The following is a 71,877-nucleotide window of genomic DNA, read 5'->3' on the forward strand; positions in this document are numbered from 1 at the left end:
GGACTTGCCCTCCACTATAGTATGTGACAACAGTGGTGTAGCTAATGATCATGTAGCCTGGTGCCAAGCTCAAAACGATGCCCCAGAAGTGATGTCATAACCAGAAGTTATGAAGTAATGGCCTGTGGGCCATTAGCAGCCCTTGGGGACCCCCAATCTGGCCCACAGGGAGCCCCCAGTCTCCAATGAGCCTCTGGCACATCAGAGCCTACGCTGGCCCGTGACTGGTGGTTGTGACCACCAGACGCAAACTGCAAACTAAGTTAAAGCAAGGCCTTTTATTGTCTCCATGTGTTTTCTGCTTTTCCCTGGGCATTATTTTAACCCCCCCCCCCCCGATTGCCTCTGAATAACTTATGTCTCCATGTGTTTCTGGCTTAGTCTGTATGTTCTCACTGTGCAGGAGGTGTGTAGCAAACAGTTCATAGTTCTCATATAGTTCTATCTGCCTGTATTATAGTTCTCATGTGTATTATAAATAAGATCAGTAAAATTCATTCATTCATGTAAGTTTAATATGTATCAATTCATGTAAATTTATGTAAATTTATTCAAATTTGAACTGTAAATCAATTCTTTTTTTCCTGACCACAGTGTCAGAGACATGATGTGGCCCTCCTGCCAAAATGTTTGCCCAGCCCTGCTTTATCATAAAGGGTTCATCTCAAAGAATTTTGCCATTTGCTTTCTCTCTTAGAAAATACTAGCAGAATATAATTTACACACTGTTCTGTATGACTTGAGAGGACCAGGTGTGGGGTATTGCCTATCCCACACTAAAATACATGTAGTCTAAGGTCATCTTTTGAAGCCCTTCCCCAAGTATCCTTACTTTCTGGGATAAGGTAGATGATGAATGAAGAAAGGGCATTCAGAAAATCCTTGTCACTCTTCTCCGAATCCGCTACATCTTTTTTAAAGCGAGGTGCCCAGAATTGGACACAGTACTCCAGGTGAGGTCTGAGTAGTGCAGAGTAAAGTGAAACCATTACTTCTCATGACTTGGAAGCTTCAATTCTACAAATGCAGTCTAACATTGCATTCATCTTCATTGCAGCTGGATCACAGTGCTGACTCATGTCCATCTTGTGATCCACTGCAACTCCAAGATCCTTCTCAAATGTTGTGCTGCCAACATTTGTATCTCCCATTCTTTAATTGCATCTTTGGTTATTTTTGCCTAAGTGCAGAACCTTGCATTTGTCCCTGTTGAATTTCATCTTATTCATTTCAGCCCAGTATTCCATTCTGTTGAGGTCTTCCTGAATGCTTCTGCTGCTGGTTTTCTACTTCTCCCAGCTTGTTGTCATCTGCAAATTTGATGAGACCTCCTTGTATCCCTTCATCCAAGTCATTGATGAAGATGTTAAAGGGAACTGGGTCCAAGACAGAGCCTGGGGCACTCCACTCAAAACCATCCTCCAGGCTTTTTCTCTGGAGAGGCACACTTGGTACCAAAATTTGTGTCTTTTCAGCATCAAATGGATACCCTTTTATTTATTATTAACAGTATATTTACTGTTATTTATATAGGTCATCTCATCTTTCATCTGTTTTTAGTGGAACTCCCCATTACTTCCCTTTTTAATCTTTCCTGTTTTTAGTTCTTTAGTTTTATATTGTTATTCTAGTGTCTTTATTTTTCTTTGGTTTTAACTTTTTTTAACCCCAGGAACTCAACCAAGTTGAAGGATGAGCTATTGAATAAATAAAACAAACAAATGAATAAATAAATAAGGAATTCTACAACGAAGAGAATAGCTAATTATCATTATGTTTCTCATTCCAGTATTGAACAAATAAAACCCCCAATATTCCACAGATCTGTTTGTTGTCAACCTTCTCTAATTCAGATATAATTAGATCACTTAATCATCTCAGCTACTTTCCATTTTTTTCCAAAAAATAATCAACAGTAGGAGGTTTGTTATTTTTCCTATTAGCAACTAAACCAATCCATGCTGCATATAATAATTTTACAAAAAAAAACAACACACAAAAACACCCTGGATTGCAATCTTATGTTTTGTGTTTCAGATTGTTTATTTTCTAAATACTGACATCTATCTAGATGCTTTCTACAGTTTGCCCAATCACAAGTAAATGTGTGGAAAGACTCCCTTTTTAAAATTTTGTTAGGATTATTTGGTACATATTTAGCTACTTAGGGCACAATCCTAACCCCTTATGTCAGTGCTTTCAAGCACTGACATAAAGGTAATGCAGCTCTGAGGTAAGAGAACAAACATTCCCTTACTTTGAGGAGGTCTCCGTGTGTGACATCCAACTGCAGGATGCAGCACATGTCCCATTGGCACCGCTATGCCAGTGCTGGAAAGCATTGACATAAGGGGTTAGAATTGTGCCCTTAAACTGATAAATTAGCTTGCTTTCTACTGTAACTGAACCCTTATACTAGAGAACCACAGCCCTTCTTGTTAATTTAGGATGAAAATTCAGGCCTTTAACCAACTCTATTGTTTTTGTTGAACCCTTGACTTCTTGGTCCAGTCTGTTGGCCACTAAGCTCTTTTGCCTGCCTACTTCCTTTTTTCCCTATCTGTCTTTAAGTTCAATATGAGACTATTGAAACCAAACTGTCTACTTTCTTCTGAGAAGCTGCACTGATTGCTAACATTCTGTTGCTGATATTTTCAACGTGAGCTATCAGAATGTTTGTCAGCATTCCATGATATCCTAACAGCTCAATCAATATCATTGGGTAGGAAAGTTGGAAGGTCAAAGACAGGCAGGTAAACAAGCAGGCCACAGCCAAATTTCTAACTTGTTCAATCGAATATCTTGGCAGAGGCACTATTTTGTGGAGAGCTGAATCTTTGACTATGTATTGGATATGGCGAGCAAAATTCCATTTACTGAAACATTTGTGGGTGGGGCCAAAGGAGGAACTTGTTTGTACTTTCAGATTTTGAGCATAAAGTACCAGCACCTGACATTCATTAGCGGAAAGAGGCAAATTCTTTATTCAAACACATGAAAGTTTAGACTGTCCTTTGTGGTTTTTTGCAGGCTTCCTGCAGCCAGAAGTTATTGGGAGAAAGCTGAAAACTAGCTACAAGCCAAAGTATATAGACTGCCATGAGCCAACATCCAGATTCGGTTAGGCCACTGTATGTGAAAACTGCCTTCTTTATAGTGCAATAGTGTTGCACGTCTGGTGGGGAATATTGTGTCCTATAAGACAGTATAGTTATGTGAACCGCTTTCCAAGACGCTTTTTGTTGAAAAGTGATATAGAAATAATCTCAATGAACATAATAATATTAAAAAGCAGACTCAGTTGTCTTTTCTAGCCCAAAGGATATAGTGCCAAAGGCTTTTCAGAACTATTAAAATTGCAAATGGCTGGTTTAACTGATGAATAAAATCTCAAGATGCTACATAGGTGGAGGAGAACAGGAAGGAACTACATGAGCAAACGGAATGCCCAGTCTAGCCAATCACAAGGCGAAGTGTCCATTCACATCATCTGTAAACGGAACCACTATGCTCATGATGGAGATGCCTGCAGTGCCTCCTTATAAAGGAGAGTAGAAAGATCATGGGAATCAGACATATAAGCATAGGAACATGCATGCACAAGCTCCTCTTTATGGAGCTTGTGCTGTTCACTGTTCACTATCAGTGACATGTGCCCATTGAGCCAGTTTCCAACCAGCGGGTTGTCCTCAGTTTGTGACAAGCAGTCTCAGAATCTGAATTAGATGCATTGAATTAGGGCAACCATCTTCATTACTTGCCATTCAGTGCTGCCTCTACATGGACATTCAGATATTCAGATCAGATATTTCATTAGTTGGCACAAGCTCAGAGGAAGAAATGTGCCCAACCATTGGCAAGGACGACCTCCTGCAGTGGCATGCTTTGTGAAGAAGCCAGCCCTTAAGGAGAGGAGGGGAAAGGAGCTGACAGAGGATCATGTCAGTACTTTGATGCCAATGGGAGACCAGTTATATAATGCTGCAAGGACAATCCCACAGGAATGTCTTTCAGTTTCCTGGAAGAAGATGTGCCAAAGGTTTTCACTGAGGGCAGGGAACTAGGTTTGAAAGTGATGTATACAAGAAAGGGAGCGAAAGCCCTTGGATGAAGAAACCATTTCTCTCAGGGAGCCAGCTGCTCTGCACTACCAGTCAGGCCATGTTCCCCCAGTCCAATTACTAAAGGCTATTTACACTACAAAGGAGGAATATTTGCTATGGAAGTGTGAAAGAAAAGAGCCACAGTGTGTGAGCAGAAATACTGATCTAGGCCTCTCCCACTGGTGTTCCCTGTCTTCAGTTTTGTTCCCCCCCTTTCCCTTCATAATTATGCACCCCATTGAAACAGAAATTTAGTGAAGTGCTGGACTGTGTGAAAATGGCCAAAAGGCCAACAATCAGAGATTAGGGTATCCCAACAACTGTTCCTTCTAAAAAGAGTTCAGCAGATGGTTCACTTTTGGCTGTAGTGCGTTCTGGGTGCACAAACTGGTTGGCTGGAGAACAACATGTGCCCTGCCCATATACATCACAGCTGCAATCATGGCTATGGTTTCTTGCAGACTTGATAAAGCCGTGGGTGACATGCAATCAGTAGGACTTAAAGATCTCAATTTGACAGTACAATCTTATCCCAGTGTTGTGCTGTCGCAGCGACTACTGTAAAGCATGTTGTGATAGCCTAGCACTTAGGAGCACCAGCCAGAAAACCTGAACCATTCTGCTGCTGCCAGATATGGAGGGAAAGCACACTGGAATAGGTAAGAGCTGCTCCAAGCTGTGTAGGGGTGGGGGAAGGTGGGGGGCATAATGGGATGGGGAGGTGGAGATGGGGCAAAGTGGGTCCAGGAGGGAGAGGGATCAGCAGCACTGGTGCACACTAAATCCCATCCCCCTTCCTGAGCCTGAAAACCCAACACGGGGCAGCTCAGACTTGGACTGGCTATTTAATAGGCAGTGATCTGAGTTGCCCCATTGAGTAGGCCATGGGAGAGACAGTAGCTCCATTGAGCAGGCCATTGAGAGACGTGGGTCAAGAGGACAAATGTCCCCTTTAAACAGGGTAAGGGGACAAAAAAATCCTGCTTGATTTGCCCATAGGATGCAGCGGCCACACTGGCCCGAGATTGTCACTCTCCTTAGCTCCCACCGCAGCCTTTGACCCTAAAACTTACAAGGTCGCCAGGAAGGCTTTAACAGTCCAGCAGGCAAATCCTGAATTAGCATCAAGTGGACAAGGGTGGCCCTGAATAAAGGAAGATTAACACAGCAAAACACACATATTCAGACCAGTTCTGGCATATGAACTCCCTTCATTTTAAAAACACCAGAATCCCATTTATTGCCCGTTGAGCCTGGCTGCCCTTTCCTTCCTGCTGCTTTGAAACAAGAACCTCCCAAACACACTGATTTACTGGGGGGGGGGGGGATATCACGCTTATAGAGAGTGAAAGCTCTGTGTGTGTGTGTTTAATGTGATTTGCTTAATAACGCTGGTTGGGAGCTCTCCTGCCCCAGCAAAAGGAAACATTATTACACATGAGGCTTTCAGCAGGCAGTCAGGAGGACATGTGTGTGGATTAAATGCTGAGGAGTTTGGCTGCCAGAGAAAGACGTTATTGTTGTGACTTTCTCCTCCTTCCCTCCTTCCTTCCCACCCACCCTCTCGGAGAGAATCTCAAAGGAACGGAACCAGAGAAAACACACGCAGCTTGGAGGAGGCTCACTTGTTTCAGAACCGGACTGGAGTGAGGAGGAGGAGGAAGAGGAAGAGGGGGAGGAAGAGTCCTGGAAGTTAAAAACACACAGGCAGGAGGAAGGGCAGGTGGCAACAGGTAAGCCCTGGGCAGTTGTCCTACTTGGGAATGAGCTCACCTAACAAAAGCAAGGGGCAGCCTCTCCTTAACCAACAGTCAGTTGGGACCTCTCACTAACTTCTGTCATATGTAATAATATAAATACTGTATATTATTATTATATGTCAGTTAGAGAGTATTTCATGTCTGGTTCCTCAAAGGAAGTTTTTTATTTTTATTTCAGTCAGACATGGGGTTCAGTCCAGGCAAAAAAAAAAAAAATGCATGTGACAATGGGCAAACTGCTGAAGCTGTCACCCTGGCAACACAACTCAGGGAACCCCCTTTTCTCCCATGCGTCTCACACACCCACATACATCTCTTACGCATATAGCCCACACAGGCAAAAGCACGATGGGACTGTCAGAAGCCTCGCAGCTTGTAATGCGGAAGACTTCAGAACTTTGGAGGGGGACAGATAAGATTCCAAGGGACATGAGTTGGATGTGTTTATTCTACTCCGCGGCATCTGTTCATGCTGTATGTAAAGAATTAGGTTGCTGGTTCACATTAAACTTCTAAAAGGTTGTGGGTAGGAAAGAATTGCAGAGCCTCTGAATGGTCAGTACCAAATCTTCTGATGTTTATTTCTCTTTGTGAGAAGGGATACAAATTCTTCTCATTTCTGAGGGGGGGGGGGGAGATTATAGGACTACAGTGAAGGAGTAAACTGGTATCTGTTGTTACAACCAGCTACATTTCAGCAAGGAAAAACAAGCATTTATATCCTCAAAATTCCAGCTGCACTATCTGAATTCTTTCCTATACCTAGAAAGGAGAACATTTCCTAGCGTGATGAGATTTAAGAGATTAGCAGTGTGTCTACTCAGAGGCATGTCCCATTGTTAGAGGTATTTGTTTCTGGTGAGTATGACAAGTATACAGCCTATGTCTTACTGAACAGAATGGGCTTACTTCTGAGTAAGGTAAATAACACTGTTTTCAAACATCTCTACCCTATGTTCAGTGGAGCTTACTCCAAGATACACATGTATAGGATTGCAACCTAACAGCCTGTGCATGCTTTCAGATGTAAGTCCAATAGTATTCAATGGGGCTTTCATCCAGGAAAATACATAGGATTGCATCAGCACACCCCAGTCATAACACAGTTACTTGGAAACAGATCTCATTGATGTCAATGGATATTACCTCCAAGGAATTGTAGACAGGAACACAGAATTGAACTTTCCTGCTGTGCACCAGCTCCTCAATGTCAGAGTGAGTGAAGTCTTGCATCCACAATACAGTTCAGATTGAGATATATATACTGAGACTCAGAATATTCTTAGGGAGCATATCCAAAACATATGTATCTGAGATGGTTATTACTCCTTTTTCTGGCTAAAGTGATCTACCCAAAAGAGCCTGTTGTGTCTTATATCATATAATCCCTAGAATTCATGGCACAGATTCTTACTATATGTTCATGTATAGAGATGGGGTAAGTGGGAGGAGAGAGAGAGAGAAAGAGAAAGGTAATTCTGCTTGAATCCACAGAGACTTTGTAGCATGTATACTTACAGTATGTATTAGACCCCTTCCTTGAATAAGTGGGGCTGATGCATGCTCTCCTTGAGTCTAGGAGTTCAGTGTCAGCCCGGTGTTTTACAGTGTCCCCTTGCCCACTGTAATGGAAGAAAACCCCACTGAAGTTGGCTTACATGAAACAGTGTTTTCAATGCTCCATCTCAGCAGCACCTCATTCTTGGGTGTGATTAAAATATCATATGCCTGCCAGGATGACATTCTTGTAGCTTGTGTTATAGTTACCCTCCCCACTGGAATGCGATCCAACTCGTGATTTTGTCGGCGATTAGATATATACACAAGCCTTTCCCTCTGCAATAAAAAAATGGGGGAATAGATGGAGGCAGATATTCAAGAATGAAATGAGTCATCACGAGAATAAAAAATTGCACAGTACTCATTCCTGGGGAAAAAGGGTAAGATCAAGGAGCAGGGCTGAATTATAGAGAGCACAAACACATCTGAAATGCAAGAGTTGGACTGTCAGTGTTTTGGAAAGCCTAATCTGTTCTTTGTGAAAGCAATGGGAACAGTAACAAGACCATTGTGTCCTGGACAACTGTATCTCAATCAAATGTGTCCTGGCATTGGACATTTTTGTGTTTTTTTTTTTTTTGCATCCTGGACTTTTGTGTGCCAACATATGTACATTGATTTTAGGTGTACTTTTTATTTTTAAAACACAAAGGTAGGGTTAGGGCTGGGATAAGAGGCTTAGCATATACAACATGGGGTTTATTATCCAGTTATAGTTTGTTTGTTGCCCAGTTATAGTGGGATGCCAATGACCAGGGTACACACAAAAACCAGCCATAAATGCCCAGGGACGCCAATGACAGGGATGCATTTGACTGGGACACAATTGTCCTGGTTGCAAAAACCTTTGTGCCAAAGGGAATCCTTGGAATGGGAACCAAGTCAGTTTTGAGGGAGGAGAGCCAGGGACAGCTGATGTGCAGAAGTGAGTAGCAGAATGAATGCATACTTAGAGGTGGCAAAGCTATCAAGAGGAGTGAGTGCAACTTACTGGTGTGAACCAACGTTCCATATGGTATGTCAGACCATTGGTCCATCTAGGTCAGAACTGTTGATAATGACCCAGCAGCGGCTTGCAAAAGTTTCAGACAAAACCAGAGATTTTAACCCTTTTCATCTCGTGGCTCACAGATAAGGTGCTAAAATTTTCAGGGCACAACATTGGTTTATTGACAATTGACAAGGCACACCATGCTGCTGAAAGGGGGCTCACATCCCCCAATGGCCCTACTAAGAAATTGCCCTGCCCCAAATTCCCACGGCACACCTGCAAATCATTCATGGCACACCCATGTGCTGTGGCACACTGATTGCAAACTCTGGACAAGACTGTTTCCTAACCCTACTGGAGAAGCCAAGAATTAAAACAGCAACTTTCTGCGTGAAAAGTGGGTGATCTTCCTCTGAGCTCCATCACTTTGGGGACCCATTGCAGCCACCAATTCAATAGGTGACTTTTGTCAGGCAGCTATGCTGTCCACCTGAACTGGTGCAGTATGGTGATAACTGTGCTGACCTACCTTCCAAGGATATTGTAAGGTTTACTTTGAATGTTAAATGAGCCAAATAAGTCATCGTCGTCTTCTTCTTCTTCTTCTTCTTCTTCTTGGTGATGATGATGATGTTGATTCTTGAGACCTCTACCAGTGTCTCTCAGGGCAGATCAAGCAACATGTATTTAAGGGATTGGTAACCTTTTCCAGCATTGCCAGTGGCTGAAGTACCACAGGTGCAAGCTGCTTCTACCTTCATATGGTCAAAAGGCTCATGGGAACCAATACAGGACAGGTGAAGTCTGTATAGCTGGGTTCTGACCTTGGGCTGTGTCATGTATGACCCACGAAGAGTCACTCCTCTCACCCGTGCTGGCCACTGTTTGAGGGTCCATGCCAATTAGAAGATGCATTGGCTAGGCTGTGCCCTGAGTTCCTTGATTCCAGTCAGCTGCCACAGATTCCCCTTCCCATTTGCTGAGAAGTCCTTGTTGGAAGATTCAGGAGTCACTAAGAGTGGCAGCGCCTTGAATTTTCATTGGTTCCCATTTTACACTGTGCAGCTGACTAGGGAGAAAAAACAAAGGGAGAGACATCTTTTACTATATTTGTATGCCCTGGTTGGGAATTGTATATGCACCCAGAAAAAAAAAAGTGTCTGGCTTGCATTTTATGTGAGGCTTTTGAAATGGAGGCTGAAGCAGATGGAGATACACAATGATCCCTAAGGGATGGGAAAGAGCACAGGATTTGTGTGTGTTGTAATATCACAGGCATTAGCCAGCCAGTCGATTCCAGATGCTTTCTGTTCAGGACACACCCCATCTGTATGCATGAGCAGAAAACCTTCCCTGAAGAAAAAGACTGCAGCAGTCAAGGCCTCTTCCTTTTCTCACTCCACAAATAATTTGGATTTGTTAACATTATGATGGCTGAAGCCCAGTGCAAACACTCTCCTGCATGATTTTCCAATCCAGAGTCTGCAAGGTCTCCAGCATTACTTAAGTCATAGTGAATGCAGAGACATTCACTCCAACTACATTGCAGCTCCCAAGAGATGACGAGCACAGCAGGATAGTCCCCTTATTCCGACAGAGAGGACCTTGAAACTGCCTACCAAAATGCCCAGCATTCCTCAAATGTCAGATTATGCAATTGGGTGCGCAGATATTGCGCAAACACTTAGCTTGTGCTTCATTGCAGGTTTGGTTTGGGCTTGCTTGTTCTTCCAGCATTTGGAACTTTTAGTCAAAGACTGGGAAAGAAGGACTATGATTCATAGAAACACTGGACTGCAAAAGATATATGGAAGCTGAGTCAAGATCTGATTGCTGTGGCAAGAATCCAGAATCTGCGCTGAGTGAACAGCCCTGGTCCTTGACTGCTAGAGAAGCTCCAGCCAGGCTGCAGTCTGGTTGCCAAACTACAACCAGGGCCAAACTACAAGTCAGAGTAACAGACAAATGTCACTAAATCCAGGATCACGTAGCACCTGCAGTTGGGATTTAAAGTACAAAAAGGAGGCAGATACAGAACTCTTTGCTAGTCTGTTTCTCTCCACCCCCATCTGCCGCAGCTCTTCCACAGCCACTTTCTTCCTGCAGGGCTCACATCCAGTGTTGGAACCCAGCTGGACTCAAAAGAGCTTGGAACGAGTGTTTGGCGTCCCTCGCCCCATTTACATAACAGCCCCACTCCTGACATAGGTTCACTGCCGTAGCAGCACACTGAAACACAGAAAGTTGCTTTACACTGAGTTAGGCCCTTGGTCTGTCTAGTTCAGTATTGTCCACTGACTGGCAGCAGTTCTCAAAGATAAGGACAGGAATTTCTCTCTGACCTGCCTGGAGAGATGGAACCTGGGACTGTCTGCATGCAAAATAGATGCTCCACTTCAGTGTTTTAACTGCGATCCTTCATGATTAATCACATTAGTCCAGCCCTTCCTTTCATGAGCTCAGGGTAGCATCTTGGGGATTATCCCATTTTACCCTCAGAATTTCCCTCTTAGGTAGGTTCACCTGGGAGAGACAGAATGACTGGTTCAAGGTTACTCATGGCCCAATCATGTCTGCAAAGATACACTAGTGGACTATGAGGTCCACTAACATATCTCATGGACCGCTGGCATGGCACCAGCTCTGCCACTTATGGAGGGTCTCTCCAGATCCCAGACTGTGGGTCCAGAGACCCCATATAGTGGGTCTCTAATCCTAACCTCCCTCATAGAGTGGTTGAGAGGATGAAAGGGAGAGCCATGTAAGTTACTCTGTGCTCCTTGGAGAGAGGGTATGATATAAACATAATTAAAAACAAAAAATTGCCTTAGGGCTGGATCCAGCTGGCCATCTCTGTTTTAGGCATGACTAATTTTCTCTGGATTTCAATCAAATGAGTAACATTTAGTGTATATATAAGGCTTGTTTATTTGCAGACTGCTCACTCCTGAGTTTGCCATTCATCCTTTATAATTTGTGATTTCACAATCTGTTATTTTAGCATTGGGCTAGCAAAGAATAAGTATTATGTTGTTGAAAGCCCAACTACATAAATATAGAAATAAACGACACAGTCACAGATTGCATCATCAAAAATTATAAAGCTTGGAAATAATTGAAAACAGATTGGCAGATCTTTTATGAAGGTTGCCTCTCTGGGAAGCCCCAAGTGAAATATGTGTGCCTGATTTGCTCACCTCTTTTGCGAGGTTTGCGAGCCGAAGTTCCAGACCTAAATTCATTCCCACCCCTCTTCCTTATAAGTAGCATATTTTTTCATCTCTTTGACTTTTGGGCTGAGGAAAAGAGGGAGGGGAGATCAAACGAGACGGTGGTAGCTGTCCTGGGGAAAAACACACCAGTGGCTTGCAGAAAAGACAATTTAGATGAAAGAGTAGATTGCAATGTTCATTCTTCCCACAACTCATGCACTGAACACTTTTTACAATATCCCAGCTGAATCTAATACTTGGTCATTTGGTGCTGGAGTTACTGTTCATCCAGGACCTTCCCCAAGATGCTATAACTTTGATTAGAACCAGCAGGAACCAGAGAGTTCTAGGCTTAAAGTACTTCAGATGACAGCCAAGGCAGAGAAAAAGAAAAGCACAGAATCTCCTCTATGGAAGGAGTCTGTTACTTAGATGCCCAGGAATGTGTTGAGTAGGCTCAGCCAAAATATGTCAAAGGGAGCCAAGCTTTTTGCTAATCCAATATGCCAACAGGCCTGTGATATAAGACCTTTCCCTCTGCCCTGGTATCTTCCTCAGTCTGGAACAGGGGATCTCACAGTAGTTGTGTGCAAGGGGTGAGGATCAAAATTTTACTGAGATCCAGTATCAAATCAGAAAGTGCCAGGCCATCATCTGACAGTAAATGAAGTTCTTAGTAAAGCATTTGCAGTCTCTGGAGAAAGTATATTCAGGTCAGCAGATCCCAGTGGCATCACTAGGGTTCATGTCACCCGATGCGGGATGCCAGTGCGTCACCGCCCATACAGTGGGCGGGGCAATACCCCAGGGGGTGGGCGTGGTGATGTACCATCGCTCCGCCCCCACTGGTTTTTTGGCTGTACCTTTTGATAGAACAAAGATAGAACACATTCTGCATGAAATTACACATTGACTGATATATAACATGATGGTATTATTCATCCAAATTATGATTTTAGTGATTTTGATCACTAGTGGTGTCACACACACACACACCCTGGGTATCAACTTACTAACACCTTATTGCAGCAATCTTCAAACTTTTAGCACTGGGACCCACTTTTTAGAATGACAATCTGTCCAAGACTCACCAGAAGTGATGTCATGGTGGAAGTGACATCATCAGGCAAATTAAAATAAATAAGTATAAATAATTAAAGTAAAACAAAGAATGAAATAAGCAGAGGCCAGCCCTGTTCCACCAGGTGAATTTCCTCTGTAGCCTGCCTGCAATAACACCCCCCTCCAAAACCAGTAAGGTTTTCAGCCCTACCCAGTGCCCAGTTCAATTTAAGAACTTCTGTTTAAACCAGATCACTGTCAGAATCCACCTGGCTTTGCAAGTCTAAAAAATGTTCACCTTATCAACTGCAGCCTCTGTTTTGATCCTTTTTAGTGTGAGTGTGGGGGGGGGGAGACTGCATTCTGGAGCACTTGTTTACCTCCAGGTGCATCAGATCAGGACCATTCTGGTAGCCTTGCATTCTCTTTCACCTGATCTTCCACACCAGACAAAGCACATTTGCTTACTCGTGAGTAAACACGACTGTAGCCTTAGTTTTGCTTTCCATAGGGCTCAATACATTCATCTGCTTGGAGGGAGGGACTACCTTCTCAGGTGTTTTGGGGGGCTGCGTTCTTTGGATCAGGACCATTCTGGTGTTGTTGGATTCCTCTCAGCCTGCTCTTTCCAACGGTCTAAGGCACGTTCACCTACTTGTGAGTAAACATGCAATATGGCTCACTTTCACTTTCCATAGGGATCCATGCATTTTTTGTTCTCCAGTTTTTTGGCCATAACTTTTGATGAAAAGGAGATATTTCACTCTGGTTTTTTGCATTCCATTCCACTCAAAATTCCACATCCAACGATATATAACATGATGGTATTACTCCTAACCACCATGATTTTAGCGTTTCACCCCCCAGTGCGTGTCACCCCCCCGTGTGTGTCACCCGGTGCGGTCCACGCCCCCTGCACCACAGACCAAATGCTAGCCTGACAGCCACATCGCTGTTTGTTAGTGGGCAAGAGTTGTCTGATGGGAGCCAACGGACTGTGTCCATGATGTCATTGGCTGCTGGACTCCTGGCTATGTGTGTAATTGTTGATGAGATGAAGGGTACACAGGTTAGTACAGTCTGTGGGGATGGGAAGCATCTTACATGGCATAGCCACAAAATGCTCCATATGTGAAAACAGCACACAATGTTTTGACTCTGAAGCGTCTCATTTTTGGATGTTCCAAGTCATCTAAGAACTGAAAGCTACATACCCCAATGACAAGAAAGAGACTTGGGGCACCCTAATTATGAATATATTGCACATAATCTGTTCATCTTTGGGGTGCCACAAACCTGTTTGCTGGTTTCACTGCAACAGATTAACATGGCTGTTCTCTGCGACCTGCAGCTTTATGGCCTGTTTGTGACCCTCCTGGGCTGGCGCAAGGGACAGTTATGATTGTGCTCCTGAATGCCCAAATGACTGATGTTGCCACTAAACTGGCAGATAGCAGTCTGAGGACCAGGGTAGTCAGATGCAGGGGAGGACTAGACTCCTGAACCTTTAACAGTTGTGTAGTAATGACACATGCAGCTTTTCTCATCCTTTTCTCTCTTCAATGCAAGATTTTGGGTTGGTCCAGACAATTCCATGCACAAGCCCTTCCCAACAATTAAAAACATGGGTGTGGATGTCCCACCTGCTTCACCTGTAGTATTCTGCTATGGATACTCACATAGGGGCCCAAACATCCAAACTGCCCCAAATCACAATGTTTAAATGCTATCTAAAGTGTTACTTCAGCCACATAATTAGGGGCAGTTTGGATGTTCTGCCCCCAACATGAATAGATGGAGCAGAACACTATGCCAGATAAAGGGATGGGACACACACAACTTTGTTGGGGGGGGGGGGGAGATGATGGACACTGTCATCAGAACCAGCTCAGAGAAACATTTTTATCTGACCACCCTACTCCAGACTATAACTCTGTGTGGGTAATGACAAAGCATAAAGAGTTACACACCCGAGAGAGGAAATTGTACCCACTTCCGCCCTCTTGCTGCACCATGCATTGCAAGTCCCATCCGCGTACCAGTCTATGCACCTATATCCCAAGATATATGGTTCAGGTTCTCCAAATGCCATTTGCCTTGCATTGACTCCAGATCTAGCAACTTTGCCAATAGCAACAGTGTTCTGAAAATTATAGTGCTGCTAACCAACATTATTAGGGGATACTGGAAAATAATATTGGAAAAAGATCAGTTTTTGTATCTTCTTGTAAACATGCACATAATTTACATAAACATGATTTTTATCCCTCCTTTCTGATGCCTGAGGCAACTTGCAGGAGAAAACAAAACAGTACGATGGCAATAACACCCTATTAACATTAAACCTATAATGAATCATGCTAAAGTGACAATAAGACCACTTTTGATCCCAGCAGAACCATAAGCAACCTTCAAAGGAAACTCACAACTGGCCAGGCAGTTAAGCTAGGACATTTGCAAAAGAGCATGTTTGCTTGTGCTGGAGAGAACTTACCTCCAGTAATCTGCTCATTGTGCAGCTGTTGGGCTGGAACACTGAGATGGAGCAAATGACAATGAGCAACAAAACCCCAACGGCTTCTTCATTACAAAGTGCCCTTGGGGAAAGGGGGTGGTTTACAGGAAGGAAGAGAAAGTGATTAACCCTTCCCCAATAATCCCCAGCTGCTTTTACCTCCGTCCATGTTGCAAACCTGTTTTTAATCTCACAAACATGGGTCTGCAACTCTGTGGGGTAAAAGCAAATGGGGAAGAAGGGAAATTTCAGGGAGAAATAATTGGCAGAAGAAGGGTTCTCTCTCTCTCTCTCTCTCTCTCTCTCCTGAAGGGACTTTGAAACGGAAAGGGAATTGTCAGGGCTTCATTGCATATGGCTGTGTTCCATCTATAGCTTGCTGATGTCCTACACACATGCACACACCCATGTGTGCTAGGAAGTCTTTAATGTAGCTGAACACTTTCCAACCCCCTCTGGTGTTTCACACCAGATTTTTCCAAACCATTATCCCTTGCCAGCAGTGACAGCTGCAAGGAATACCCTTGGGGCCCAATCCAACTTGCCAGTGCTGATGCAGGTGTGCCAACAGGGTGTGCACTGCATCCGGTGGTAGTGGTGATGGGAGTCACGGAGGCCTGACCTCAGGGCTGCATTGCAACTGCATCAGCACTGGAAAGTTGGCTAGGATTTGGTCCTTGGTGGTGTAATATGTGAGGAGCTTCCAGGCCTGCAGTGCCAGGTTTCTCTCTAAGTCACTTTGACCCATGAGACTGCAGCAAGGAAGAACACACAGAGGCAGACCATCTGCTTTTTGAAAAAGCCAGTGGAATTAAGATCATAAAAATGAGAGCTTTGATGCAGTTGAATAGCTTTCAATTTCTTGCTTGTATTTCTGTATTTAAAAACAAACAAACAATAGAGGCAACAGAGAAGTTAACCCTCTTTGGTTGCTCTGTAGTTCCCTTGAAAGCCACCTCAGCAAAATGACTTTTTGTTGTTGGTGTCATAATTTCTCTTCAAAGATAAACAGAAACTGGAGGGGGAGTTTTCATCAGACTGACACAGGGCTGCGATGGTCTGATAAGGCCCACTGTGCTGGGCTGGTAAAGAAGAAAGGCACACAGCCCATGTGCTTGACCTTCCCACTATCTTAGGATTCCTTCTGGGGTGGCTCTGACAGACACGGCACCCTGACACAGCAAATTAGCAAAATTTATCATTTGATGGCACGCATTGCCCAGTGAATCCAGTGGGCCACATACAGCACTGCAGGTAAGTGGCAAAGGTAGTTCTGATCAGGGATTTAGATTTGGCAGAGGATGCCTTAGAATACTGGCTATGGGGTGACAGAAAAGTCTGCCTTTCTTTTCTGCTTGGAGGGTCATGGTGGCAGACAGGGTACTGAACTAAAAGGGACTTTGACCTGTCCCAGGGGGCTTTGCTGATGTTCTTAAGGCAAAAGAATGTTCTATAGTGGTTAGCAGATGGTTTTTTTGTTGTTGTTTTTTTTGGAGTTACTTGTTATGATGGTATCTGGGCTCAGAGGTCTGTCAATGTCAGAGTGAGGAAAGTCATTGGGGAAGGTGACTCGTCGCACTCATACCAGCTTAGGGGAGAGGGCTGATGTAAGCTTGGCTTGTGTGTGTGTGTGTGTGTGTGTGTGTGTGTGTGTGTGAGAGAGAGAGAGAGAGAGAGAGAGAGAGAGAGAGAGAGAGAGAGAGATGAAAACAGCTTTGAACTATGTCAGAGAGAGGTCCAGTTTGGATGATACTTCTTCACTTGGTCCAGCCTCACATAATAGAAGGCATGCATGCTCACAGTGAATGCTTATCCTGGATCCTGCCTTTTTGTTGGGGGTGAATTTGAACCAGTTTCCTTCAACGTGTGCCAGATGTGCTAATAAATCTTAAAATAGGTTGAGAGAGAGAGAGAGAGAGAGAGAGAGAGCGTGTTCAGAAGAACCACCACCATCACATGATCATGGAAAGTGTCCTGAACTCTCCCAGTTGGGAGGGGAACATGGGGGTCAGTCCAGGTGAAGCACCTGGTAGGAGCACATGCTGCTTGCCTCTACAGATGCTGTACCTGTATATTTGTAAATAAAGCAAATAATCTTCAAACATGGGGTTTCCAGCTCTGATTGAAGCTATTCCTGGGTATTTTTTCCCCAACCTAATATAACGATGCAAGTTCATGAAGGGTCTGTTAAAATCTCCAGGATTGCTTTCAGTAGTCACCTGAAGACCAGTGCTGGTTCCCGGAGACTCCAGATCAGTCCTGGAGGGGCTATCATATTTTAAGCCTACGTAAGTTCCCAGTGTTTTCCTCCAAACAAAGCCAACATCTGAGTACTGTTACCCCCTGGAACTTCTCAGTGCTCAGGAACATGAAAAATAGGTTGAAATTCCAGATACCTGGCATAATTAAACCTAACTTCAAAGTTTGCTGAGAAATCTCTGAAGCAACAGATTGCTGGTTATTATACAACACTAGCTCTGAGAACTGAAGCAGAAGACCATCAGCCCTGAAAGCATTTCTGTCGCCTGCCCAATAAAACTGTGTCATTCCTGCCAGGTCTCAGCAATCCCTGATTCTTGAAGGCAGCCAGAAATTTATGTATTGTATTCATGTTGGATTTGGGGCTTACTGAGTGATGTGAAGGAACTCAGTGCATTTTTATTGGTACTTGTATGTCTGTACATTAATCTGTTGCTACCAGAGTCATGGTAGCAACAGATTTTGTAGTTGGTCTGTGGAACTCCTTGCCACAGGATGTGGTGATGGCATCTGGCTTAGATGCCTTTAAAAGGGGATTGGACAAATTTCTGGAGAAAAAATACATCATGGGTTACAAGCCATGATGTGTATGTGCAACTTCCTGATTTTAGAAATGGGTTATGTCAGAATGCCAGATGTTCGGAAGGGCACCAGGATGCAGGTCGCTTGTTGTCTTGTGTGCTCTTGGTGGGCCACTGTGAGATACAGGAAGCTGGATTAGATGGGCCTATGGCCTGATCCAGCAGGGCTATTCTTATGTTCTTATGGTACGTAGTTTGACTTTGTAGGTCCAGTAAGGCAAACTGCAGATTAGATCTTGATAGTGAATATTTAGGAACTGATCTGTACTTCAAAATAATACAAAAAAGCATTATACAAAATGCTGCAAAACAAATCTTAAATTCTGTGATGGCATTTATTCTCACATCTGCCTATTTAAATACATGCATACAGTCAACTGAGATTGTTTCTGAAGCATATGGAAGGAAACCACATTGGTTTCACAACCAGGAGCCATCCCATAAACAAGAATGCCAGCACTGCTTCAAAAACCAGAAGTGAATCTAGTCAAAGCCTGAATTGCCTGCTTTTTCTGAAATAACTCTAGCCCTCACTATTGACCTGCCTGTAATGAAATTTGTCCCACCAGATTCTGCAATACCTGGATACCAGACATTTCCTGATGACAGATTTTTGCTCATTCTATCTCTGCCCCCCCCCCACACACACATTTTCTTTGCCCTGCAATCGAGTAGAATCACCCATATTCTGCTGCCAGGAAGTCCTACATTCTTGTCCTGAAGTCATATCATTCAAGAGAATTTCTATGCAAATACCAAGAACATCTGCATAACCTTAGATAGGTGGTTCTCAAACATTTGTTGACTGGTAACTCCCTTGACCTACTGGGTCACTGGCCACAGCTCCCCATTAGGGCTACAGTCCTATCTATTGTATAGGGTGGTGGGTTTTTCCGGGATTCCTCAGCCCCCTGGCTGATTTCCATGGCTTTCCACTCACAGTTTGGGAACCACTGCCCTAGCCCAAGGTATACAGCATGACGCTACAAACTGTCTCCGAACTGTTTTTCACAGAAAGACAATGTGACCTGCCAGTGGCTTGAAAGGGGGTCTCTGACAGAGTATGGCTTTGAACCCATTTCTCCTCTACCCAAAAGAAAAAAAATGATTCTGCTTTTGCTAGTGGCTGCAGCTGTTGAGTGTCTGACAGCGCCCTTTGGACTCTTTGCCACTGATTCATTGTCTTGTGAGTCAGCTTCCATATTAAGCATAGATCTCCAAGGCAATATTTCCACTGAACGCTTTCCAAAGCAAGAATAAACCATCCTGGCAGGGCTTTGAATGACTCCAGAGCCCCCTGCTACCATTTGAGTCTCCTAAGTTTTAATTAGGCCCCGCTTGTGCATTTTTGACGACTGGTCTAAAAAGTGCCTTGCAGTTTCCAGTGCAGACACTTGGTGGCAGTGCTGTTAAAATGTGTGTTTGTGCAGAAGTGAAATGCTGAGATTGAACACCAGCAGGGTTTTTCCAGGCTTAGAAGGAGGGAGTCAAGAAACCAGCTCAACCCCAACTAGGCAATATACTAGGCAATATACTTTCCTTCTCCTTTCCATACAGTTCCATCTGTTGCTACATAGGTCGCGTTGGAGTATTCTTCAGAATTGCCGCTGTCTTGCTAGGGCTGGAATAAGTTGATGGCTGCAAAATCACTTGGACTCCAGAGAGACCCAGCTGTTCCCTCTATATAGTTCTAAGGATGACATCCACAGTGTCTGTTAGGAGTGAACTACCCTGCGCTTCAGGATTTTAAGTGTCCAATGCTCTCCTCCCTTCCTCATGTGTCCCATTCTTTTGAAAATCTGACCATATCTGGAATTGTGTTTTGATATGCTTAAAAATCTATCATTTATTGTGTTGCCTAAATGAATACTTACTGAATTCTTTAGAAAACACAGTGACTGGAGTGGAGGAAGCAAGGTGAGGGGATGATTCTATCATTTGAGCAATGAAGGATATCCAGCAAAATTCAAATTCTTTGCTTTCTCTAGGAATGTTCTTGATTTTATATGGAACCACATTTAGCAAATCCACGAGGGTTGCCAGAAAATGTAGTTGTAGGATTTGGAAAAGGAGGGGAATAAAATTTATGCTACCACAAAATTAAATACCACTCTCAAATATTTATTAGAATCAACAAGAATGAGTAAATGAAGATAACAGAAGTGATTTTATACCATCACCTTTTTTTCTATAGCTCAGGCTTCCCATATAAGCAGTTGTTTTGCTCATATTTTGAAGGAGAAAGAAGCCCTGATATTAAACACAAGTTTCAGATGTGACAGAATGGAAGATTCAAGTGCTTCCCACCAAATGGTGCAAATCAGTGTTGGGAACTCGAGTCAGGTGACTCGGATTCGAGTCACGAAAATGTTGCTTTGGGGTGACTGTGAGTCGTGAGTCGCATGTGTGGAAGACTCTGAAAAAGAGTCAGGGCTTGCCTGACTCGGCGCACATCCCCACACGTGCTGACTTGAGTCTGCCTGTGTCTGGGGGTGCTTGCTTACTGTTTCCATGGTGTGGAAAACCTCACGGGGCCAGCATTCTGACAGCAAGCAGCAGAGAGTTTCAGCCGGGAGGGATGAATCAGGTGGGAAGGGGAAAGGCGGGAGTGAGCTCTTTTTCTCCATCTCTGATAGGAAGAAGGGAGCAGATGATCATTGAACATAGGATGGGCATTCAGATATTTTTATTGGCTGAGAGAGAGCAGGAAGAGGAGCCCAAGGGGTTTCTTGTGTTACAATTCACTGCAAAGGAGGCGGGAGAAAACTCTTTTGTCTGGTTCTGCTTTCCAATCTTATAGCTTCTCTTTACTCTGTTGTTACTTGGAGGAAGAAGCCCCACTGAATGACCGGCTACAGTGGGACTACTTCTGAGTGGAGCTGCAAGGATTGGGTCATCCTGGTAAGCCTCCCAGCTGCTGCTCGTGACCCTCCACCTCCCTCTCGCCACTTCTGACCTGGCTCTCACTCAGTCCCTCCCACCCCTCCTACCCTGTTTACAGATGGACAGAGACAGCAGGGGAGTTTTCAAAGAGACTCTGACAAACACACTGAGCCTGGGAGCAGCCCCAATTTTTTCCATGGTGGACATTTGAAGGGGGGAAGACTCTACTTGAGTCCATTAGAGTCACTAAAGGTTGACTTGGAGACTCGGAAAGTGCCCCTGTTATGACTCTTTTTTGAGTCGAGACACGGGAGCAGTGACTCAGCAACTCGAGTCAAGCCCTGCTGAGTCTTCCCAACTCTGGTGCAAATATTACAGGTGTGGTCATTTTGCCCACATAGGCGTACAGGTCTGTGATCTTCACTTCCCTTTCTTACGCAACAGACCATGGGAGTAGCTATCTTTTCATCGCCGGACTTCCAAATGAGTCTTTCTGTGAGAAGAAGGCAGCAATTTTCTTCACTTCTCTCAGCTACCACTACAGGTTCTTTGTAGCTTTCAAGGACACCTTTTTCATTACTATTTGCTCACATTTTCTTCACAGCTGTGACCTTGAGAGGCTCACTTATTTTTTCTAAAAGAAGCTTTGCTCTCTTGAGAATAAATGCCTCGCCAGATGCTTTCTAAAAGCAGAGTTTTATTCCAAATGTGACATTTGTGCTAGCCCTGATATAGCGGCAGCTTTGTAATATCCCAGTCCTAAGTAAGGGAATGAAGAGCAGCCTTGCTACAGGAGTAGCCACTCATTCAATCCCCCCCATACAACTGAATCAGGTCTGAAGGGTTGCGGGACTCAGAATGGAAAGAAAGACCTTTTGAGAGGTGGTGTAGCACAGAGGCTAAGAGAGTGAGCCAGGAGGCAGAATGTCCCCAGGAGATGTGTACCGGTGTGCTGTGGTGCCCTGGGCAGGAACAGACTGATATCATGTGACGTGATGATGCCACATGATGTCACTTCGACAGGAACGAGCGCCTGCACTTGCAGCCATGGTTGGGGCGAAATTGACCTACTAGCTGCTGAGAGGGCACATGTACACTGACGAGGCTATTGGAATGTACACACTGGTACCCACCTCCAATTGGTGCCCGTGGCTCTTGCTCTGTCTTGCCCTAGGACAGATACACCCCATTCCCCAGTTTGAATACAGGTGTGCGCCACTTTATGACCTTCCGGCTTATGTCAGGATCGCATAACTGGCACCACGTGTGGTCATGTGGTCATCTGGGGCATACACCCCAACTCTCCAAAAGCGAGGGGAGCATGCACTCAGACATGCTCAGACAACTCTCTGGAGGGAAGGGAAGCAGAGCATCCCCTTCCCTGTAGAGGGACCGGATGTGTTAAGCGCCGCTTGCCAATGGGAATCACGGTCTCGATCGCTGTTAAGCGGCGCACGACTGTACTCATGAATTCTCCAGGTTGCCTTAGGCAGCCCTCTCCATTGCAATATGGGGACAGCAATAGCACTGACTCAGAATTCTTGTAAGTACTAATATATGACATATACTTGGCATACTCAGAGCCATATAAATGTTTATTATTATTTATTATTAAGAATATTTATATACTGCTTTTCCACAAAAAGAAAAGTTCAGGCAAAGGGTCCAATCTTAACCAACCTTCCAGTGCTGGTGCAGCCACACTGCAGCCCCAAAGTAAGGGAACAAATGTTACCTCACCTTGAAGAGGCCTCCATGATTGCCTTCCCATCCTAGGATGCAGCACATGCTCCATTGGCACACTGCATCAGTTGGATAGGATTAGGCGCAAAATCAAATAATCAAACGGCTCCATGTCTCAGAAGGGCCCACAGTCTAAAAAGATGCTGAAGAAACACCAGCAAACAGCCACTAGAAAAGATACTGTGCTGGGGTGATGAAGGCCAGTTAATCGTTATTGTGTTGAAAAGGAAGTGAAAAGTTCATGAAATGGACTGACTGGTTCCTGAAGACTTTTGTTTTGTTGACAAAAAAGAAAAAAAACTGCCAAGGGCTGCATGCATATTGTAATAATATAATCAACAATGTGAGAATTCAACTAAATCCCCCCTCCCTTGCTTATGCAGCAGCACCACTGAAGTGCGTACTGTCTCCTGTGGGGGAGGCAGTCCCAAAGGTCTTCTTTGGGCAAAGGAATATTTGTTGCCTTGCTTTGGGGCAAGCTATCATTGCCCTGCAAATAAGCTGGCTCAAGTTTGAGTGGACCAGGGATGGCAGATCAAGGTTAGGATATCGGCAGTGGCAATACCTCTGATGCAGCCCCTTCCCTGCCTTGATCCCTGCCCCAATCTCTGCCCAGTTTCTTCTCTTCCCTGCCCCATCCCCCCCACCATCTACCTCCCTTTCCCCAACACTGTCTGACTGGTGCTAGGGGTCATTGCAAGGCTGCTGGTGCATTGCTTACAGCTTGCGCTTACGGCTACCACCTGACTATGCAAAACATATGACTTTTTGCAACAGCTATAAAGGACTTTGCGCAGCTGAAATGCTAGTTTTGGCCCCCTATTGGGGTCAAAATCATGCAAAAAGGAGAGGAAAATATACATGCTGAGCATGGAGGAGCAAATTGCTTATTAAAGGGCACAATTCTACCCAAACTTCCAGCACTGGCACAGCTATGCCAGTGGGGCATGCGCTGCATCCTGCAGTTGGGGGGCAGTCACGGAGGCCTCCTCAAGGCAAGGCAATGTTTGTTCCCTTACCCCAGAGTTGCATTGCCCTTACCTCGGTGCTGGAAAGTGGGTTAGGATTGTGCCCAAAATCAGACAGTGGTCATCTCAGAAGAAGTATCAGTCTTCTTTTACCTCTACAGACAAGAGCCAAGTGTTGTGTTGTGGCTAGAATGCTGAGCTTGGACTGGGAGACTTGGCTTCAAATACCCACTCAGTTCAAAATCTCTTTGGGTAACCTTGGCCCAGTCACTATCAGCCAATCCTACCAGACAGGGTTAGTTAGGGATTAGAACAGGGTTAGGTAGAGAGGGGATAGCCACTGCACACCCTGAGCATCCTGCCAGAAGGGTGAATTAAAGGTAACCCATGTTATGGAGCACTCATCTCAGATCTCGGGGGGTGGGGGCTGATCAGTATGTCCTGACTGGAAGTATTCACTAAACATTGTGGATCACTGAAGGAACATATTTAAACCCTTAATGCCCGCTGAGGGAAACATCAGCAGCTCATTACTGTCCATCATCAAGAAATAGAGCTTTGTATCCTGAGATGGCATTCCAGAAATGGATGGACTGTGCAAGGGGAAACGGTGGTTGTTGCTGATGCCTCCCCCCCCCCCCCACAGTCCCAAATTGGCTCCTGTGCATTTGGAGATCCTATGGAGCAAAATGGTATGTGGCAGGAGGGGAGGCTGCGGCAGTTAAAGAGGTTGGCAAAATTGCCTCTCCGTGCAGACATCTTTGAGGAATGGATTTAACTCATCCTGTACGACAGATGGTGATATAACAACTATTATGCTGTCTTTCATGGGGAACCATAAATGATACAAGGTTGGTAAAGGGACATTTGTGTCAACTGTCTGGACTCTCCCTCAATCCATATTCTTATGCAGGGATATATCCAAGAGGATATCTCAGTTCTCATATGTGCCACCCATAAAGTTGAGGAATATCTCCTCGGTTCAAGGGCAGTCTTTAAATAATAAAAAAGAACTACTGATATCACACTTCTTCAAGCATCCGGATGTGTTATTGCAAGAGGTTGGGGGGGGAAAGGAACGAACCTCCCAACAGCTGCTGCCTGGGGGGATGAAATATGGCAATTTTGGACAGTGGAGAAGTTAGCAGAGTAAAAAAAATTGAGAATTTAGATTAAAAAAAGAATATAGCTTGACACATGGTAATGGAACAAATGTTTCCTTACCTTGAAGACACCTCCAGCCTGCCTAATTTCAGCACTGTATACAGCACAGGCCCTGAGACCCTGCTGTGCAAGCACTGAATAGGATTGGACTGATATAGGTTGTCAGAGAAGGGTTTTTTGTTTTTTTTGAGCTATACTTATATTAGGAGTTTAAATGGGCACAAGAGATTTTTTTAGTGATTGTTTCAACTGAAATATTTTTTATGTGAATCTCATTTGTATATTGTAAAAAAAGGTGGAAAAGGCAGCTGTAAGGATGTTACAAAGCAACAAATACATGCCCAATAGCACTTACGTTCACTAGACTAGGAGGAATTCCTGGAACAGACGGGTGCTTTTTCTTTTCTTGAGCATACTCTTGCATTGATGGCTGGAAACCAGCTGCGCTGCCTGCACAACTAGCACAGATCCAACAATTATTCTGGACAGATGCATAGGCAGGCCTGGGAGGTAAGGTTGGCAGCTTTCAATCTGTCAGTCACATCTGTCTCTTGGAAATATACAGCTGTGCTGTGTGATACAGTCCTGGCTTGTTCCAGCCTGTTTCTCCTTGGTCCTATCTCAAAGCAGGCAGGATGGGAAGATGAAAATGGGCCTGGGGGAAAGGATGGGAGGCTGTGGTTTTATCCTTTCACAGAGCTGCAGTCCCTGCATTATCACTAGGGAGCCCTGGTAGTGGTGGGCTTCAGAGTGAACTGAAGTGTCCTGTGCCTTTAGGATTCTGAAGGAAAAGAGCATTTCTGATTACCTAAGTAAGACCCAAGGAGAAGCAGAGAGCAAAACTAAAATAAATTTGAAAAAAGCAATAAATTCTTGTGTGAGAAGTAAGAGTGAGCTTTTTGCTTTTTTAAAATTTAAAATTGTATTACCATATTAATATTTTGTTTCAGAGTATTTAGGTGACAAGAGTGCAGGCAGGTTCTTCGGTTTAATTTTTATGTTTGTATAGCACCTTGCTTTTTAGGCACTCAAGACAATACTGGCATTGCACTGAACAAGCAGAGAATATTCACTAACAAATTATCATCATTTGGTGGTAAATATTCTCTTCTTATTCTGTATTGTGTGAATATTCTCTGAATACCTCCTATGAGGCATCTGCATTTCACCTATGAATATTTTGTGGATTCAGTTATCCCTGGATCAGGTCTGCAGGGACCCCCTATGCACCCCCTGCACATGACCCCTTCAGCGCCGAGGGGAGTTCCATTCCCCTTATCTCCAGAGGGTCCTCTGACCCCAGAAGAGGCCACGGACTTCTGTCCTGGTCTCTGCTGGGCTCAGACCGAGCCTTGCAGACAAAGGAACACAACTTCCAGTTTCTTAAGTGACTTTTTAATGCCTTTTAAGGCCTTGGGAGCCCTGGGAAGCCCTCCAGGGCAGTCAGCATCTTTTAAGTATCTGATTTGCAATAGAACTTCATACATCAGAGCTGACCCATCTATGAGGCCAGCGGAAGTGGTTGCCTCAGGCAGATAACTGGCACATCCACCCACTTGCTTCCTCTGATCCTCCTTCTCCCACTCCCTGGATTGGAAATGGAAGTGGGAGAAAAAATGGAAGTGTGGTGGAGAAGAGAGCAGTGGGCTAGAGTACCAAAGGAACAGAGGTTGGCGCATTACTGGGTAAGGTGGGCAGCATTTGACATGCTAACTCAAGTGCCAGGAGTTCTTAAACCAACTTGTTTGCAAATGTCATTCTCATTTCATTCATTCAAACAAAGCAGATGAATTTCAGATTTTGATGTTGAGTCCAAATTTCAAGTGCCATATTTTGCATTTTGAAATTTTTCAGATTTTGAAATATTGCAAAATTTCATTTCAAGAAACTTTTTGCTGAACCATCCAGCTGCCAACATTCTAGAGGAAGACTCTGTATTCTGTCCCATCTGAAAATGTATCAGCTGGATCCCAGCTTTTCTTGCTGAGATCAAGAAAAGATCCTCAAACACTAGGGATTTCATTAGAGGGTAGGGCATCCCTGATGGGCCTCATAGAATCTGGGAGATGTGTTATGTATATGGCAGCTTTGAAGCTAGTATTTGAATTCAAATTGTGGCATGCTGGATCTACAATTTTTTAGGTCTGCATGGGAAAAACCACATCTTATGGAACCCAGGTTGCAGTCCTATCCACACCTTCCTGAGAGTAAGTTCCATTGAATACTATGGGATTTACTGTTGAGTAGATGTGCATAGGATTGTGCTCTCAGTAATTCTGTGACAGAGGGAAAAGTACTGTTGTTTCTCAAAAAAACTATTATGAGTTTGCATAGATAATTGTGAGGGATTCAGGTGTTTCCCTGATCTAGTACTAAACTTTATATAAAATTAAGCACTGTAGAGGTACTCTGGTAAAAAAAAAATAGTCATAGAGAGAAGCATATTTTTCATACTTTTTTTTTTTTTTTTTTTTGTCTTCCAACAGATTAAGGTTGTTGCCATGAAGGTTATTGCCAGCCTGATTGTCCCACTCATTCTTGTGCTGATTTATGGGGTGAATGGGCAGAGGCGCAGGCCTCCAAAGAAGCGTGTCACTCCCCCACCCTCTGAACCAGTTGAGCCTACGGAGTTGCCTCCACCCCTGCCACCAGGGCCCCCTTCGGTTTTCCCAGACTGCCCCAGAGAATGCTTCTGCCCTCCAGATTTCCCTTCAGCCCTTTATTGTGACAGTCGCAACCTGAGAAAAGTGCCCATCATCCCATCCAGGGTCCACTATGTCTATCTACAGAACAACTTCATTGATGAACTTCCTGAGGAATCCTTCAAGAATGCCACAGAGCTGAGGTGGATCAACCTGGACAACAACCGCATCAAGAAGGTGGACAAGCGAGTGTTGGAGAAGTTGGATCATCTTGTCTTCCTGTACATGGAGCGGAATCATCTGAAGGAAGTCCCCAGCAATCTCCCTCCCAGCCTGGAGCAGCTTCGATTGAGCTGGAACCGGATCTCCAAGATCCCTTCTGGTACATTCAACAAGCTGGAGCATCTCCTACTCCTGGACCTCCATCACAATGAGCTGAATGATGGAGTCTTCAATAAGAACACTTTCAAGGGGCTCAAGAATCTCATGCAGCTCAATTTGGCTCACAACAGGCTACAGAAGATGCCACCAGGGGTTCCTAATGCCCTTCACCAGCTCTTCCTAGATCAGAACAGAATTGATGACATCCCCAACAATTACTTCCAAGATTTTCGCGATCTGGCATTCCTCAGGCTTAATTTCAATAAGCTCTCTGACAAAGGACTGCCCAAAAATTCTTTCAACCTCACTAACTTATTGGTCTTGCACCTGTCACACAACAACCTCACCAGCATCCCTTTCATCAGTGCCAAGCTGGAGCACCTCTACTTGAATGACAATTCAATTGAAAGTGAGTCAGCGCCAATCACCATTTTTCGTTAGCCTACAGAAGAGTATCCTTTGTTGAGAGAGGGGCCAAACAACCTAAGCATGACTATATTACTCAGGGACCAGCACCCATAGTCAAAACCTAAAGAACTCACATTGTTGTCATTGATACATCAAATGGTCAGAAATGTTAAGCATCCTGTTTTCTTGCTTTGCTTTTGAATCAAGCTCATTCTCTGCCTCTTGACATTCTAGTTCTAGGGATTCTTTCCAACTCTACATTGAAAAGTAATTCCAAAAGCACAATCCTATCTTGCGCTGGAACAGACAGACCAGGAGCCCTGAGCTGTATCCAGTGCATGATGGGGCACCAAAGTGGCTCTTCCCCTTTCCCCTGGTTAAGCCACTGCAGCCCGTATGGGTTTCCTCAAACTTATGCCGCCTCCAGAGGTGCTCTGGAGCTGCTCTGTGCTGCTCAGGAATTGGGGTTGGGATCCAGCATAACTGCCAGGTCCCAGCCCCGCCTCCCGCTCCCTGCCTGCCCATTCCCAGGACCACCCTCCACCTGCCCTCCCCTCACCCTGGAACACCTCTCTCCTGCCTCTTCCCCATCCACCCCAGAGCCTTGTGTCAGCCGAGCTCAGCCAACACAAGGCTCCTTCCCCAAGTCAGCGTGCGGAGGCTGAATTTAGTCTCCGCGGGCCAGTGCACATCCATGCACCTGCCCAGTCGACTCACAAGAAGGCGCAAACGTGCTTTACGGCACGTTTGCAACCCTCTTGGGCCAGTGCAAGGACTTGTGCCGGCCCATCCCTGGGTCTGAATTGTGCCCCAAGTTGTTTATGCTTCCTTTTATTGCACATTGCGTGGTATGCATATAGGAGGGGGAAACGGATTACCTAAACCTGTTGGTTCAAATAAGATTTGGGAATAGAGTATGGTTCGAGGGAAGGATATTGTACAGTTTTCAGCAAACCCCTAGTCATCTGACAGCATAGATGGCATCCCACAGAATGCACAAGAACAGTCATGGGAGTAACAAAGCCTCTCCCCCTGCTACCCCCAGATGTTTGTATTGCTGGAGCTCCCACCACCTGCGGCCTTGATTGAAAACATCTGCAGGGGAGCAGGAATGCAGAATTCCTTCCAGAAATTTCTAGCAAGCCAAGGAAACAATAACCCTTGATACTTACAACCAGCCTAAGCATGTTGTATTTTGCACTGTAATTTAAAGTTCTGCCACTCTGGAAGGGCAGCAGTTTAGGCCAATAGAAGCCTACTTATATATGATGAGCCCCCAAGAAAAAAACTGTACTTTGAAGTAACTTTATCCATATCTGGCAGCTCAAGGCAAAATCATACTTTTTAAACCAGGATAGCTCAGTGGTGGAACACTGATCATGCCAGACGCAGATTTCAGAGTTCAGACTATTTGATCCTTGCTTAAGAATTATGAGGTTTCATTTGGATTTGTGCCTCTAGTCTAAGGTTATCCTAAGATCACTGCAAGCAAAAGACTAGAGACCTCTTTCTCTAGAGAGAGAAATGTGAAGCTGAGACTTACTGGCAGCTTTTTTGCCCGACTGTCCACTGTCTTTTTTGTCTCCTGTTTCAGCAGCAGGGATGCATCTGCCCTGGGGCAAGACAGTGCAAGTGCCCTGGGAGCCAATTGGAAGGAGTGCCAGCACATGCTCTCTAATAGCTTCCCCAGTCGGGAAGTGATTTGAACACATGCACCCTCTCAGCAGCCAGTCAGGCCTGTTCACCCCAGCAACCATGGTGAATGTGCACACACTTCAGTAGCTTCCCAAGTTGGGAAGCAACTGGGGTGCCTTCCACCTGGGCACTCACAATGGTGGCTGTGGTGATTTCACGCCAGCTGTCACTCTTGAGTGTCAATGATCTCCAACCATTGCCTGACTCAGGAAGCAGCTGGAGAACCCAGAAAGTGACGTCATGTGATGTCATGATGTTGCGTGACTCTATGACATTGCATGATGTCATAGAGTCACGCATGATGTCATGATGCATGCATGATGTCATGATGCATGCATGATGTCATGATGTTGCTGTCCCAGACACCATAGGCCCTGGGTATGCCTCCGTTCAGTAGTCAACTTAGCTATCACACAACTTGCTTCCAGTGCTGATGCAGCCGTGCCAATGGGGCATGCATTGCATCTGTGGGGCTACTCATGGTGATGTGGGAGGACAGAATGTAATCAGACAGCCTCCTAGCTCTGCTCCCACTTTTAGTGATAGAATCATACAGTTGGGACTTTCAAGGCCATCTAGTCCAGCAGCGCCCTACAGGTAGACCACAGCTGCGATACAAGGACATCTGCAAGAGGGATCTGAAGGCCTTAGGGATGGACCTCAACAAGTGGGAAACCCTGGCCTCTGAGCGGCCCGCTTGGAGGCAGGCTGTGCAGCATGGCCTTTCCCAGTTTGAAGAGACACTTTGCCAACAGTCTGAGGCTAAGAGGCAAAGAAGGAAGGCCCATAGCCAGGGAGACAGACCAGGGACAGACTGCACTTGCTCCCGGTGTGGAAGGGATTGTCACTCCCGGATTGGCCTTTTCAGCCACACTAGACGCTGTGCCAGAACCACCTTTCAGAGCGCGATACCATAGTCTTTCGAGACTGAAGGTTGCCAATACTATAGTCCAGCAGCATTTTGAAGGAATCCTCTTGAGAGAAAATCCTCTCTCATCTCCAAATGATATGAGAAACAATTTTTACAGGTGACCAGGTCTCTGCCATCTCTTGCCTCATACATGGCAAACTATGTGTTATGGTAGCATTATATATTTTGTGTGCAGGAGTCTGCAAAGTAAGGAGATAATTCCAACATTATCAAATCCAAAGTATCCTACGATATCATTGCATTTCAGTGACAGTAGTCCTGAGCATCACAAGGTATAAAGGTCTTCCTTTCAGCTTCAGAATAGTGCAAAGCTACTCAATTCAATCAATTTCCAGCTTTTCTTATTAGTAGTTAGAACTAAGAATAGGGAGGAAAATTTAGTGATTTACGCTTTCCTTGTGCCTACTTGTTATTCTGAGACCAGTTCTGCCAGATCAGTTCTGCCAGATTATTTGATCTTGTAAGTCTACCTGGTCTGTGGAGAGCTCCAAAAAGAGGGACGAAACCTTCCATGGGTAGATCCAGCTAATAAGGAATTGACTGCCCAGGAGTAGCATGTATGGCTTTGTAAAATTCAACACAAAGGGAGACATGAATCTAGTTAGACCCACAGGAAGAGGTGACACTGTGCAAGAGGGTGGAGAATGTGGGACATATGGGATAAATCAGGCTGGTCCATTGTCAAATGGCATTTGGCAAGAAGACCCATTTAATGGGGTACTGAGCTCAGAAATAGTCCAGATCGAAGAAAAATGCATGGGACTGTTGTTGCACGGGCAAGTAATTCATTCTTAAGGGAGAGAGTACCTATAGCTTATGGATGCTCCATTCTCCCTAGGCATGACAACAGACCATTCTCGTTCCTGTACCTGATGACATGGCATAAAATATACACAGTTTGCACTGAGGTTCAGGTGCACATAGAGCTGTGATTTACAATTATACTCATTATGCAAATTTTTCAGGAGAAACAGTGTACATCTATGAGGAGGCAAGACTTTCTGTAAGAACACTTATCCTATTGTTCATGTTGTTATGGCAAGACTTGTGATAGAGCTGCCCAGTTCCTGGTCTTCTGAGACCTCCCAGCTGTGGATCTCTCATCTTTGCCCAGAATCAATACCACGTGCAGTAAAAAGTACAGATTGGCTCCAAGTTTACTGCAGTAGCAGCCCAATCCTAACACACACACACATCCCCAGCCAATGCAGACGTACCACCAGAGTGCATATTGCATCCTGCAGGGAGTCAGTCCCAGAGGTTTCCTCTGAGTAAGGAAACACTTGTTCCCTTGCCCAGGGATAAGCCTCCATCACCCAAATGGGTCTGTTCAAACCTGCTCCAGCTATGTAGCTGGCGCAAGTTTGAAAACACCTGGGAAGGTTGATTGAGTCCAGGGCAGGGGATAGAATATCAGCAGCACCACTGCTGCCGGTACTGCTACTTTCTCAGCATTGACCCCCCCCTTCCCACTCTAGTCTCTTGTGCATTCCTCCCCCTCTCCACCCCATTCTGCCCATCCCCCACCCACCTCCCTCTCACATTTGGTGCTGATGTACCAGTGCTGGGGCTTTTGCTGGAGCATGGCTGCAGCTGTTAGCTGCAGAGTGCTAGTTCTGGCAGCACTCATAGACTTGGGACTACAATGCTATCCACACTTACCTGGGACTAAGCCCCACTGATTGTAATGAGGCATACTTTTGAGTAGACATGCATATGATTGGGCTCCAAAAACACAATGACCAGCAAGTCCTTCCATCAAGGTGGAAAATTTTCAGGTTTAGCGCCATTCATAATGAACAACTCTTTTATAGATGTATGACTTGAAAGTATACATCTAGTTATTGTAACAATTATCAGTAATCAAAACTTAATGAAATCACATACCGATATGCTAACAATTCTCATATAATCATATTTCTAATTCACTCTCAACAGGTATTTAATTACATTTTAATATCACACCTAGTTTAACATGAAGACGTAACTTACAATTCACATTCTGTAAGTCTAGTGCAGAGTTGACATGGATACTACAGAGCAAAAGATTGGAGAATGCAGCTAAGAAGTACAAATGCTCTCACCATTGTAACCTTAACAACTGGTTATAGTAATCACTTTTCTACTCAGGCTCAGAATGTGAGACTTGATCCTTTTTAACATTTTACTACTACATATATTTAAACCCTGTGGTGCAGGTGCACAGCAGCCCAGGCATGCCAGCCTCCTTAAGAGAATGTCTACATCGTTTATGGAGATGAATTACTAGTTGACAATGTACTGCAAAATTGAAAAAGAGATGGAAGCAGGAAAGGCCCTTATACAGGGCAAGGAGAAGTCTGTCTGCTATTTCACGCTGATGGAGAGGGGCACAAGGCCAAAACGGACCACTGTAATAACATAACTCCCCTTTTGACTCACTCTTCCAATTGACAATGGGAAGAATGAGGGATTTCCCCAAGGTAGAAGGAGAAAGTTAGAATCAGTGAGCTCTGGCCAACCAACTTAACCAGTTACCATGCTTTCTTTTCTCCCTTTAGAAATCAATGGGACCCAGATATGCCCCACTTCGCTGATCTCTTTCCACGAACCATCCACAGACCTTGAAAATGTTCCTCGTCTTCGTTACCTGCGCCTCGATGGCAATCAGCTGAAGCCACCCATCCCTTTGGACCTGATGATGTGTTTCCGACTCTTGCAGTCTGTCATATTCTAAGCCTTGCAGCAATCGCCAATCCCCGGGGACTTTGGCTTTGCGCTGTGTGACTTGATTCCAGTCTATGTTAGACATGGGGAATATATCATCTCTACCCTGACCTTCCCTTCCAACTCCTTCTCTTTGCGGCTGCATTCTGCTTCCTCCCCCTTTGGCTGCAGGAAGCTCTGTTCTCAGTGCATCTCCTCTTATGCAGCATTTTATAGAGGCTTTGTCCCCTCTGAGAATTGCACAGCTTGTTAGATGCATGTACCAAAAGTTATCATAAAATTGGTCTCTTCTGTCCTTTAATTTTTATCAAAAATAGAGAAGGGAGTATACCCAGAAGATCTAGTCACATGTAGCAGTAGTACTACTGTTTTGCTGTCAAGCATCAAATACAATTATTCACCTGGCAACAGCACATCAAGTTTATAAAAGAGAATTATACTTGTGCAAATTTTGCAGAAGAAACAATGACAGATTAGATTAGATTTGTCATAACGCTGAGAGAAAAAAATGTCCATACTTTTCATTTAAATGTATGCATTGCAGGTGCTTTCAGTGACATGTCTCATAATTTTGGTGAGCTAAAAGACATATGTAAATATGTTCACAACCAATTGGTGCCACAGTAAGGTGGTACTAACATCCTTGCAATATCCTTAACAGTGTCTTTACAGACATCACAAAGGAAGCAATTCCCCATTTCTTAAAATATGCTGCCTTGAAGTAGCATACCACAGCCACCAGTCAAGGGTGGCTTTTTCTCTGGGTGAGAAAAAGAAGAGGGGGATAGAGAGGAGGAGGAAATGTTGAAAGGAGGAGAATGCTGTGTGGAGAGTGGGAGAAGCAGAGGCTGGCACATCATTGGATAAGAGGGTAGTTTCTGGCACACCACCATTGTAAGGCATCAGGAGCCTTGGGCCAGTGACCAGTCACACATGCATCCATAGAATGCCCATACGGCTTATGGGTGATTTGCAAACCCCTCCATTGTGAGATAGCCCAGCGGTACCACAGGGACATACTTAACGCAGCACAATCAATCTGTGTGATCATTCATAATCTCTCATTTCTTCCTGTGTTGCTTTGATGTGGTTTGTACAGCAAACATGTAAAGAACAACATAAGAAGGATGAAAGAGAAGGAGGAGGGAAGCACTGAGGTATCAGACTGAGGGCGCAATCCTAACCAACTTTCCAGCACTGGCATAGCTGTGCCAGTGGGGCATGCGCTGCATCCTGCAGTTGGGGGACAGTCACGGAGTCCTCCTCAAGGTAAGGCAATGTTCATTCCCTTACCTCAGAGTTGCATTGCCCTTATGTCAGCGCTGGAAAGTTAGTTAGGATTTCAGCCAAAGGCATGCAATCCTAACCACACTTTCCTGAGAGTAAGCCCCACTGAACAAAATAGGACTTACTTCTGAGTAGACGTGGTTAGGATTGTGCCCTTAAGAACTGAAAAATGGATGTCAACAGAACACAAAAGCATCACTTTCCTGTCAGGTTTTCCTGACAGGAAATAGATCACAAATACCAGACCATGAGGTGAACTGTTCTGTGGATGGGGCATTGCATGGGATGCAGGGGGCCGCTTCAATTGTTTTGACCAACACATCTCCTTATGCAGCATCAGCAGAGAACAAAACAAGCAAACAAGCAAACTAAAACAATACCAGCAAGTGACTGGGCCACATTTCTCTGGCAAGTTTTGTGGAAACTTCTTAGTAAAAATAGACATCATGTTCTTGTCTGTACTTTTTCCATTCTGCTTGGGTAGGGAGTACCACAGAACCCAAACCCAAAAAGACTTGTCTGAAACCACCTTGAGACCGTTAAAAAAATCTAGGTTACCATAGTTTTAGAATTGCAGTTCTCAGCTTGGTAAACTGCTTTGTCTGCCTACAATTTTCATTTGTGTTTTTCCTGTTACATTATCCATGACCTCTGTGCCTGACAGTTCTGCCTCATTTACCTTTTTGTAATCCAACATTCCTTAGATTACTGCTCTGCTTGGTCTCTGAACCTCATCCAAATAGTCGTCCTCTGTCTCACCGAGCCTGACCAGTTTGTTCCACCCACTGGGCAAGGACTTCAACTAGTCCTTTGCTATTGGACCATCTGTCTTATTGACATCTCATTTGCACTTGGGATAAAACAACTTGATCTCTCTCTCTCTCTCCCCTACCATATCCATCCCTTTTTGAGGCAGCACATCCAGCGCTCTCACATTTTTGCATTCAGAGTGATTTATTCTATTGCCATTCCAATGTGCAGTGTTTAAATCTCTCTCTCTCATTCCTTCTCACAACACCCCTGTAAGGTAGATCATTATTTTTCCAATTTTACAGATGAAGGTCTGAGAAATAGGACCATGGTCTCAAGGCAACTCAAACAGAAGTAGAATCCAAGCTGCCTATGTCCAATGAGGTCACTGAGCTACAACACTGACACTGCAGGTTAAATGCTGGCCTCTTTATGCTCAAGCTCCTGCAATCCAGGACAGCTTCTGACATAACAGCTTTTCACTGTTATGCTTGGTTATGCTATGGCATAACAGCTTATACTGTACATTTGTACAGGTGTCTGTACACATGTACATGTTTTCATGTGGATGACTTGATAAGCATTCATTTTAAAAGAGAACATGGAGACTAGGTGCTCCATAATTGTAGAGTACTGCTTGCATGTATTTCTGTAATCAAGCTGCATGTAGTGTACAAAAAACGGTACATGCATGCAATGTACACAGATTGTAACTGCATTAAATGAAATGCTTTGATAAGGAAAATAATCACAATCAATTGGTGCTAAGATCCCTGACTGTTCCCCCAGTTGGCCATTCACCATGATTAAGATGGCCAAACTCATGACAGCATGCTTCCCTTCCAGGTGGAGGGTCACTAGGTAATTAAAATCTCTAATTTTTTTAGATCTTGGCCATCCCAGTTAAGTTGAAAGTGCAAACAGGTGGATGTATCTGAAACTGGTTTACCTTCAAATAATCTTGTTCTCTTTCTTCCCATTCCTACAACATGGTATCTTGTTTTCTTGTGAGCTCGCTGAATTATCGGGTGGGTCACTGTGAGATACAGGATGCTGGCCCAGATGGGCCTTTGGCCTGATCCAGCAGTGTTGTTCTTAGGTTCTTGCTTTTATTTTACCTTAATCTTTGCTCCCTTTGGCTTGATAATGTAGAAGTTGCTCCTTCATAAAAACTTGCATGAATTTCCACATCTCCCCCTTTTCTCTCCTGTTTTTGGTTCCACAAAACAAATTTGGAGGTAAGTCAATGTAAATAGAGCTCTGCAGCCAACAGCATATACAGCCCCCCCCCCCCACTTCTATCTTTCTAGTTATTCCAATCTCTGACCCTCTTCAAACCACTGCTTGGGTGGAGCTTTGATCCAAAGCCCATAGAAGTCAACAGGGGACTCTGGATTACACCCCTAATGACCAAACAACCTCAGTCCTTTGGACACACTCCCTGATAAAACTCAGCATCTCCCACTGGTACCCATGTTGGGGTTGGGCGTGCTTGGGATCACTTATTTTAATAGAAATGCAGGCATGAAACTTGCTTTTAATTTAATCTAACTATGTATCTATCTATCTTATGGGGCCTCATTTGGCCTTCTGTTACACCAGTGTAAACTAGTGTAACCCCATCGATATTTGTTGAGTTACTCTGGATTTATGCTTGTAACATTTGGAATAGGATCTGCTGTTTTCTTTTTATATCCTATTAAATCTATTGTCTAAGTTTCAACTGTGTTTGTGTTCTTGAAAAATGCACCTGATGCCCTATGTCTTCCTTTATGCCATATGATGTCCTTATGGAGATACTGCCCATTTTAAGGTAGGTCTCCCATGTGTTGAACATTATGAAATGTATCCGGTGAAACTCTTCCCAGGATGTGGATGCTGCGATAGGAGACCCTTCAACTATTACATTCCTACTCACAATAGGTTGTCCATGCCTCGCTTTTCTTCACCAACATTCAGGCAGGAGTATTCATTTAGCGAAATGCCTCTGCTGCAAATGTTTCTCCATTCCTAGCTTTATCTAAGTGGCAAAGCACCAGTCTCTGTGCAATTGGCTGGTTTCAAGGTACCATATTTGAGGCACTTGATATGTGTGTGTGTGTGTGCAAGGTACAATATTTGAGGCACTTGATGTGTGTGTGTGTGTGTGTGTGTGTGTGTGTGTGTTGCAATGTTGGCAACCTTCAGTCTCAAAAGACTATGGTATCGCCCTCTGAAAGGTGGTTCTGGAACAGCGTCTAGTGTGGCTGAAAAGGCCAATTCGGGAGTGACAATCCCTTCCACACTGGGAGCAAGTGCAGTCTGTCCCTGGTCTGTATGTGTTTGCATCTATGGCCCATTGTTCTTTATTTTGGATATTTATAAGGCACACTTCAGCATCAAGTGCCCAAGATCATGCACACGTAAAATGAGAAAAATAAATGCAATTTTAAAAAGTCAATCATAAAGTCATGAAAGCTGCAGAAATGGCAACCATTCCAAGAAAATAAAAGCCAATAGCAGCCATTAAAATCATAATTAAAGTCAGCTATACAACACACTGGAATGCCTGGAAAAATATATTTTTAAAGAAAGTGTTCACTTACATCAGAGTTGGTGTCAGATCTTGTTTAATGAGGACATTCCAAATACAGTATGGGCTACCAGCAGCACTGAGTAAGTCCTCTGCCCAATCTCCACCCACCTAACTTCAGGTGGAGAAGGAACCCCAGTAATGACTATGGCAGAAGGCAGCCCTTCAGCTTTTCATCCCAAGTCTTGAAGGCCTTGTAGGCAATTACCACTTAAAATAGACCTTGGAACTGTGTTTTGAAATTGACTGGCAGTGGATGGGATCTGAGGTGCTCGTCCCTTTTCTGCAAATGCCACCTTTTGCAGGTACCAGGGCCACTAGAGATGGCAGCTATGCACAGGAGAGAGTGGCTTGCCCTACAGCTGAAGTTGCATATTGCTCCATCTTTCCCCCCCAAACTGTACTGCTTTTGAAGGGCCAAGTGGCAGCACTGCCACATCTTGTTCACTGCTGCACTACCCCCCCCCCCCACCAGCCATCTACAATTCCAGTGGGGTCAGGCCAGGCAGGGTAGTGTCACCTGGACACCGCAGCAGAGGAACCACATACCTTGTCACACTGTGAAGTATCACTAGTAGAAAAGCACTGGTTTAAGTGGTGAACTGATATGTGCCCTATAGCTAGTCTCAGTTAATAATCTAATCACTGCATTTTGTTCAGTATTAAATGATCTTTCTGATACCTTTTCAAATGCATTACAGTGTGTTGCAGTAGTCCAGTCTAAAAGTTACCACGGCATGGGTAAGTGTGGTCAGTCTATCTATGTCCAGGAGGGGTCACAGTTGTCATATCGGCCTTAGTTAATGAAAGGGGCTCCATGCCACTGATGCTAATTGGGTCTTCAGTGACAAAGCTGGATCTCTCAACACCCGCAGATGGTGCCAGACAAATACTTTTTTAAAAAAAATTCCATATCTGATAGATTGCTATTGCTGCCAGTTTGATCTACTGTTTTATTCTGAGTTTTTTTGTTGTTCATTCTCTCTCTCTCTCTCTCTCTCTCACACACACACACACACACACACACCGAGAGAGAGAGAGAGAGAGAGAGAGAGAGAGAGAGAGAGAGAGAGAGAGATTCCCTGAGAATATTTCATATTGGAAGGTGGCATATGCAGTTATTAAATACATTTGACATTCTGAGGGTTTATTCTGCCACCCACTTTCTTCCCAAAACTGAGGACATCAAATTTGTACAGAAGAAAATGGCAAACTCCCAGCCCCACAATCGTTCAGCCTAACAGCAAGGCTGTGAAGAAAAGCTTTAATTGAGCATGGCTGCTTCTGAGGGATTTAACTAAGGAACACCATGGGGGTCATAAGGGGAGGGGGCAGCTTGGTGACAGATGGAATCACCATCACTTCCATGGGCTGTACTTTCTCCTTTTTGTCTGCCCACCCCATCGCTTTGAAACAGTCATCTGTGTTGTCCCCACCATCTCCTTCTAAGCAATTCAATTCCACCACGCTGGGGCTGCAAGAGCACTGAGTGCCGGCCTTTCTGTTCAAGGAAGACAAAGAACGAAAGTGGTATGTACATCTGTAGCTTTCTCCTTTTTAAGCATCTTTTCATTTTCCGTATTTGGTCTTTAACAACCAGGGATCTGGGAATTTTTGGTGTCCAGAGCCCTTTATGCTGCTAAAAGGAGTCTCAGGGAGCTCCAACAGTGCACGTACATGCATATGCGTGGAGTAGTCAACACTGAGTCCAACACCATATACTGGCAAAGAGCAGAACAGAAGGAGGAAGGAGAGCCATGGACAGGGGAGACGGATGCACAAACAGAGCAGGGAGCAGATGGAGGTCACTGATGGTGTGCTTGTGCGGCTCCTAAAGGGGTCTCAGGGAGCCCCAGGGTTCCTAGGAGCTCACTACAAGCAACATTGATTAATAAATTAATAAAGACCGTTATTGCAGGTGTCAAGGACTGGGCAGGGAGAAGTCAGTGTTTCAGCTCTCAAGCTGTTTAGGAATTTGAAAGTGGAAAAAAAAAATCTTAGTCATGCCTGGAAACAAGCTGTAATAGATGCATATCCTTGTGTAAACCCACGGGGGTGAGCCTGTATGTGTCTGTTTGCAAGTACGGTAGATGCATGTTACATCACAAACACATGCAGATTTGTGTGGGTGTGCACCTCCACATTTGTGTAAACACTGCGCACCTCAGTGGTGATATCCATCGTAATAATTAAGTCAGAAATACACGCGCAGATGGAATAAATGCTTTGGCAAATGTGTTGCATTTATAGGGCTTTGATCCAAGCACCAGCAGCTTCTGAATTCAGCACCTCCTCCTTCCAAGAAAGGTGCTGGTAATCAATTTTCAATTCCTCTACTCAAATCTGCCCTTACACTTGCGGGAATGCAGACTGCGCCTACTGTTGTTGACCTCAGTCATCCTGTAAGGCGGTCAGAACTATGAAGTCCTTTAGCATGTACTGAAAACTGATTTCTTTTTTTAAATTGCATTGGCCTCATAGATTATATAGGCAGCTTGGACAGTAGCATTGTGCAGACATTACACCTGAGACTGTAATGGGGGGAGGAGCACTCGGGCAAACCCCACCCCCACATACTTAGGAAGCCTTGCCCCCCCACACAGTGATTTTCTGCATCAGCAACAGCCCAACCAGATCCACTGCCAGATCTAGTGCCAGTTGGACTCCCCCCCCCCCAAACTCAGAAACAAACAAACAAAAAGCAGCCACTGATCTTGCTCCTTCCTGGGTGAGTCTTTTGAACAAAACTGGGAATGTAGGTCATGTGGGGCATTCCTAGTGTGTTTCAGTTTCTCTTTTATTTAAAGGGACCACAAAGAAGGATGGGGGTGAGGGGATAGGGAAGCAGACCAGCCCTACCCTACCCTGCCCTGCTCCCCAAAACCTACAAAGGCAGTGCTGAACCGCTTCCCTACCCTCTCAGCTCACTCCTTCCTTTCGTAGCATGAGGTGGGTGAAGCTGATCACCACTGCTCACATGATGTCTTGTTCCTCCCTCCACTACATGAAAGTTCTCCATGTGTTCCTAATGTCTGCACAGCGCTTATGCATGCACCTGTTTGAGTGTTCACATGTCTTACACTGGGTTCATCTACATCAGTGCTGTCAACACCAACTCATAGCACCTCATCAGGTTTTCAAGTATGAGCTTTTACCAATCCAACCTGGAGATGTCAGGGATTGAAATGGGGATCTTCTGCATGCAAAGCAGATGCTCGGTTACTGAGCTATGCCTCCCATTACAAAGTGCTTCAGAAGTTCAGGGCCAAGAGGTGGGACTAACAAATGAGTGTGCACAAAGACAATGTCGTTGAAGGTGTGCTTACTTGGAAACAAAAAGGGCTTTGGTAAAAAGGAAACCTTTGAGTCTGAAAAGAGAGCAAAGTCAGCAAAAAATAGGACTAGGAGTCAAGATACTTACGTGCTGATACTGAAAAGAGGGCTCCTGAATTCTTTTTGTGGAGCAAAGGATAGTAGAGTTGGAATGGAGCTGGGGACCAGAACTCCTGGGTTATGTTTGTGATCTACTGTGCAGCACTTTGGGTGGCCATTTTTGTTCTGCAGGGCTCCTGTGCCTTTAACAATTATATGCCCAACAGAAATCCAGTATGGTCAACTTTCCACACCACTTTGTCTTCATGCCAGGAAAAAAAAATGATAGCATCTCTAATGGGGGAGATCATCTCTCCTGCCCAAACATTCATTTCTTCAGCCGTGATCAGGACAAAATAAACAAGCAAACAAAACTGCTCATTACATTTGTCATAGGCAGAGCGTCAGGATTTGAGCAATCTGAAGGGATTGAAAAAGCAGGATGAGAATTAACTGATGATCCATAATTCACCAGGTTCCCCATAGCCATCTCAGCATCCCCATTTGTGGTGCAAACCTTCACTCCCTGTTTCTGAAGCAGCCTCCTGCCTTACCACCCTCTGAATGTCCTTTGAATTTACAGTCAATTCTGGCTTGCAAGTAAGAGGTGAAGCTGCTCTGGGCCTCCCCGGCATACTGGAGCACTCAGGCATAAAAATGTCTGAAAGGAAAGAGAAAGTAATAACCCCCTTCAGGCGAGAGGCTTCCGTTATCTGTTCTCTGCTGCTGTGAAGCCCCCAGTCACTGTATGAAGCTGGCAGAGAAACTTCTTTTGAAAGCGCTGCTGGGCAAGGTCAGGCAGTCTCTGAAAGCAAAAGAAGGTAGAGGCATAATCAGGAGGTGAAACAGAGGTTTGATAAACGAGAACAAGAAAGGAGTCACAGCCAGCAGATTGCAGGGGAGGCAGAGATGGAGAAATGACAGCAGGAAGCCTGGCCTATAGCGGGCCGAGCACAGGATTGGGAGGGGGATTTATAGCATCTGGGGCTCTGCTGCAGACAGAAAGTTCCTTTTAGTCCCAATTTTTTTTTTTAAAGTACATGTTCCCATTAGTTCATACATTTTCTAATAGTTGAGACTGTTGAAGCCATCTGAAAGTCGCACATTCTGGCTTGAAATAATTTATGTATTTATTTTCTATATGTATATCTTGCTTTTCATTTAAAAATAGCAAAGCAGTTTACAAAATATTTTAAAATTATAATAAATTATTTATTTATTATAAAAGCAAATCATCAGTAACGGTGAACAAATTCCGTGTCAAGTCAGGCTTTTGTGGCATTAAAAACTTTCTGAGCCAAGAAAGAATTCCGTCTCTATTTTACAAAGGCAGTCTGCTCTCCCTTGGGCATCACAAGTGTGGTGTCACCACTGAAAGGCCCTATTAAGTGCCAGCTCAATTTTTTGTTACTGGTGGACCAGAGAGCACAGCTTTTGCAATCAAAGCCCAGGCAGGTTCCAAAAGGAACCAGTGGTCTTTAAGATAACCTCTTCCCAGATTGGTTAAAGCTTTGAAAGCTTTGGGATAGCCTGGATGTGTAATAAATAGGACACAGGAAACTGCCATAGACTGAGTCAGACTCAGGCGGGTCCATATAGCTCAGTATTGTCTATACCAGTGCTTTTCAATGAGAAGTAACCCGTAGCACTGTTGGAACTTCCCAGTATTACTGGGCCTCACTGCCATGGTGACTGTGTGGCACAGCCCTGCTTTGCCTAACCCCACTGGAAGTGGAAGTGGGGTTGGGGTGCTGGTGCACCATTAGGCCAGGTGTGGCTGAGCAGCTGCCTGGCCCTTCGGGACAGGCACAATTGAGGGGAAGATGGTGCAGAGCAAAGGCCCAACTGTGGGGCAAGCTGCCCACACCAGTACACAGCTGGTTTCTCTGGTGGCAGTGGTGGTATTTGCACAAATGGTACCTCTCAAAAGCACTTGGAAAACCCTGATTGGCACCAGTCTTCAGGAAAATCCTGGAGATTGAGCCTGGGATGTTCTATATGCAAAGGATGTGCTCCCCCAAATAGTCATGCAGTTAGTTGATAAGAGTGAGCTTATAGTATATTTTTTTAGTGGCAGGAGAAAACGCTCAGCAGGCAAGTCCTTTTTTATTTAAACAAATGTTCTAGCAGTAAGTAAACCGAGTTCTAGAGGTATGTTCTAGAGAGCTTTGCAAGCTGCTACTCATTATCAGCCTGTTGGGGCCTCATGAAATCTACTAAATGAGCCAAGGATGCATAATTGTGTTCATTTTACAGACGTGGAATAGATGTCCAGATAGACTGTTTATGCCAAAGGGGCTTGTGAGGAATCTGTGCCAGGAGAGGAAATGGCACTGTTCTCATGCTGGCTTTTTGATGATGTTATAGACACACTGTTCTTACCCCTCCACATACAGACCCAGGATGCAGCGTGCAGCTTTAGTGACTGTAATGACTGTTCTGTCTTTGGTGCTGGCTCTGGCTGCTGTGCCTGAGGAAGATGAGAAGAAGAAGGAGAAGCCCAAGACTAACACTGCAGCTTATGGCAACCTGGATCTAGACAACTACGACCTCAACCTGGACAACTACGGAGAGGTCATTGACCTCAGTAATTATGAGGAGATCTATGATTATGGGGATCTGGCGCCAAAGGTACCTTGTTTGCTGTGCCTCCAAAACACCTACTCAAGTATGCACACAATACCTATGCAAGTCAGGAACTGGTGTAGCATAATGGCCAAAAAAAATGAGCAGAAGTTTGTCAGTTCAAATCTCATCTCTGCTGTTAACTTCCAAGGAGCCTTAGACAAGCCATGCCTTCTCACCAAAGGCTACTGAAAAAACTCCACAGTCAGGGAATTAGAGGACAGGTCCTCTCGTGGATTGAGAACTGGTTGGAGGCCAGGAAGCAGAGAGTGGGTGTCAATGGGCAATTTTCACAATGGAGAGAGGTGAAAAGCGGTGTGCCCCAAGGATCTGTCCTGGGACCAGTGCTTTTCAACCTCTTCATAAATGACCTGGAGACAGGGTTGAGCAGTGAAGTGGCTAAGTTTGCAGACGACACCAAACTTTTCCGAGTGGTAAAGACCAGAAGTGATTGTGAGGAGCTCCAGAAGGATCTCTCCAGACTGGCAGAATGGGCAGCAAAATGGCAGATGCGCTTCAATGTCAGTAAGTGTAAAGTCATGCACATTGGGGCAAAAAATCAAAACTTTAGATATAGGCTGATGGGTTCTGAGCTGTCTGTGACAGATCAGGAGAGAGATCTTGGGGTGGTGGTGGACAGGTCGATGAAAGTGTCGACCCAATGTGCGGTGGCAGTGAAGAAGGCCAATTCTATGCTTGGGATCATTAGGAAGGGTATTGAGAACAAAACGGTTAGTATTATAATGCCGTTGTACAAATCGAAGGTAAGGCCACACCTGGAGTATTGTGTCCAGTTCTGGTCGCCGCATCTCAAAAAAGACATAGTGGAAATGGAAAAGGTGCAAAAGAGAGCGACTAAGCTGATTACGGGGCTGGGGCACCTTCCTTATGAGGAAAGGCTACGGCGTTTGGGCCTCTTCAGCCTAGAAAAGAGACGCTTGAGGGGGGACATGATTGAGACATACAAAATTATGCAGGGGATGGACAGAGTGGATAGGGAGATGCTCTTTACACTCTCACATAATACCAGAACCAGGGGACATCCACTAAAATTGAGTGTTGGGCGGGTTAGGACAGACAAAAGAAAATATTTCTTTACTCAGCGCGTGGTTGGTCTGTGGAACTCCTTGCCACAGGATGTGGTGCTGGCGTCTAGCCTAGACGCCTTTAAAAGGGGATTGGACGAGTTTCTGGAGGAAAAATCCATTATGGGGTACAAGCCATGATGTGTATGCGCAACCTCCTGATTTTAGGAATGGGTTAAGTCAGAATGCCAGATGTAGGGGAGAGCACCAGGATGAGGTCTCTTGTTATCTGGTGTGCTCCCTGGGGCATTTGGTGGGCCGCTGTGAGATACAGGAAGCTGGACTAGATGGGCCTATGGCCTGATCCAGTGGGGCTGTTCTTATGTTCTTATGTTCTTATGTTCTCAGTTCCACTTGCAATGCAGGGATAATACCTTGCAGTTATAATGACAACAGCACAGAAAACACTATACCAACACTATGTATCATTTCAAGCCACTCTTCCTTTCAGTGGGGATTAGATGCATTCCTGGAGGTCAGGTCTATTAATGACTACTGGAAAAGATGACTACATGAACCTCCAAGACTGTTCAAACCAGCCCATAATCAATTGCTATACTTGGTGCTGGGAAGGAATTCTTCCCATCTCTTACTGGATCAGTTTTCCTTTGACTGCTGCCTGTGTTAGAAATCTTGCTTGCTTTGGTGCGCCTTCTTTACTACTCCACTCAGCTGGGGTCAGATTACGATCTGAAACATGTATCCTGAAAAATTCTGACTTGGAAAGAAGAGAGTTGGGCTTGATGGCCCTCTAGCTATGTAACATGCTTTGACAATGTTATTTTTGTTCTCAAGCAGTATATATATTCTAAATAATAAATAATAGTCTCTTACCCTTTTTCGTGTAAACATGACCAAGACTAGATCTTGTAGTTCTCCATCCTCTGAAAAACTGACCAGGTTAGAAGTCTGTGCTTCCACACTGGCAAGGTTGGTTCACCTAATACTGTTTGAGTATATGTCAGCAGTTCTGATGCTATCATCAGTCACTACAATCTTGCACTCACAAGGAGATTATAGGACAGTGATGGCGAACCTTTTAGAGACTGAGTGCCCAAACTGCAACCCAAAACCCACTTATTTATTGCAAAATGCCAACACAGCAATTTAACCTGAATACTGAGGTTTTCGTTTAGAAAAAACAACTCGTACATTAACATCTCTTACCTACTATTACTTGTAACCCGTAATGAACTTTTCCTCTAGAAATTTGTCCAATCCCTTCTTAAAGGCATCTAGGCAAGTTGTCATCACTGTTTCCTGTGGCAAAGAGTTCCACAGAGTAATTACATGCTGGGTAAAGAAATATTGTCAGGGAGGGGGTGGCTGCAAGACCTTGCCACTGCTCATTTTCTCAAACAAGAAATTTTTTTTAAAAAAGCTCCACCCACAGAAGTGGGCTCTAAGGCTGCAATCCCAGCCACTCTTTCCTAGGAGTAAGCCTCATTGACTCTAATGGGGCTTACTTCTGAGTAGACATGCACAGAAGCAGGCTCCAAGGCTGCAATCCCAGCCACTCTTTCCTGGGAGCAAGCCTCATCCATTGTAATGGGGCTTACTTCTGAGTAGACACGCACAGGAGCAGGCGCTAAGGCTGCAATGCCAGGCACTCTTTCCTGGGAGCAAGCCCCATTGACCATAATGGGACTGACTCCAGAGTAGACATGCATAGGATTGGGGTCTGGCAGTCCAACCCTATCCACACTTTCCTGGGAGTAAGCCCCATTGACTTTAATGAGACTTACTTCTTAGCGAGGCAGGACCAGCACCACATGCAGGGCTGGCGCCCCAAAGCCCGCAGCAGCAGCTTTGCTGTGCCCGCCCACACATCACACCCTCATGCTGCATGTGAGCCATCTGCCTTACCCCAGACAGGGGAGGGAGGAAGCGCTCACATTGGGCTGCTGGGCAAAGGGGGGGTGATGTGAGAAATGTCCCCTCACAGAGCCTCTCAGCCTTCCTCCTCCCTGTGGCCTGGCTGGATGGGGTGCCTTGGGAACACGCCTGGATAGCCCTCTTCCCCCTGCTGTCCGTTCCTTTCCCCCCTTGGCCTCGCCCCTCCCTCCTTTGCCCAGGCTGCTGCCGAGCAGGACAAGGCTGGCTTTGCGGCTGTGCGGGCTCCTCAGCCTTCCATGGCAGGCGCGCAGCCTAGAGGTTCACGCCTGTTCGGGGTGGAGGAGAGTCCCTCAGTGGGTTGCTGGCCTTGCCCCGTTTCCCCACGGCCAGGCAAGGCCCCCGATGCCTCCCAGGGCTCCTGGCTAGGGTTGGAGGCTCCTCCTCACTCTCCTGTGGTAAGGCGGGGCGGGAGACAGCTGGGGCGATGGCGCGCATGCCCACAGAGAGGGTTCTGCGTGCCCTCTCTGGCACGCATGCCATAGGTTCACCACAACTGTTATAGGATGTGAAAATCAACGCATCACATATAGTCATCAGCTGTTTCCACACCTGTAGGGGCACTTTTTTCCAGCTGTTAGACTCATGAGAATGTGAGATTATTCACCAGGAGAATAATTCACATGGGAGAGTTAAGACAGACAAAAGAAAATATTTCTTTACTCAGTGTGTAGTTAGTCTGTGGAACTCCTTGCCACAGGATGTGGTGATGGCATCTTGCCAAGATGCCTTTAAGAGGGGATTGGACAAATTTCTGAAGGAAAAGTCCATCACAGGTTACAAGCCATGATGGGTATGTGCAACCTCCTGATTTTAGAGGTGCACTACCTCAGAATGCCAGATCCAGGGGAGGGCACCAGGATGCAGGTTGTATCTTGCTGTCTTGTATGCTCCCTGAAGCATTTGGTGGGCCACTGTGAGATACAGGAAGCTGGACTAGATGGGCCTATGGCCTGATCCAATGGGGCTCATCTTATGTTCTTATGAGAAATCTGAAGTGCAGAACAAAACCTGATGTGTGAGCCAGTCATCAGAAAGTAAGACTGGAGCAAAAGGAAGCAATACAAAAACCTGAGAACCTCTGCCTTAGGGAATGCCGTATAAACCTATGCCTCAATTCACCTGTCTGTAAAATGGCAATATTGATGCTTACACTGGGCAGCATGATGACTGTGGAGACCAATGGCCATTGCTTTATTTACAGATTGAGGTTGGCACCTTGGCTCCTCCTCACACTAAGAGCCTTGCAGAACCCCTGAGCACATCACCCATGCCAACTGAAACACCCCAAATGAACCCCTCGACCTCCACAGCAATCAAGTCTAAAGGTCCTGGCATCTTTGGATTTGTTACAGATCAAGGTGAGTGAAAGATCAGGTCTCAAAAGCTTGTCCTTTCTACATAAATAGTTAAGGAAAAAGATGGTATAGTGTGTGGTTGTGATGAGTCTCTGTTTAAAGCAGCTGGGGAATATTGCCTCTCTTATGTACACCCCGTTTTTCCCTGATGACAAGTGGGCAACCCACCCAGAAAGGTGTGCCTCCCAACCAACCCCTGATGCCAACCCTGGGCTTCCTATTAGCTGCTGCTAAGTTTGATTTTCTAGGCCCTGGATACTTTTGGGAGTATCTTCTCCAATTTGCAGTCTGAGGTTAACGAATGAGGCATATGCTCTTATTTACTGAGATGAGCATTTTTTGTTTGAGCTCTGAACAGGGTCACCACAGTGGTGGCCCCCTCACCCAAGAACTAAGGCAGATTCCTCATCAAGTGAAAAGATTTATGCTCAGTAAGGGTTTTTTTTTCTTTTTCAAAGAAATGATACTGCACTTGTTGCTGGCCTTGAGAGGTCTGCTTTGTTTTTATATTGAATTGTTGCTTTTTAATTTTATGTCACTTGAACTGATGGGAAAAACAGCTCATGATTTGTTTATAAGCATGCACACTTGGGGAGGAGGTTTGAGAGCTCGCCTTGATCCTTCCCAGCTCTGCTCTGCTTCTGTTCCCCCCCCCCCAATCTACCAAGGGGTGAGAAACAAACATTTTCCTGCTTGTTGAAAACTGCCTGGGCTTCTTGTTCAAGACATGAGAGGAGCCTGAGCAAGAAGCTGCTTGGTAATAAGCAAAAATGCCAGCAAAGCAACCACACTTTAATGAGCAGAGACGTAGGAACAGTCGGACAGAGTAGCAATTAGATTAGTGACAATTAAAATCCTGTAGCGAGGGATAAATATCTTTATTCATTTTATGTCATTCTGAACTAGGACAAATTAAGTAGTAGGCTGAGGGAAATTGTTGCCTTCTGCTTTAAACTCCTCCACTAATGGATCTGGAGTCTGTTCAGTTCTCTGAATAGTTTTTTTTTTTTTTTAAATAATAATAATAATAATAATGAAAAAATAATACTCACACAGTTTTAATTGGTGCCTGGAATCTTGTCACTTTGCCACCATCACTTTGTCTCCATATTGGGCGACTGGCTCCAGACATTGCAACAAATGGTTTCTAAGTGCAAAATTAACTCCATTTGCTTTGGTTTTCCTTTGGTTTCTTTCAATATGAGAGGTCAAACAAAATCCCTGAGGTAACATTAGCCTAGATGGCATAGCACCCTCTGAGTCTGAGCTGGTCGCGGTGATTCATTTGTACTGTATGCAGTTTTAGAGACTGGTCCATTTCTTTATTGAATTGACTCCTCTCTCTCTCTCTCTCTCTCTCTCTCTCATTTTTTAAAAGTGGATTTAACACTCACTTCTAAACAGGACCAGACAGGCACCCTACATTTTCATATAGCCTCTTCCCTATCAGAACTGGAATCTGAGGTTATTCTCTCAGGCCCAAATCTTAACCAATTTTCCAACTCTGACATAGCCATGCCAATGGGGCATGTGCTGCATCCTGCAGTTGGAGGGACAGTCACAGAGGCCTCCTTAAGGTAAGGGAATATTTGTTCCCTTACCTTGAAGCTGCATTGCCCTTAGGTCAGTGCTGGAAAGTTGGCCTTCCCCACATACACACACCCCTGACCCCCATGCTGGCTGAGATCTACTGGTGCGGGCTTACCTGTTGCCCTGGCTGAGCGGGTCTCGCATCAGTCTCCTTGCTCTAAAGTCAGCACAAAAGTGCTTCATGGCACTTTTGCAATGATGATGGGCCAGCACAAGGGACTTGCGCCGGCCCAGGACGCCTTCAGGATTGCGCCCTTAAACACATAATGATTTGTTGTGTGAATCAGTTCTTTTTTACAAGATCATGTTGCAGCAGAAAAGCATACTGTTCATTAGAGAAACTATATAAGGTTCTTTCAAAACTCTTCCTCTAAATCCAGGGTTCCCAACCCATGGTCCGCGGACCACTGGTAGTCCACAGCATCCTCCCAGGTGGTCTGCGACCTCTCTGGTGAAAAAAGAAAAAAAAATACCCTTCCAGGAAGAAAAAAAGCACCAGCAGCCAATCAGAGCATAGCCTTTCTCCATCTCCTGCCTCCCCCCTCCACCTGCCTTCCCTCCTTGTCTGTGAGAGCCCAGACAAGCGAAAAAGTGAAGCGCAGGCACCTGTGCATGCATTTGTGCAGCCTCCTGGCTCAGCTGCATGCAGAGGAGAGGTGCCCTGCCGCTGCTGCCTCCAGTCTGCTGCCTCCATTCCTTGACCCTGTGCCTTGAGGTGACCCCTCGCAGCCTCGTTTTTCAGGAGTCAAATCAGGACCCAGCCTGGGAAGTCTCTTGGGTGGGTGGGTGCAACCCCTGACTCTTCCTCCTCAGAGAGCAGCAGCAGCTTTGTCCATGGGGAGCCCTCCCCCACCCCACACTTGGCCAGTTCCCTATCTCCTCAGATTGCAATCTTATGCATGCTTACCTTGGAGTAAGCCCCATTGACTATAATGGGATTTACTTCTGAGTAGACATGCCTAGAATGGGGCTGTTAAATCACACTGTGGCTGTGATGAACTTCTCCAGAAATTTCTCCAATCCCCTTTTAAAGGCATCTAGTATAGACACCATCATCACATCCTGGGGCAAGGAGTTCCACAGACTAATGGCAGAGTAGACAGCTGTTGTTTTGTGGTTGAAGCCTACCTATAGGCTTGCTCACACTCTCTTAGCTCCAACCAAAGTAGTCCACAGCTAGAGCATGACAGCAATGAGAACAGGAAGTGAAGAGAGGCTTTTCCCCCCTAAAGACCTTGCAGTGCACACCAAAAGGACTTTTCTTCCTGAGACATGCAGCAGCCATTCTGAGATGACTCTCTGAGCTGGTGCTTCCTTCACACATCTCTTCTCTTTCAGGACCCACCTGCCTAAATTGTGTTGAACACTTTCCTAAGGACTCTGGACTCTGGAGTGGGGGGGAGCAGGGCCAGGGCTGTGTAACAAAAGGAACTGTGGAGGGATGTGTGTGCTTTTTGTGGGTTCATTTAACTACCTTGAATGACTTGTCTATAATCCCCTTGTGCTTACCCTCTCCCTTTTTGAGGTGTTTTTCCACACTTAAAAGAGGCAAGGGCTGTGCGTAATGTGGTCTGGTGTGGGGGAAAAGAGACTGGATTGAATTGGGTGGGTGTAAAAACCTCTGAGTGGGGGGGGGGAATTATTATGTATTCCATGTAAACCCAAGACTTTCACAGTTAGTGAAGCAAATGCAAGCACAACCATCACATTAATTATTAAATAATCTTATGTATTACAAATTTAATTGTATTTTCTATGTGTGAGGGGGGGGGTTGCATGTGGTCCCCACCATCTCAAAATTTTGCGTTAGTGGTCCCTGAGCTCCTAAAGGTTGGGAACCACTGCTCTAAATCCTTCTCATTATCTGGTACTGTTTCTTCTGCCTCCAGGTCTTCCCACCTGCTTGGTCTGTGTGTGCATCAGCACATCTGTGTACTGTGATGACACCAATCTAGAACAAGTTCCTCCCCTGCCCTTGGAGACTGCATACTTCTATGCCCGTTTTAACCACATCAGCCACATCCAAGCCAATGACTTCATCGGACTCAGTATGTTATGCTCGTCAGGGCTTCTGGCTTCCACTTCTGTTAGCTGCTTCATCCTCATCCCTGATGCATTCAAGGCATTCTTCTTTCCTTCCTTAGCTCCCCTTGCAGTAGTGAGAAATGTGCTTGCCTTGTGATGCCTTTTTCCACAGCTGGAAATGTTGGGAAACACTAGATCCTATTTCATAAGTGAAATTTTGTTTAGACTGAAAAAGCAGATTGGATCCGACAGTGTATCTGGTCAGTGTCAGATTTAGGGCCAATTGATACGACCAAATTGCACCCTATTTTTACTAGGTGTCTTAGAGAGGATTTAGCTTTTGACATGCCAGTACAAATTCTTCAGCTGTCAAAAACTGAATCCTGCAAACAGTGATGGCTGCCTACGACTGGCTCACCACAGGAGAGATTCCAACCCTTGCAGGTTTTTCCTTCCATTTTCTTGTGACTGTTAAATGCTGAATGACTGTGTGAATAGGCTTCCACAGTCTTGTAAATGAGAATTTTCCAAAAGTGAATTATGCAACGTGATTCCTGTGAGTTACAAAGATAGGCAAGTGATGAGGGAGTTACAAAGATATCCAACCACTTTCTTTAGGCACATTCATTGGAGAGGGTATCATGCACTGCTCTCAGCAAGTGAAAGCTCTCAAGGCAATGTGGTTGTCACCTTTGAATGTTTTGAGCCGATACCAAAATATGAAGCTAGCATTTGGCTAAGTTCTCACAGTATTTAAAACCAGGGGAAATTGGTGGAAAGAAACTTTTTTTCCTGCAAAGCCTGTCATTAAGCTGTGGAAATCTTGGGCTGCAGGCTGAAACCTTGGATTTTGTGAGACATCAGTACTGGAATAGCTAATGTGACAAAGTTAGGAGACTCAGTGAAGTGTCCTACAGGCATGCACCAAAGAGATCCCAGATTATCACAGCTTCAAAAAATGTGGACAGACAACTGGAGCATGTTCTGGAAACTGGGAATATATTTACTGTGTTTTCAGGTTTTGCTGTAATTCATATCTCCTGAAGAATGCGGATGTTGTATTCATTTTATAATTTTTATTTGCTGACCTGACTGCAGAAAGATCTTAGGCAGGGGAGCACTGCCGGCCTATCAAGAGAAGGGGGGGAGGGGATTCCGGTGTGATGTTTGCAAACACACATGTAATTTTAACCTGAACTCTCTTCTCAGCAAAACTGAAACGAATCGACCTGACGAGCAACTTTATTTCCACTGTGGATGAAGACTCTTTCTGGCGACTGCCTTATTTGCAAGAGCTCATCCTCCCTGAGAACCAGTTGGCGACCCTGCCTGAGCTCCCCAGCAGCGTTGTGCAGCTGGATGTTCGGTTTAACATAATCCGGAGTGCAGGCATTCGACCTGAGGCCTTCCGGGTGAGCCTTTCTCAAGTTTTTCAAGCCTTGGTTAAGGCTCTGCCCATGTGGTCTACCTTGATCGACTCCATCCATGCTGGCAAAATAGGGGTGGTCCATTTTCGTTTCTCTTGGGTTCTTTCCATACTGATGACAGGATTTCAATGGAAGGGAGAGTGCATTCAAAGGACTCATGGTATCTGGGGTACAAAGAAGTGGCAGTGGTGCTCAGTGCACCCCTTAACAAGTCTGGGGCCTGCTCAGGCTTGTTGACTGGAGTTACTAGCTAGCCATGGTACTGAATAATCATAGCCTTAATGGGGATTAGGGGGCATCATTTACAAGTAGACTAATTTGAGCCCTGGCTCCTTTTTTGTTTTGTTTTAGAAACTAATGATGGTTGTGAGTCCTCAGCAGCTTTGATGGCTCCATCCCTTGGAGCCAGATCTCATTATGCTAGGCAAATACAAGCTGAGTGCCTTTGAAATATCCTGTTTCCATTTCTAAGATTCTGGGAAGACATCAGGCGACTGATCCTTCCTTCTTGTGCTTTCAGGATCTAAAGAAGCTAAAGTTCCTTCATCTGTCTGATAACAAATTGGACCATATTCCGATGCCCCTGCCTGAGGGACTACGGTCTTTGCATCTACAAGTGAGATGGTGACACTAACCTTTCAATGCCTGATATGGGGACACAAATCGTCAATGGTCCTTTCAGAGAATCAGTCACTCTCCTTCACCTATTTGCTTTGAGGTTATTATGAAAAGCAAGGGGTACGGCCAGAACATGAGCTCATAATCTTGGCAAAAGGAAGCTGGCTTCTACTGAGGCAGAATACTGGTCCATCAAAATCACTATTCCACCAGGTCTATCTTGATACTGACTGCCAGTTACTTGCTAGGCTCTTTCCCAGTCCTACTAGAGATGTCGGGGACTTTCTGCATGCAAAGCATGTGGTTTACCAATGAGTTATGACCCAATTCCCATTGGATGTAAGTCCAGCCACTGATGTGAGTCCCCCTGATCAGGTTCTGTCCTTTCTGATGTTCCTGAAAAACTGGAGTACACCCTTGGAGTTCCTTCTGCCTGAGGCCTTGGTTCCACTCTCTGCCCAGCAGAGAAGCAAGTGGGGTATCATTTGATCCATTCCAATGACTAGAGGGACAGACTGCTCCCACACTGTAGGAGGTCAGATTGCAATTACAGCAATCACATCCTGAGGGTTTTGAGATCTAGTTAGTTGCCTGCCCATGATGACACTAATGAAGGTCCCTCCAGTGTCTCCAAGCTCAGATGGAGGCTTGCTGGCTTGTCTGTGCTGCCCATGATGCTCCGGCCTGGAGGAATGTAGGGGAAAGAGTGATTCTAATCATGCACATGTCCTCTTCATCTGTGAGCGAGGATTGCTGTACTCCCCCACCCCAGCCTGCCCCCTTCTGCCTTAGGATCAGACCAATCAGATGTTTTGAGTATATCTTCTGCAACACTGTCCCTGCTGCACCCTCACCCTGTGCATTTAAGCCTGGATATTCCACTATCACAGAGAAGCTGCAGTTTGGAGGGCTTTTTTTAAGAAGCAAAAGAGTCAGAGAGGAGTGCAGGGCCTTGTCCCCAACTTCCCCACTGTATCTCCCCCACCCCCACACTTTTACTGCAGTTGGGAAATAGGCTGAGAAAAAAGGGAAGGGTGCTACAGAGATATGCTGCAAAGGGGAGGGACCACTATATTCCCCTTTACTCTTCAGATCAGACTCTTCCCCCCCCACACACACACATACTATGAGACTTTACACACATGAATCTGCCACCATCACATCAAGTTTGGCTCTCTGAGATTTCCTTCTCCCCTTTGTTTTCCTGCCTAGAACAACAACATCCAGACCATGCATGAAGACACCTTCTGCGACAGCAGAGACCATAGCTACATCCGCCGGGCCCTGGAGGACATACGCTTGGATGGCAACCCCATCAACCTAAGCCTTTTTCCCAATGCGTATTTCTGTCTGCCTCGCCTCCCCACAGGCCGCTTCTACTGAACCGAACAACAATCTGTCTCCAGCCACCTTGGAAGCCTCTGGGGCATCTTGCAGCTAAAACCAGAGAGCTCACCAAGTAAAGCAACCCTCACGTACATTTCACTGTCAGACAGATGTTGATGGTGTTGGTCCATTCTCTGGGCTTCTCTCCTTTTCTCAGCTTAGCATCATGTATACGAACCTACCAAGGACTAGGCAGCAGATGCATAATTGATCTTTGATATGCATAAGATGAAAAGAGGAATTGACTTATCTAAAAGCGTTAATGTTAAAAAAAATCAGATTAAAACATTCACTTTGAGCAACTTTTGTGTTTTGTTTTAGTCCTAAAATGCAGTTTTAGGCAGGATACTTGCTTCAAAGCAATTGAAGGGACCTTCTCTTCCCATTCTGGGCTTCCAGACAGCCATGGCTCCATGCAGCTCTGTATAACACTCAGACACAGCCACTACAGTCCTGACTCAGAACAAGTTCTGGATTCCCGAGTGGCTCTGCTGGAGCACCTCTTCAGAGTTTAGGAGTCATAAACTCCTGCACAAAAAGCCCAGCGCCACCTATAGCTCTTGTAGTTTGGGATTTCTTTGTGCCTGTGTGTTTTTACAGCTCTGTAGGTATGCCCCCCATCCCAACCTTTTGCCCTCTTTATTCCAGCCTAGTTCCCAGTCCTGCAGTCTGTGTGTATCAAGCCCTCTCATGTAGGTTGCAGCTGGTGCTTTCTGAAGTCTTCAGGAAGGATGAGGAGCTGAGATGCAAAACTGCTACAATCCAAAGGAAGATACAGCAAGAAGTAGGCTACCTCAGAATGCCAGGTGCAAGGGAGTGGCAACAGGATGCAGGTCTCTTGTGGTCCTTTGGTGGGCCTTTGGCCTGATCCAGCACACCTCTTCTTTTATCCTTATGTTCTTAAGAATCAGACTGTAGCTCAAGTAACGTCAGAAACTCTTTAGTTATGCTACGCCATCATGCACTTTAAATTCAGGAACACAACTCCAAGAGCCCTGTTTTGCTGTCGCAGCAAAAACAACAAAGTCTTATAGCTCCTGAAATACTAACCCACTGAATTCAGCATCAGCTTTTATGAGCTGCAGTCCACTTTGTTAGATGTGGAGGCCAGTCAGCGTGACTGGCCTCCAGGCAGCGTGATCCAGGCAGGCCTGAAAAACTTTTCATTTCAGAAATGTACTGACATGTTGATCCTCAGAGGCATCCACAAGAAAGCCAGGCAATATAAAGCAAGCTACAAAGTCAGAAACTTGCTTTCCACCCTTGACTGAAAGCCCACAACCAAGCTTGTCTTTAAAATGCTAATAAGCAGCCTATGGCAATCAATGTTCTAGAGCCTGGCTGGGGGTGGGGGAAACAGACCTTCTATACATGGGAGGGACTTACCCAACTCCATTTAGAACTAGCCGATCCATGAGACCAGGGGCGGGTAAATATTTTGGCAGGAGAACCACATCATCTCTCTGACACTGTGTCAGGGGCTGGGGTGGGGGGATGAATTCATTTACATTTCAAATTTGAATAAATTTACATAAGAGACAGAAATTATATGAATAAATAAATTTTACTGAGCTTATTTACAACATATGAGAACTATGAGATATGAGAACTATGAGATTATAATATATGAGAACTATAACACAGGCATGTAGAACCACATGAGAACTATGAACTGCTTGCCAACAGACCAAGCCAGAAACACATGGGGACATAAATTGTTCAGAGTCAATGGGGGGGGGGGGGACACGAGGAGTTTAAAATAATGTCCAAGCAGAAAACACATGTAGACTATAAACGGCATTGCTCTAACTCAGCCAGCAGCTCATGTCTGGCTGTCATGACCAGCAGTCGCAGGCCAGCACAGTCTCCAACAGGCCAGAGGCTGCTTGGAAATTGGGAGCTCCCTGTGGGCCGGGTTGGGGGATCCTGAGGGCCACAAATGGCCTCTGGGCCAGGGTTTGCTCACCCCTGCATGAGACCAACTGAGGCATTTGCCTCAGGCTGGAGATTGGGGATGTGCCCATCTTTGTCTGCCTTCTTGCCTCCACTGCTCCTCCCTTTCTCTCTACTTTCCTGATTGGAAAAGGAAGAGGGGGCACAGAGGAATAGGAAATTGGAGGGCTGAGCTGGAACATTGGAGATTTGGGGGAGCAGAGGCTCCTCATTGGGTGCAGGAAGCAGCATTTGACTTGCCATCAGGCTCCATGCCAAAGAGAAACATACCAGCCCAAGTAATCACAGAATGCATTCTCTCTAGATATTGACACAAGGGGAGAGGAGAATAAACAGGGGAGGCATCTGTGATTCGTTTCATGTGCCGCAGTTTAGTTGCAGTAAGGAGCAGGGACTAAGGCATGGTGCAAAAGGCTTCCCAGAAAAGGATTTTTTTTACAAAGGGCTCTGAAGGATGTGAGCAAGGAAAGTGTATCATGTGTGGCAGTGTTATTTTCCCACCTTTCTGACAGTAGTAGGCAGGACTGTGAAGCAGCAGTATATAAATTCCACTTTTGAGTTCCTAATTCCAAGCAACCAAATCTCCTTAGAGATATTTCCATTTGATTAGCCCATTGTTTTGGCTTTAGAGGAGGATAGTAGTGAAGGTGGGGGGGGGGAATATTTATTTCTATTTTTCTTCCTCTTGGGAAAAAAAAATGTAATGGCAGCAAATGATGACCTTCCACCTCGTCTAAAATCTCCAAGGAAACCATTTTAGAGGTATGTTTTAGCATCACTATTTAAATATCATAGCTTCTTAGATTGACATTATTGTTACTGGCTCACATATGGATTTTTTCCCCATATTTTTGGCCTATGAAGGGATATAAAGGATTCCTTCTGATCACTGACTGGAGAACCAGATTTACCTTTCCCCCTTGAACCACGAGGGGGCGCAGTAGAATGTTATCAAAATACTCATCCACCTCTGTAAATTGCTTTCTTAATCTCTGCTGTTAGAGTTTTATCTCCCTTCTGCTGTTGTTTTAACATTTAAACTGATCACCTAAATCAGTGAAATTCGTGAGCTCCTTCCCTGGAGTTAACAGCATCCTCTGTATCCGACTTGCTGGTTGCTGGGAAACCCACTGTTTGAATAAAGCTTGTGTCACGGAAACCAGGAAAGTAGAGAAGACTAAGTCCAAAACAAGCCTGGAACAAAACGATTCCCAACAAGCATTTTAAAATCATGCATTTTCTTCCTTAGTAGGGCGAATGGTATTGGGTGGGGGGGATACATGTGTGATTGAGATGATGCTACCAACAGTCAGGTAAATGACTATGGCCCCAATCCAACTATCCAGCTCTGGCATAACCACAATGCAGCCCCATGATAAGGAGACCCATGTTCCCACATCTTAAGAAGGCCCCAGTGACTGCCCCTCCTCCACAGGATGCAGTGCACACCCCATTGGCACAACCACACCAGCACTGGAAAATTGGATTGAATTGGGCCCTATGACTGGAAAAACCAACTTGTATATCTACATCAAACTCTGCCCCTAACCTTGAACAAAGCACCAGGATTGTATGGACACACTGTAGCCTAAAGGGGTCATAAGCTCCTTTTGTTGCTTATCATGTTGTCTGTTGCCATTGTATAAAGAAATTATTTATACAGTTTTAATAATTATAATATATAATTATTATCCCTCTGCAGCTGTTCCTGCTTCCTGACTCTGAAGAGGAGAACTGGGGGTTGTAGCACCAACTGCTGGGTGTCAGAAGAAGCTGCCATCCCATCCCCAAATGTATTTCTAGTACAATGTACCTTTGAATGGATTTTAATTGTAAATTTTGCAGCAACCTTGCTATGCGTATTTACCGATGGAGTGCCATGGATGTACCGAATGCTTTCTGTTATGGTTGAAACAGGAACTTTTCAACTTTTCAGGAACTCAAATTGAAAAGGAAAAATGGCAGGAAGCCATACAAAGGGAGCAGCAAAGGGCTCTCAAGGAGAAGGGAGTGTTTTGTAGAACACAGGTGCCTAAGGAACAGCGAGTCATAAGCTCACGATGGAAAATTCTATGCTTTATTGATAACCTTCTGTTGCTTGACCAGGAGGGGAAAGGTAATCAGGCAGATCAGGAACCGAAGCCTGAATGCAATATAGAGTTATAAAAAGGAGTCAAAACACCAGTGTCACCAGAAGGAGGTTGACCACTGGGAACCATACAAACGATATGACACAAACGAACAAGCTGGGGAAAAAAATGGATGAAATGTATGTAACTATGTATGTAACCTGTATGTACCCAAATGTAACCTGTACATACATGCAACTGTGAACTGATGTGAATACCTGAAATGCAAGTGCTATCCATCCTGAAATTAGGAGGGGTGTTATGATATCAGCCCCAAGCCTGCAGGGAATTTATAGGCTGGATAGAGCAAGGCCCTGATGTCTTGGCCTGGCATACAGTGTAGCATCATGGGAGAGGCTGATGCAATACCCAGTCATCTGATGTGTCACCAGATATGTCACCAGATGGTGAGTCATAGAATCACCAGACATAGAATCGCCATAGAATCACCAGACACCAGACAGTAGCTCACCTCTGATTGGCTAGCACCAGTATATACTGCAGCCTGTGCAAGCTGCGGTGTGGGAGATGAAAAGTGGATTGTGTGCGGGAAGCTACGTTGGTGAGGATCGTGATCCGTATGTTGGAAAGGAGTGCTATCTGAACTGTTTGCTTGCAAGTCTGCCTTGGAACTGTAAATATCTTGTACATATCTAGTAAAGGAACATCTGGTGGTGGAGAACTGCCGTGTGTCTCCTTATTTCCCGGGAGTACGTTGCCTGGCCTTGGACCGCAGACGCTGCGGTGACAGCTGCTTACTTACTGTGCAGAGAAAAATCACAACACTTTCTTTATTATATTTTTATTCCCCCTTCCTTCTCAGAGCGGCAAACGTAATTTTGAATGTGTGGTGACTGTAGCCCACTGCATGGTGTTTAAATTTGTATGCGCCCTCCAGGTCAAGACCTGGCAACCCTATGTAGTGAGATTCTCACATGTCTGACTAAGGCCTAGTTCACACTGAGATGGGATATTTGTGTCTTCCAGCACACTTGTACCACCACAGAGGGAGGCAGGTAGGGAGTTCTTCCTCAGAGGTGCGTCTGCTAGTTATTCCAGCAGCCTACTAGTTGCATTAGAGGACTTCTCTCTCCATCCAGCCTATTACTATGAACACACACTCTTTAGCATCATTGCCAGTGTTGCAGCCCTATGAGAAGGAAGATCAGTTCAGCACTTTTTTCCTTAATGAATTGTTGTGTGGAGCTGCCTTGGGGACATATGAAAATGTCACTCTGCCGCCTCAACCACCCCCACCACCCACCTCCTAACACCGCTAGTGTAAGCGCACCACCAGCCTGCATGTCAGTTTTGCCAGCCTTCTGCTTCTCCAACCCCTTTTTGTAAAGGGGCCTAGTGGAGAGAGCAGTGTTCCTGCGCAGCTCAGAGTTTGGTTAACCAAAAGTCAGCATTGTGGTAGGACATCATCACCAAATGCCAGAAGACATGACCACACTACTGCACAAGAACCAATGGGGAGTGTGCAGCAGTGGGGACCCCTTGGAGGAATCACAGTAGAACTTCTCCATTCCCAGCATCCATTCCACCAGACACCTTATAAGAAGGAGTAGTGGAGCTGAAACAGGAGGAGGTAATCTCTCCTGATTCTCCTCTCACAGAGAACATGGGAGAGGATTGGGCAGTTGGGTAGTGCAGCTCGGCAGGCATTGAGCCAAAGGAGGAGACAGGTGGACATGGGGCATCTCCCTCCAGTTTGCCACCTTATCCAGCCTGCCACCTGAAGTAGCTCAGCTAGCCTCATTGCTGGGCCACCTCTGAAGCTGCCTTAGGCTGCAATCCTACACACTTTCCTGAGAGTAAGCCCCATTGAACAAAATAGGACTTACTTCTGAGTAGACCTGCTTAGGATTGAGCCCAAAGTTTCATATGAAGCTGCCTTATTCCAAGTGAGAGTGCTAGTTTATCTAGGTCAGCACGGTCCACATCAGGCTCTCCAGGATTTTTCCCCGGGAGTCCTTACCAGTCAACACCAAGGACTGCATCTGGGACATTCTGTGTGCAAAGCATGCACTCTTTCCGTAATTTGTAGCTTCATCCCCTTAATACTCAATTTAACCTAATTCTAGCATAGCTGATTCTGATACAGTTGCCCTTTCAGGCTGGAATCTTTGTCTATGACATGCCAGGATTCTACGTGAAGTTTTTTTTGTTTTGTTTTTTGTTTTGGAATCTAGGAGCATTCAGTCATGTGAAACACGCCCCCCCCCAGCAGTGTGAAATGGTATAGCCCAGGTTTAGCCTTACAAATTCAATGCTAATGAGGCCTGAGAGATCACAATGGCTTGTTAAAGCATCAGCTGGAGAACAGATTGCTTCAAACAGAGCTCAGACTGCAGAGGCAGGAATGGTCCCATGGCTGCCATTTTGCAATAGCACATTTCATAGACTTTGATATGGCCGTAACTACACATCAGGACACTTTAAGGACATATCTGGGTGCTCAGCTGTGCATATTCACTTGGGGAGCAACAGTGCTTTACTAAAAGGGTCGGCACAATGGCTGAAAGGCTCTTGAGCGGGCTTGAAACTGCAGGGTTTGGCCTAGTTTCTGGTGAGGGAGTGGCCCAGCTGAACTGGCACAGGCATCTATTTAAGTATGCAAGGAAAATGATCCAGGAATGAATGAGATGAGGATTGGCCTAGAGCAAATGCAAGGAATCAACAGCCGTTTCCTAACTTGCCGTGAAAGTGATACAGAATGGCTTCTCCCATGGGAAGGGGAAGAGCCTGCCTTATTTCAGAAAGTTCTAATTAAAGTGGACACAGCTCTGGAAAGGAGACTTAAGGGAGCAATGCAACCTCCTCCAGGCACGGATGAGGCCAAGTCAGCAGCTGGATTTTATCCCAGCAGTGGTAATGTGCACACATACAAATGTGTGAGTGAGGAGAAAAAAGCACATGCAAGCACAGGCAAAGAAGAACACACATATGTACATCCATGCCTCCATATGGGGGCACGTATACAGCAACATAGTATACAGATCCAACCTGTAGACATACGAGTGAACTAAGCACATGTGTCGGTGCATGTGCTTGCTTTGTTCTTAGGTGCTAAGAGACATTTCTGTAGGAGGCAGGCTCTTACTTCTGATTCAGTAGTTGAATGTCAAACCAGAAGGTCTGGGGGATTTCCCTGTGGAAGAGCAAGTATCATGTGGCATGCAAGAGGCCCACTCTAATATCTCACTGTGTGCCTTGGTGGGCATCATGTCCAGGGTGTGAGACACTTCATTAGTCACTGTCTTTCAGGTCACATGACATTATTCTTCAGGGGCACCTACATTTTTGGTTGTAATGAGGTATTTAAAAAGTTTCTTAAAATGCACTGCCTTTTCTCACATGAATTTTAAATATTTCCACAGCTATTAATCCTTGCTGTGAAACATCCCCTCATTCACACTGAAATCTCTTTCTCCCTTCTACAAGGACAAGGTCAAGGCATCTTGATTCACATACTATTTTGGTTCTATGTCTGTTTCCCTTGTGTTGATGGGAACAAGACCAGCCCAGGTTCAGCGCACCATGGGTGTGTGTTTGTGTGTGCAAGCTGGGAGAGCCCTCTTGTTCCCCAAAGAAACCTTGTGTGAAAGCACCCAAAGAGGGATTTTTATTTGTTTTGCTCTGCCCAGCGTTTTTGCTCTTCTTTCTGCTTGGACTGCCTTGTGATTCTTCCTCCTGTCCGTGGGATTCCCCCCTCCCCTTGCACCACTGTGTATGCAGCAGGCACAGAGGCAGATGTGTGAAGGACACGGGTTCTGCCTCACTCGCTCTCCCTCCCAGCTGCTCTCTGGGTGACCATAAACCACCTCTTCTTTCACAGTTCTACAATTCTCCTCTCCTGCATTTTCGCTCAAGGTCACTGTTATAGAGTGGGTCCATGCCAATAAAAAAAGGCATAGCGATAACAGCTCAATACGTTTATTCCATCCTCATAACAGGACCTGGCAATGAATCTGATACAAGGCAAACACCCCTGGCTTTTATATCCTTTAGCTCTGCCCAGACTCCCCATGATTGGTGCAGTTGAAACATTAACTAGAGGGCCAATCAGATGGTAGGATTTCAATCCACCACCCAATTGGCCAGCCAGAAGCCTGGGCCAATTAGTTATGGAAGATTTCAATCCTGCATAAGTTGCATACATAACAGTCACTTTCTCTGCCTGAGCTGGATTTTCATGCATTGATCACTTGGCTCCAACAGCCACTGTCTCAGTGAGTTTCCAGGGTCAGGCCAGCTTGGCACCCTGCTGCCCTCAGAAAAGGGAGCAGTCCCCATTCATGTGTCCTGCATGTACCATGCTGCCTTCTCTTTTCCTCTCTCCATTTATTGGGAAATGTCTAGTACTGGATGCTGGAAGAGCACCATGGGTTTTCAGGAGCACATTTGTGCTCTGATCCTGTGTTTTACACCAAAGCTTCCAGCAGTCAACATAAAAAAGAAAGGTGGGCTTTTGTTGTCCTACGAACTGGTTTTGTACTACTGGTCTAGCTCAGTATTGTTGCTAGTGTTTTTCAACCTGAGGCTTCAACAAACTGCATTTCGAAGGTTGTGGCAACCTTTCAAAGCCTGTGCAAGAAAGGACTTGGATCCAATCCTATAATGGAACTGCCTTACCAAAACTGAGTTCTTTGTATAATCCTGCACAGTCTTTTCTTGCTGTCATGTCCCACAGCTTCTAAGGTCAGCTCTGCTCAGGTTGCTACCTCACAGGATTGTTGAGAAGAGACAAGAGGTAGGAGGAAACGAAGCAGGTAGGTGGGGGTGGGCAAATAAGATCCCAGGAGAGGATGGAATCAGTGGTGGGTCCCCAGTTCCCCAGTTCGTTCGTTCTTTCTTTCTTTCTTTCTTTCTTTCTTTCTTTCTTTCTTTCTTTCTTTCTTTCTTTCTTTCTTTCTTTCTTTCTTTCTTTCTTTCTTTCTTTGAGTTGTGGCTCAAAAAAAGTTGAAGACCACTGTTGGTCTATGCCAGGGGTGTCCAAAGTTTTTGGCAGGAGGGCCACATCGTCTCTCTGACACTATGTTGGAGGCTGGGAGAAAAAAGAATTAATTTACATTTAAATTTGAATAAATTTACATAAATGAATATATTAAAGATGAACTTATATGAATGAATGAAGGTCTTGAAATAGCTCAAGGCCTATAAAAGGCCTTGCACAAAGCAAGGTTGGCCTTTCCTTTGCTGCTGCTACTGCATCAGAGATGTGAAACAGCAAGCAGTGGAAGAAGCCCTCATTCCCAGCTCACGTGAGAGGTCAAACAGTCGCCCTTACACTGAGAGCAGTTGCATCAGGCCAGTGCAGGCTCCAACAAATCTTTGGAGGGCTAGAGGCTCATTGGAGACTGGGGGCTCCCTGAGGGCCTCATTGAGATGCCTCAAGAGTCGTAAGTGGCCCCAGGGCTGGGGTTTGGGCACTCCTGGTCTATGCTATGCCAGGATTTTAGACAAGAGTCTTTCCCCTGAAACTGGGACCTCCTGTGTGTGATGTGCTTTACTACTGAGCTATGGCTCTCCCCAAGCCAAACTTATGGAGCTGCATAAGGGAGGCTTACAAAGCTGGATAGCAAATCATTGGCAATGCCAGGAATGGAGCTCTTGGGTTCTTCAAGCAACACTAAACCCATCTACACACTACGTTTGCCATGGAGATGCCACCACAGCGAGTATCCTGGATTGCGTTCTTTCCTTCCCTACTGTAAGAGGTGGCTCAGGGCCACTGTGTTGTGAGTTTTCTCATTCTCATGCCTTTGTCACGGGCTTCTGTGGGTGGCACTGGGGAATTTTAAAATGTCAATTGATGACATCTTTGAGTGTTTGGGTGCTATCCCCATTGCAAATATAACACACAGCCCAGCTCATTCTTGCCACACTAGTGTTTTTCTCAGCTCTGACACAGGCAGCTCCCTAGAAAGACTGAGCCATCTGTCATCCTGGGACTTGGGAGACCAAGGGCGATTTCCCACATGAAAACTAAGATGATATTTCACACAAATGTAAAATCACGTTGCCTAGAAGGTATTCCATTTAAAAATACCTCTGTCCCACTTTCTGTTCAGTATTGCTACATGTGACACAAAAAGTGCTTCATGTAAAAGGCTCAAAAGTACACTTTTACTGTCATGTGTGACAATGTGCTTCTACACTTAATAATTTTTTTTCTATCATGTATAAACCCCTGCTAACTGGGTAAGAGGCACTTTATAAGTTGGTGCTCTTCTTTTATTTAGCAGGGGGAGAGTAACTGGCCCACCTCACCCCAGCAGTGTCTTTTCTAGTGGCTGTCTGCTGGTGTTCTTTCGCATCCTTTTAGATTGTGAGCCCTTTTGGGACAGGGAGCCATTAGTTATTTGATTTTTCTCTGTAAACCGCTTTGTGAACTTTCTGTTGAAAAGTGGTATATAAATACTGTTAATAATAATAATAATAATAATAATAATAATAATAATAATAATAATAATAATAATAATAATACCATTGGCTGCTTCTGTGATATATGGCAGGTTAATTTTCTAGCTCAATTTAGTATTAGGCCATAATATCTCAGTTGAATTGTGGCTACAAGGTTCTTTGGAAAGATGATGTCCAGAGTTCACATCTGCACAGTGGCATTATAATTATGTATGTGTCCCATTCCGATCTCTTCTCACTCCTCTTCTCAATCTGTCCTGTGGCCACACAACTTCTTTCTCCTGCTGGATGAAGCAATTTCTTCAGGTAGGTAGAAAGGTATTTACAAAATATTTGCTGTATTTGCACTGCGGAGTTCTCTCTCTCTCTCTCTCTCTCTCTCTCTCTCTCTCTCACACACACACACACACACACACACACACACAGAGAGAGAGAGAGAGAGAGAGAGAGAGAGAGAGAGAGAGAGAGAGAGAGAGAGAGAGAGAAAATCCACAGTGCAAATACTGCAAATATCTTTCTACTTTTGTGAAAATTTTTAGACTTATGTACAAAATGTATATATTGTTTTCTATAATTGTTCCTCTCTGACTTACTGGGAGTGAGTGATGTGGCCCTGGCAGCTGGAAGTTTGAGGACCCCTTAATAAAAATATTAACATCTTTTTGCTATGTATACTGCTTTGTGAATTACTTTTGCTGAAAAGTGGCACATTGTTATTACTAAAACAATAATGATAGTCCCTAGGCAAATTTCTTACAACACAATCCTAACTCCCCATGCAAACAATGCAGGGATGCCAATGTGATGCCTGCTCTATACTGTGGTGGAGTTTTGGCCTTCGGAAGCCTCATTGGAATAAGGGAACATTTGTTCCCTTGCGCCAGTATAGACCTGAGCTGGGCCACTGGGTCTACCCAGACCTGTGCCAGTTCTATAGCTGATGCACGTCTGGGAAGACCCAGGTCAGAGGATCAAGGCCAAGAAGAGGGCTAGGATTTGGTGGATACTGTTGCCACCAAACCTGCCCCCTATCAAGTCCCAATCTGCTACCTCCCTGCCCCTGTCACTGCCTCATTCACTGCTGGCACATGGAGCTGGCTGTTCACCGCTTGCAGCCAGACCATGCATTCTGCCTTTTCCAGCAGCAGGAAAGAGCCTGGCACTGCCATAATGATCATTCTGGTGGCACTAGGCACTGATAGAATTGGGCCATTTGTTTGCCTCCTGCTGAGCCTGATGTGTCCTTTCTGCTACAATCTTTTGAAAAAAAAAAGTTTTAAGAGGCAGCACCTTGGCATTGATATCACCACTCCAGAGAAGTTCCAGAGCTCCACTCCTACCTGGCTCCCCCTTGACTACATCCCTAATTCTGGTTTCTTCCAGGGCTGTCAAGGAACATAGTACCTTCTGTTAACTCCAGCTCTTGGGCCATCTAGCTCAGTATTGGTATTGCCTGGCAGCAGCTCTAAAGGGTCTCATGGGGTGGGGGGAGGTCTTTCACAGTCCTATCTGCAGCACCGGCCCGTCCATGCACCCACCTGATGTGGGTTGTATCAGATTGCAAGGGGACCGAGGTGGTGGTGGAAGCGCCCTACAGGTAGACCACAGCTGCGATACAAGGACATCTGCAAGAGGGATCTGAAGGCCTTAGGAGTGGACCTCAACAGGTGGGAAACCCTGGCCTCTGAGCAGCCCGCTTGGAGGCAGGCTGTGCAGCATGGCCTTTCCCAGTTTGAAGAGACACTTGGCCAACAGTCTGAGGCTAAGAGGCAAAGAAGGAAGGCCCATAGCCAGGGAGACAGACCAGGGACAGACTGCACTTGCTTCCAGTGTGGAAGGGATTGTCACTCCCAAATCGGCCTTTTCAGCCACACTAGACGCTGTGCCAGAACCACCATTCAGAGTGCGATACCATAGTCTTTCGAGACTGAAGGTTGCCAACAACACCCTGAGTCTGTTGCCACCACCTTCTTCCAACCTGCTGCCAATATAAACCACACTGATCTGCTTCAAGCGAGAAGCATATCGTTCTCCTGATCATACTCTTCAGGTGCTGCCATGAAACTCAGAAGTGTGGGACTTCTACTCTCATTTGCAGGTTTTGGGGGTTTGACTTTTTTTGTAGCGCAGAGGTGATGGACCAGAGATGGCATCAGGTGGTGTTCCAGGTCATGCTGCTCCTCCCACCTGGAGATGCAAGGGATCAAACCGGAAACCTTCTGCATGCAAAGCAGACGTTCTGTCACAGGCAGGTTAGTGCTATCTTTATTTCTGTTTTCCTGGTAAAACCATACACCCCACCATCCAACCAGCTTGGCCCTTACTTTGTAACCCTGCACCTGGCTGATACAGGATATAGAATCATAGAGTTGGAAGGTATCCACAAGGTGAACTAGTCCAACCTCTTTTCTGTAGCAGGAAATCCTCCTAGAGCATCTCCAGCTGATGCCTATTGAGCCTCTGCTTGAAGTTCTCCAGTGAGAGAGAATCCACCACCTCCCTTGGATATCTGTTCCACCGCCAAACCATCCTTACCATCAAGAATTTCTTCCTGATGTCCAACTGGAATCTCCTCTCTTGCAGTTTGTACCCATTGGAGATAAAGCGGGGGGGACGGGACAGAACAGCTTTCTCTGCCATAACTGGGATCTCAGAAGCTACAGCAACCAAGAGCAACATTTCCTTCTCCCTTTCTCCCCCCCCCTTCCTCTTACAAGATTTGGAATGTGGCAATACAGGGCCAGTTTGAGCCTAGGTGGAACCAGCTGGAAAGATTGGTCAAATGAAAATCAATGCGTGGATGGAAAAAGCATGGCTGAGCAGCCTCTGCGGAGAGGCCTGATGGTGACCTAATGAAAGATCCACAGGCTAAAGACTGCGTTTAAATTAACACCATGGCTGAGAAAGTCCAGGGCTGCCTGTCTCCCCACCTGGTAAGTGGAATAAGCACACATAACCGCTTTATTTATAGCACTGAACTGGTGTGTGGCTCCTGGCAGCAATTTGTATTTATGTGCCCAGGTCTAGAGTGTTATTGCAGCCCTAGATTATGCAGCAAATGAGCAGGGTGTGTGCTCCCCATGCAAAGCAAAGCAATGCAAATCTCTGCATGTCACTTAAACACGCCTTGATTTAACTGTGAAACAAATGGCACTTCAGTCCAATTAGGAGCAGTCATTCTCATGCATGAAGCTTGAAGCATTTCTTACCTCAATCGCTCTGCAGTGCAAATGGAAAATCTACATTGACTTCAATGCTTGTCTGCATTACAAAGATCTATTGAAATTTTCTACTTCTGCATCTGCATTCATAACCACTTTCACAAAAATAAGCCAGGTGGGTCTCAAAACAGATCTGGCTACCATTTGAGAAAAGCACCCTGCAACTGCAAAAGCTGATTCTGCAAAGAGGAGGGTTTATTCAGGACTGTTCTGGGTCACATCACATGTTAAGTCCTCCACATCACAAAGTGTAAGGAGCTTCCTTTGAAAGTTATTTTGACCCTTTGAGGCTAAGGGTGACTAAAGGCCATTGATCTCATTAGCACATTGCAATATGGGGAGAAGCCGCACCTGCTGGTGACCTCTTTCCTCCCCCACAACTGTCAAAATTGTCCGTGGCTGTGCTGGTCCATAAGAAAAAACATCCACAACCCAGGTAATGCCTTCTGCCTGGTCTCTGCCTTGGAAACTTACCAACTTCAGATTTCCGGAATATGGAGTGTTGAACCTTTTTTTTTTTTTTTTTTTTGCTTCCTTTGTCTTTTCGTGTACTGAAGCTGCCATGAAACCATTCAGATGCTGGACCCAGTGGCATATTTAACCAGGGCACAACCAGGGCAAGCCAGGGTGCCATGTCACACCATTGTTGCCTAGGGTACCAAAGCCCCCAGGTATGCCACGGGCTCAACTCCCAGGGTCGCCAGCTTTTGCCTTTACATAATGCAGACTATTGAGGTATCTACAACATGTCCCAGCTTCTTTTTGCTTACCATCCTGTTAAAGAATCCCATAGGACTCAAACACCCGCTGTTTGATACTTTATTACCTTTTGGCTGGTCCTAATAAAAGACTTTCAGTGTTAGATTGAAGCGCATTCTCAGAATCTGTTCACTGCATGCCACATGTAAGGCGGTAAATCCATTGTTGGGCTAACCCTGCCCTACAGCACCGCACACTGTAGAATCTACTGCACTTCTCCCTTCTCATGTTAATTGATTAATATGGTCATTTATGTTTATTATTTCAAAGTCCAATTAATTTGTATGTCTTACTGCTAATAGACTGAGCTTTTTCTGAGTCATAACACTTAGCATTTTCATAGTGCCTTTCTAAATGATCCACATATATTATTTCAGAAATCCAAGCCAGTACAGTGTAGTTCAGCAGTTCCTAAACTTAACAGAATCATGATGCTCTTCTTCCATGACGTCTTCTTCCCCGGTGCCAGCATCTTGAATCATGCAAGATGTCGTGAGAGCCAATATGGTGGTTCCTGGGATGAGGACACCAGGGAAATTCCTCAGCACTCCTGAGAGTACACTGCAGGTACCTTTAGAACCATGCCGTACAATTTGGGAACCACTGGTGTAATGGTTAAAGTGTTAAATCAAGGTGACATTGTGTTAGTTGCCATCTCACATCCTAATCTACCTTGCAGAGTGGTTGAGATGCTAATATGGGGCAGAAGGGCCTAATGCACCATCTTGAACTTATAGCACAGGTGGTGTAAAAGCCAGTAATAATCTATAAAAAGTAAGGTAATGGTAAACTAGGCCATTATTCCCATATTGCCTGGCTTAACTGCAACTACACTGCAGAATCACTTTTTATTATTATTAGGTTCACCAACCAGAGCCAGGTGAAAATAGTGGATAGAGGGTCAAAACTGAGGGTAGAGCCATAGATCTGGTGCACCTCGTGAGTTGGGATACCTGCATATACGAGTTTAATCATCTCATCTGAATACTTAAATATCAAGAATGCTAACACACAACTCTAAAACTGGCCAACACCAAAACCTGATCAAACGTTACTCATATGTTACAAATGACAAACACTGAGACAGAGAGCTCAGGTATTAGCACAAGGCCAACAATGGCAGAGAGGTTTCTGTCTCCACTCTTACACCACTTAAAGTCCTATTTTACAGATAAAGAACACTGTGGCTCAGAAATATATGTAACACTTGCCACAGATCAAGCAAGTAAGTATGGATATGATTGAGGCCTGTCTGTTGTTGTTCAGCAATTAACAACAACAACAGTATTTATATACCGCTTTTCAACAAAAAGTTCACAAAGCGGTTTACAGAGAAAATCAAATATCTAATGGCTCCCTGTCCCAAAAGGGCTCACAATCTAAAAAGATGCAACACCAGCAGATAGCCACTAGAAAAGACACTGCTGGGGTGAGGTGGGCCAGTTGCTCTCCCCCTGCTAAATAAAAGAGGAGCACCCACTTGAAAAAGTGCCTCTTAACCAGTTAGCAGGTTAATTAAATTAAAAATTTAAGCTGACAATTAAAAACTCTAGCTGACCTACTGCAAACCCTTTTATTTTAACCCCTGCTAACTGGGTAAGAGGCACTTTTTAAGTGGGTGCTCGTCTTTTATTTAGTGGGGGGGGGAGTAACTGGCCCTACTCACCGAAGCACTGTCATTTCTAGTGGCTGTCTGCAGGTGTTCTTTTGCATCCTTTTAGATTGTGAGCCCTTTTGGGATTGGAAGCCATTAGTTGTTTGATTTTTCTCTGTAAACTGCTTTGTGAACTTTCTGTTGAAAAGTGGTATATAAATACTGTTAATAATAATAATA

At 45.1% G+C, this 71,877-nt stretch overlaps 2 protein-coding genes across 3 annotated transcripts; both read left to right on the plus strand.

Annotated features, from left to right (window-relative positions):
• Nucleotides 1-5,544: 5,544 nt before the first annotated feature.
• PRELP (proline and arginine rich end leucine rich repeat protein) lies at nt 5,545-35,231 on the plus strand. Of its 2 annotated transcripts, none has more exons than XM_066626432.1 (3): nt 5,545-5,836; nt 27,288-28,233; nt 33,399-35,231. In XM_066626432.1, the coding sequence occupies exons 2-3, from the start codon at nt 27,303-27,305 to the stop codon at nt 33,572-33,574; spliced, it is 1,107 nt and encodes a 368-aa protein (XP_066482529.1). In that variant the 5' UTR covers nt 5,545-5,836; nt 27,288-27,302; the 3' UTR covers nt 33,575-35,231. The 2 variants fall into 2 exon arrangements, with proteins under 2 accessions (XP_066482529.1, XP_066482530.1); XM_066626433.1 differs by lacking the exon at nt 5,545-5,836 and adding an exon at nt 16,434-16,457.
• Nucleotides 35,232-43,948: 8,717 nt separating this feature from the next.
• OPTC (opticin) lies at nt 43,949-55,549 on the plus strand. Its single transcript, XM_066626057.1, has 6 exons — nt 43,949-44,176; nt 48,353-48,509; nt 51,986-52,144; nt 53,331-53,533; nt 54,069-54,164; nt 55,379-55,549. Exons 1-6 carry the CDS (start codon nt 43,949-43,951, stop codon nt 55,547-55,549), a joined length of 1,014 nt encoding a protein of 337 aa, XP_066482154.1.
• Nucleotides 55,550-71,877: the final 16,328 nt, after the last annotated feature.

This window comes from Tiliqua scincoides, chromosome 4 (assembly GCF_035046505.1).
Source record: "Tiliqua scincoides isolate rTilSci1 chromosome 4, rTilSci1.hap2, whole genome shotgun sequence".
NCBI lineage: Eukaryota > Metazoa > Chordata > Lepidosauria > Squamata > Scincidae > Tiliqua > Tiliqua scincoides.

Bases quoted from the DNA above. Each gene is read 5' to 3' on its own strand.
- PRELP (XM_066626432.1), top strand. From the start codon at position 27,303: ATGAAGGTTATTGCCAGCCTGATTGTCCCACTCATTCTTGTGCTGATT. The intron at 28,234-33,398 runs GTGAGTCAGCGC...TTCTCCCTTTAG, and splicing joins GAATGACAATTCAATTGAAA to AAATCAATGGGACCCAGATA.
- OPTC (XM_066626057.1), top strand. From the start codon at position 43,949: ATGCAGCGTGCAGCTTTAGTGACTGTAATGACTGTTCTGTCTTTGGTG. The intron at 48,510-51,985 runs GTGAGTGAAAGA...TTCTGCCTCCAG, and splicing joins TGGATTTGTTACAGATCAAG to GTCTTCCCACCTGCTTGGTC. The intron at 53,534-54,068 runs GTGAGCCTTTCT...TTGTGCTTTCAG, and splicing joins TTCGACCTGAGGCCTTCCGG to GATCTAAAGAAGCTAAAGTT.